At 44.3% G+C, this 72,089-nt stretch overlaps 3 protein-coding genes and 1 long non-coding RNA gene across 6 annotated transcripts; all 4 read left to right on the top strand.

Annotated features, from left to right (window-relative positions):
* Positions 1-29,282: 29,282 nt before the first annotated feature.
* On the top strand, positions 29,283-32,232 carry LOC136486686 (uncharacterized). Its single transcript, XM_066483647.1, has 2 exons — positions 29,283-30,415; positions 30,600-32,232. The coding sequence occupies exon 1, from the start codon at positions 29,551-29,553 to the stop codon at positions 30,025-30,027; it is 477 nt and encodes a 158-aa protein (XP_066339744.1). The 5' UTR covers positions 29,283-29,550; the 3' UTR covers positions 30,028-30,415; positions 30,600-32,232.
* Positions 32,233-57,389: 25,157 nt separating this feature from the next.
* On the top strand, positions 57,390-61,183 carry LOC136488773 (2-oxoglutarate-dependent dioxygenase 11-like). The gene is made up of 4 exons (XM_066485594.1): positions 57,390-57,587; positions 59,864-60,111; positions 60,255-60,576; positions 60,764-61,183. The coding sequence occupies exons 1-4, from the start codon at positions 57,390-57,392 to the stop codon at positions 61,007-61,009; spliced, it is 1,014 nt and encodes a 337-aa protein (XP_066341691.1). The 3' UTR covers positions 61,010-61,183.
* A 4,511-nt stretch (positions 61,184-65,694) lies between these two features.
* On the top strand, positions 65,695-67,200 carry LOC136488771 (uncharacterized). Its single transcript, XM_066485593.1, has one exon. The coding sequence runs from the start codon at positions 65,695-65,697 to the stop codon at positions 67,198-67,200; it is 1,506 nt and encodes a 501-aa protein (XP_066341690.1).
* Positions 67,201-68,226: 1,026 nt separating this feature from the next.
* On the top strand, positions 68,227-70,183 carry LOC136486685 (uncharacterized). 3 transcript variants are annotated; one of them, XR_010766916.1, is made up of 3 exons: positions 68,227-68,370; positions 68,447-68,632; positions 69,947-70,183. It is a non-coding gene; the product is annotated as an uncharacterized lncRNA (long non-coding RNA). The 3 variants fall into 3 exon arrangements; XR_010766915.1 differs by having other exon boundaries at positions 69,944-70,183; XR_010766914.1 differs by lacking the exon at positions 69,947-70,183 and adding an exon at positions 68,714-68,778.
* Positions 70,184-72,089: the final 1,906 nt, after the last annotated feature.

Raw genomic sequence — 72,089 nt, 5'->3', positions numbered from 1 at the left:
TCGACCTATCCGTTGGCCTCTGGATGTACGACTGATGTGTAATCTATTCTGAAACCGCAGTCCTGTGCCCAACTTTGGAATTCTGTGGCCGTGAAGGGAGAACCCAAATCCGTGATGATTCGATTGGGCATGCCAAAGCGATGCATAATGTCTTGGATGAACTCGACTACTTTGGCTACGCTGTATTTTGCTAGTGGTTTGAATTCAATCCATTTGGTGAACTTGTCAATTGCCATGAAGATGTACTCGAAGCCGCCTTTTGCTTTCTTGAGAGGTCCCACTTGATCCAGCCCCAGCAGGAGAAAGGCCAAGCAGGTGGTATGCAGATGAGGTTGTGGGCTGGCACATGAGACTGTCTTGCGAACATCTGACAACTTTTGCATCTTCTGACGAGTTCTTCTGTGTCTTTCAAAGTGGTTGGCCAGTAGAAACCGGTGCGGAATGCTTTGCCGACTAGTGTTCTTGAAGTGGCGTGATTTCCACAGCAACCTGAGTGTATTTTGTCTAGGATTTCTTTGCCTTCTTCAAATGAGACGCATTTTAGGAGTACTCCTAATGATGCGGCTCTTCTATTGAGCTTGTCTCCTACTAGGATGTAATTCTTGCTTCTGCGAACAACTCGGGTAGCTTCCTATTTTTCTGTTGGCAACTTATTCTCTTTGATGTAATCAATAAAAACCTGGGTCCATGAAATGGTGATTACCAAGATCTGGGTGCCTTTGGCTGAGATTTGAGGGGTTATCTCACCGGGTTGTTTGATAGAAGGAGCTGATAACTCCTCTATGAATACACCAGGTGGGACCTTCGTCCTGTCTGATCCAAGCTTGGCAAGGACGTCTGCCGCAATATTGGAATCACACAGGACGTGTAGAATTTCTAATCCTTGAAAATGTTTTTTGAGCTTTCGTATTTCAGTACAGTAAGCGCCCATGTTTTCTTTGGTGTAGTCCCAATCTTTGTTGACTTGATTGATTACCACGACTGAATCGCCGTAAACGAGTAAACGCTTGATTCCGAGGGTAATTGCTATTCGTAGCCTGTGGATGAGGGCTTCGTATTCTGCTTCATTGTTTGTAGCTTGCCATAATATCTGAAGGACATACTTGAGTTGTTTTCCGTCTAGAGAAATTAGGAGGACGCCTGCACCGGCTCCACCTAGCTTGAGTGATCCATCAAAGTACATCTTCCAATGATCAATGATGGTACTTGACATGGGTTGTTGAATTTCTATCCATTTGGCAACAAAATCAGCCAGGGCTTGAGATTTAATTGCCTTCCGTGGGGTGAAATCGATATTGAGAGCACCAAGTTCAACTGCCCACTTAGATATGCGCCTTGTTGCGTCTCTGTTGTGTAGGATGTCTCCGAGTGGGAAATCTGTTACCACGGTAATCTTGTGGCTTTCAAAATAGTGGCGAAGCTTGCGTGAAGTGATCAGGAGGGCATAGAGTAGTTTTTGCACATGTGGGTACCGAATTTTTGATTCTGACAGTACTTTGCTGATGTAGTATACGGGGCGTTGTACTTTATATACACGCCCTTCTTCTTCTCTTTCCACGACAATCGCTACGCTGATCATAGTAGAAGTTGCCGCAATGTACAGCATCATATCTTCGTATTTCTTTGGAGGTGTGAGAATGGGTGAGGATGTGAGATATGCCTTGAGTTTCTTGGAAGCTTCGTTGGCTTCTTCTGTCCACTTGAACTTGTCTGTCTTCTTTAGCAATTTAAAGAAAGGTAATCCTTTTTCGCCCAGTCTTGATATGAAATGATTTAGTGCCGCCATGCAACCTGTTAGCTTCTACACATCTTTGACACTTCGAGGAGGGCCCATCTCTGTTATGGCTCGAATTTGCTTGGCGCTTGCTTCGATTCCACGATGACTGACCAGGAATCCGAGTAGTTGTCCTGAGGAACTCCGAATACACATTTGTTTGGATTCAATTTCCACCTCCATCTTGTTAGGTTTTCGAAGGTTTGCTTTAGGTCTTTAATTAGTGTATCTGGGTTCTTTGTCTTTACCACTACATCATCCACGTATGCTTCTATGTTTTCACCGATCTGATCACCGAGGCATGTTTGGATAGCTCTTTGGTAAGTCGCACCAGCATTTTTGAGTCCAAATGACATGGTTTTGTAGCAGTAGGCACCGAATGGAGTGATGAAAGATGTCTTGCTCTGGTCTTGTTCCTTTAATGCAATCTAGTGATATCCTGAATAGCAATCAAGGAAGGATAATAGGGCAGATCCTGCTGTTGAATCCACTATCTGATCAATGCATGGTAGCCCGAATGGATCTTTGGGGCAGTGTTTGTTGAGATCTATGTAGTCCACACACATGCGCCACTCGTCCATATTCTTTTTCTGTACCAGAACTAGGTTTGCTAGCCAATCTAGATGGAGGATTTCTCTAATGAATCCGGCTGCCATTAGTTTTGTAATTTCCTTTTTAATTGCTGCCTTCTTGTCGGGTGAGAATCGTCGTAGTCGTTGCTTTACGGGCTTGGAGCCTTCATTGATATCAATTCTGTGCTCAGCCAACTCTCTTGGGACACCTGGCAAGTCAGCTGGCTTCCAAGCAAAGATATCTTTGTTGTCCCGAAGAAAGTTGGTGAGCGCGAGTTCCTATTTTACCGAGAGGTGGGCGCTGATGGTTGCTGTTTTGGAGGGATCGCCAGTGCCTAGGTCAATTTGCTTAACGCCGGCTTGTTTGGTGGTGCGAGGATGCTGGGCTTTTTAGCAGGTATCTCTAATTGTTCTTGGCTTATTTCTGCGGCAATAGTGGCTATTTCTTTTCTACCATTGTCGGCTTGTGCTTTGGCTACAATTTGGATTGCCTGAACGTCGCAGTCGAAGGCGCGCTTCAAATCGCTTCGAAGAGAAAGGACACCGTTAGGTCTGGCATATTAAGCAATACGTACAGATAATGTGGTATTGCCATGAATTTTGCTAGTGCTGGGCGCCCGAGGATTGCGTGGTATGATGAATCAAAGTCTGCAACTTCAAACTTGATGAACTCTATACGGTAGTTCGAGGGACTCCCAAAAGTAACTGGTAGAGTGATTTGCCCAAGTGGCATGGCTGCCTTGCCGAGAACTATGCCATAAAAAGGTGTACTTGTTGGTGTAATCATCCTGGCAAGTTGTAGTCCCATCTTCCTTAGTAGTTTCTGAAAAAATGATGTTGAGTCCGGCTCCTCCGTCGATTAGTACTTTCGTAACAATCATACCAGCAATGGTTGGATCTAGAACCAGTAGGTAATGGCCTATGTTTCCTACGCTAGTCCATTGGTCTTCTCTTGAAATTGGATTGGATACTCTGACCAATTGAGATATCTTGGTGTAGCAGGTTCTACTGCCATGATGGTTCATAACGCTAGCTTTTCTTGATGTTTGCTTCTGGAATCTGGAACCCCGGTAAAGATTACTGCCACTGTCCCTCTGGATTTTTGGAATCCCTTGTCTTCATGGTTGTCTCCTTCTTTTTTCTGATTGTCTTCTTTATTGTTCCCTTTACTACCTTTCTTTGTGTATCTTTCGTTGAAGGTGTAGCAATTTCTGATGGTGTGCTTTCCATTGGGGTGCAAGGGGCAACGTATGTTCTCAATGTTGTCATATCTTCTAGGTTATGAAAACTTCTTTGATTTGTCAGCCATTGCTACTGTGTTGTCTGGACCACGCTTTCTCTCCTGATGTCTGTTGTTTCGAGGATTTTGCCTATCCAGGTTGTCTCTGTTGTTTCTATCCTAGAATCTTTCTCGTGTCTTCTCCTCTGCAGTAATCATCTTTTCCACTGTTCATCTGAATTCTTCATTGTTTCTTGGATTTTCTTTGTAGAAGTCTTGAAATTGCCACCTAGCCATGATTCCATGAGAGAAAGCTTCGATTACTTCTCATTGTGTGATATCATGTACTTGAGCTCGTAGTTCGCCAAATCGTTGATAGTAATTTCTGAGACTTTCACCTCCTTTTTGCTTGAGTCCTTTTAACTCTGCGTGGGTGATTGGGTGTGTAATAATACCCGTGAAATTTTCACAGAAAGCTCTTTGCAAGTCCTCCCAATTTCTGATTGATCCTAGATTCAATTTGTCAAACCATTGAAGTGGCATAGTTTCTAGGGCCATGGGAAAGAACAAGGTCTTGATGTCATCGTCCCCTCCGGCCAATTCAATCGATTGCGAGTAAATCCTAAGCCATTGCTTTGGTTCGGTCTTGCCATCATACTTGGAGTGGTTGGATGGCTTGAACTTGTGAGGTAGTCATATTGAAGCAAGTCTGTTTGCAAAACAGGGGAATCTATCGTGCGTTCTGGCTTTTGTATATTCTGATTCAACGCTCCCTTCTTACCAATTGTTGTCTTGGTGGGAGTAGTTTTGCATGGCTGTCCGAGTACGTGCTTTGCTTCTGGCCTTTCTTGTTTGTTCGACCGGCGGTCGTTTTAACTATGATTTCTCCTACTTTCTCTGTTGTGACTTCCACTTGGTCCAAGTCTTTCGAAAGCGGACTTCCTTTGATTTTGATCTTCCTGTTCATGAGATGTTGACCTGTCTGGTAGTCTTGAGCGGGCCCTGTCATCGTGCGTCCTTAGGACTGTTGATCGGATTAAGTCCCGAAGCTGTTCTTGTTTTTCATTAGGATGTGAAGTTGCTCTGAGTTTTTCTAGTGCTTCTCGGATCTTATCGTAGGGTGTATTCACTACTCATCATTCTTCGACCTCTTGCTCTGATTTTCTTCTACTGTACTCGGCTAGGTCTGACTCATATTTGATCCAAGTTTCCTTTCGCTGCTTAGCATGGCGTTGACGCCCTTGTTTCAATTTGTTCTTTCTCTCTCTCGCTTGCCTCTGACTCTCAGTCTCACCATCATGCCCCTGTATAAATGGTGATATGTTGGATTTGGATTCATCTGAAGACCTAACGTCGGGTACTTCTGGGGGGATCAATGGTGATCGAGGATGGCGAATCATGAATACTTCTCTAGCATGAGTTGTTCTGTCATTGTCGTTGATTTTCGTACTGCTAGAGCTGTCGATAACTTCAGTAGAGGTTTCAAGGTCACAGATCGAGTCTCCTTCTTGGTAGGGTAGAGTTGTTGTTGTCATATCATCGACTAGTTGGGTGCTGTTGTCTTCAGGAGCAGAACCTGGGCAATGGACGACGCAATCTTGAGATGTTATAGTTAAGACGAGACCTTCCTAGGCTCCTTTCAGTGACATTCTAAGCACGGGCTTGGTGGATCCTTCGGGCCATGTCTGATAAAATGTTGTCATGTTATGGAGTCTGAACGGGAGAGGGCCCGACTTCTTTTTAGTACTCTGATTGTACTCCGAGTTGTTTCCTTGATAAGTTGACACCGTGCCGTGGAACCTTGTCGGAAAAGAACTTAGTTTTCCAAAAGAGCTCGGATAAGACTCCATCTCGGAAGCGGAACTTGAGTTTGAATCGGATGCGTGAAGTCGCGAAATCCGAGTTGGATTGGACATTACGAGGTGCGTGAACCTTCCGGCAAGCTGATCTGTCATTGTCGCCGAAATGAAAAAGTCTTGATGATGATCTGAATCTTTGAGGAGACGGCCTTGGAGCTTGCCATCGTCGCCTACCTCACAGATCCATGAACCGAAGATGAAGGTTGATCCCTTTGGGAAGATCATGTTGTCGAGGTCCATCGAGCTCTCGGATGCAAAGTCACCGAAATCCCCTACCTAGTGCGCCAGCTATCGATGTTTGACCACCGATAGCCTACCACGGGGGTCCTAGGGCATTATTGTTCGGGCTTCAGCGTATGTAGAACTTCATGGTTAACGCAAGAGACAGTCGATTTATCCTAGTTCGGACCCTCGATCTTCGATCGAGTAATAGCCCTACGTCCAGTCGGCATTAGCCTTTGTGTTGGATTGATCGTAAAGTGTTGTGTTGTACAATTGTCGTCTGAACTCTCTATCCAAGGAGCCCTGCCCTCCTTTATATAGTCAAGAGGCCAGAGTCCAAATCGGTTTACAATGAGAGTTCCTAGTAGGATTACAGAATAATACTACTACTAAGATTATAGGGGAAGAATCCTAGTTAGACTAGTTCTTCTCCCTTCCTTACGGGGTATCCCGTGGGTCCCGCACCGATAATCAGCCAACCTCACCAATCACTAGCAGGTTGTGCAACGAACGGCTTAGGGGAGGTTCAGTATTTTCTAACAGATGCCTCAGCTGGCCAATAAAATTGATCCATCAGCGCAGAGGATCATTAAGAATGTTGATCCAAATTACTTCAATAGTCGATTGCAGGGATACGCAACTCACAATGCTTAGATCAACTATCTAGAAGGATATCATTTGGTTTCGGATGCCAGCACATATGAGCTTTTACCACATCCTAGGTATCAGAGTCCTTATAATTATAATCCACAACAGCTTCAGCAACATCAAGCCTAGGGGCAGTAATCTCAGGTCCAAGGACAACAGTCTTTGACTTAGGCTCAACAAGTTCAAGTATAGAGCTCTCAGGCTCAATGTCGACATAATATCATCAGCAGTCATCCGAGGGGTATCCCACGAAGGTAGATTGATCGGCAGAGATGCGTGTAATCAAGAACAAGAAGGCAACAGAGACACAAGAGTTAGATAGGTTCAGGCCTTCAGCACGACATAATACCCTACTCATGTGGTCTGTTGGATTGTATTGGCTATTATATGATATTGCGTGTGTTTTGATGGGGTCCTTGCCCGCCTTTTATAGTCTAGGGGGTAGGGTTATAAGTCGGTTAGGTCTAGGAGATAACAGGAAAGTAATAACAGATTATAGGAATCATGGGATCATACGTATCCTAACAGATCTCGTAGTATCTTCAGGATATCTTTCCGGTGTCTTGCGGGGTGCGCTGAGCAGCGCCATGCGCCGCAAGGCTTCATCTTATGGGCTGGGTCACCCCTGGGGGCGCAGCCCATGTAGTCTGCCAATCCAGGGTCATACCCCCCACAGCTAGTCCCCGAGCACCTTGTATCCATTGTGCAATGCAGTCTTGAGCTTGTTCAAGCAGGTGTGAACAATGTCGAGCAGTCAGACTCATGGTCTGACCACCGTGATTAGTTGTCGAGTAGTTGTGAACCGTTGTCAAGCAATTGTGAACTGTCACCGAGCAGTGTATCCCAAGTAAGGCTTGCCATAAGGATGTAAGTAGCTCAAGTTCAAAATCAAAAATTTCCTCGTAGTGGACCAAGTGTGCCCACTTAGAGTCCGACCACGAGAAAGGGAGATAGTCTTCTTCAACTTTTGGAGGCATGAAGTCTTCCAGATTAAAGCAAACACACTCACCATGAGGTGAAGTGTGCCCACTTAGTCCCCGAGCCTGATAGTAGGTGACATAGTCACGTGGTGCCAGGGTCCAAAATAGAAGAAAAGCAAAAGACTAGCCGACCAGGCAGCCATTCCCTGGGCGGAGCCCTGAAATGAGAAAAGCACATTCACCGCAAGGTGAAGTGTGTCCACTTAGTCCCCGAACCTGACAGTAGGTGACGTGGTCACGTGGTGCCAGGGTCAAAAACAACAGTGATCAAAAGGAAGTCCCTAGTGTGGCGAGGAACCACGTCGTAGTGATTGAGGCAATCCCCGAGCCACTAGTGGAAACCTTGGAGAAATCAAATCATGGAGGAAAAACCAGAGTAATGGCTGTGCAGTAGGAGTTACTGAGCCTTAATGGATTGTGAAGAAGTCGGCGAATATTCGGTGAGCAGTAACAAATTGCGGCAAAAATTGGGTGATATGGGCTGCAGTTGCACAGAAGCCCAGGTAACAGCCCATCATACCACTTCAAAGAATTCAGAGAGGCACAAATCATGGAGCGATTTCCCAAAAACCCTTGAATGCAAAAAGTGGGGGGGAGTGCTTTATAACTGCGTCGCCGCACTCCATGCTCCCACCTTTGCCACTTTGCCACTTCATCTTCCTTCTCAGCCCTCGCACTTCCCAATTCATATTCACACGTGCTTTTGCCGCCAATCCCAAACCAAATCTGAGAGATGGCGCCAAAGAGGGGAGTTGGAAACCCAAAGAAGGCGGCCGTCGAAGCTAGCCGTGACCATGAGTGGGTGCCATCACACATGGGGGGAGGCAAATATCAACAGGATGGTGGAGGCGGGCGTTCTTCCTGACCGTGTCACCGTAGGATGGTGGCCGGCCAACGGTGAGCCCTACACGATGCCGCATACCGACGAAGGCGTAGTATTTGAAGATTATTTCTGGCATGGGTTAGGATTTCCCATTCATCCTTTCTTGCGGGATCTTTTGGAGTTCTAGGGAGTGAGTCTGTGCAATCTCCATCCAAACACCATCTTGCACATCTCTATTTTTATCCATTTCTATGAGGCGTATCTTGTAATTCTCCCTAACTTCAACCTCTTCTAACACCTATTCTGGCTAAAGGAGAAGGGCGGCGGCGGTTCTAGAGTGGTCGGCGGCATGTATTTGCAACTCCACGATGGGATGGCGGGTGAGTACATCACTATACTATTGAACACCTCACTGAAGGGGTGGAACGTCAAGTGGTTCTACATGAAGCAGAGCCATCCTACCATCCACTGCGACATCGACCACATTCCGGAGAACTAGAAGAGCTGGTCGGAGAAACCGAGCAGTGCTGATATGGATCAGGAGAGGGAGCTCCTTAGCCTAATAAAGGGCATAAAGATGAATGGTGGACTGGTGGTGGCGAGCTTCATAGTGCATCATGTCCAGCCCTACAAGGAGAGGGCCCATGCGGGTTTTGACTTCAAGGAGGACACTGATGGCACCTGGGAGGGGACAGAGAGGCTATCGAGGGATGCTAATACGCCAAGCAGCCAAACTATTTGCTCCAAATTCCTCGTTCAGCGTGTCAGGGCAGATGAGAGCCTTCAACTGCATGAACCCACCTCCTCAGGTAAAAGTCTCAACTGTTTGTTCCTGATGCTTTTTATCCTGTACCATTGCCGAGTAGTGAACTGATTCACTTGTGGAAAGATCCATTCGTAGGAACAAGTGGCATACTTCTCGGGCATGCCGAGGAGCGATTGGCTGAAGGCAATGGATGCCCGGCCAACTACTCAGTCGGAGGAAGGTGCCGTCAGCACCTCGTCGGAGTCTAGAGGCGTAGGCGCTCGTCGGATAGAGAGCCCCCCCGGTGTTAGAGAAAGTCTAGGGGAAAAGGGTGGTGACAGATGAGCCGACCTAGAAGAAGAGGAAGATGGTGGGTGTTGCTCTCCACAAGCTAGGCGGCATCTCGCTTGGCAGCGATCAGACCACTCAGACATAGAGTGTGGTGATGTCTGAGTGGTCGGACGATGACGGGGCTCCACTAGCTCCTCCGAGCACTGAGGCACCATAGCGCAACATGCGCACAGAGGTGCCATCGAAAGGAGGGGAGGGAGTCCCTGTGCAACAGGCAAAGGAAGTCCCCAAGCAGCAGGCGAAGGGAGTCCCCATGCGATAGGCGGAGGAGAGGCCGATGGTGAGGGCCGCGAGACCTCTAGCCTAGGGCACGCGGGTTGACCCCAGAGCCATACCTGGGGGCTCGGGGAGGCAGCACTGGTTTATGACCATGTATCGGGAGGCCGACGTGTAAGTATCCTTGCCTTAAATTCATTTTGCTATAGGATCCTTATAGTTGCGGCTATTGATGAGCTAATCTGATGCAGAGTGAAGCGTCCGGATGATTTGAATCCATCCGTCCAGACTGGTGAACAGCCAGGGCTGGTCCTAGCATAGAGGCAATGCCGACAGACCCTGTTCTAGAGTCCCTGGGCGCTCGGTGGCCTACGGAGGAGTCGTTCGCCGCTACTGGTGGACTTGGCGGCAGAGAACGGTTGGCGACGATGGCGGACAAGTCGACGGCGATGCCTGAGGCAATGACAGGAGCCACTGGGTCTTTGGAGGTAGATGTTGGAGTTGTCGACGCTATGCCAGAGTCTAGGGTGGAGAAGCCGGTGGTGCTAGAGGAGTGGGTGGCATTCCTGGAGACATCAGAGGGCATGGTCGAACATGCTATGCAGCCATGGAGCCCCTAGGTGGCGCCACCAGCTATAGAGGAAGAGGACGAGGTGGAAGAGATTGAGCGTGAGGAAGCACGACCTCAAGCTGTTCGGATCCTCCACAAGCGAGGTGATGAAGTGGTGGTCATGGAAGGGGAGGACACCACCAGGGAGGTGAGGAGGCTAGAGTCCACCCTTTCCACAGCCATGAAGTAGATCAAGATTAGTATTATGTCATCAATGTTCGTCTTTGACGTTGGAGATTGGAGTTCTTCATAATCTTGGTGCTTTTGCAGGGCATTGCATGAACTGCCAAACAACAGTAGTAGCTAATCAAGAGGATGGAGCCCCTCGGCGAGGAGAACGCAAAACTAAAGGAGGCGGTTAAGCTTATGGTGAAAAACATCTAGAGGGCCTAGCATGAGCGGGATCTTACCGAATCTAGCGCGGGGGATCTAGAATACCAAAAGGGGGCTTTATCCGAGCAGCTAGCAACCGTGTGCCAGCAGTTGGGGTAGTTTTGAGCAGCTAGAACATAGCTCCGAGCAGCTGAGAAGCCTCACCGAGCAAAAAAAAGGTACTACGGATCGGTGGACTTGTTCTGTATAATCGAACTACTTTAATGTTGCTGACGATCGTCACTTTTGTAGAGCAAGATGCGGAGCTCAGCCAGTTGCATCAGGTCATCAGTCAGCTCTAGGAGAAGAAGGGGAAGGTGTCTGGGTGAGTAGAGAAACTGGCTGAGGAGCTGAAAGGTTAGTAGTTCGTGGTCGGAGTTATAGCTGAAGTGATTTCTTCGTTTGATGGATCCTTTTGGTGCCTGTAGAATACCTTTGAAGGACCAAGGCACAATTTGATGTGCTAGAGCTGGAGGCACAAACCTAGAGGCAAAAGCTCGATACCATGGTGGCTGGAGTCAGGGTGGTGCTTGACTGCATCGACATGGAGGCAACTTCTTAGCCCAACGACAGGCTGCCTCGTCCGGACACCATCATCGATAGATGCAAGGCGGCATGGGAGAACTTCAAGAGCTTCAACCGAGACACCACTGTCTCCGCCATGACCCATGCTCTGGTGGTGGTCTGGTCTCATTACCCTACCATCAATCTTCAAGCAATAGGGGCTAGATTCACCAGAGGGACTAGTGCGATGAAGCAGCAGCAACTGGAAGATGAGGTGGAGGATGCGACGAAGAAGCTGGCCGGCGACGTCGACCTATTCGGCGAGGTGGATGGTGATGACCAAGCCCAATGACCTGCTCATAGAGTAATCTGTAACAGCTAGAGAGGATAGTTAAATGCGCAAGGGCATAAACAAACATTTATGTCTATGTATAAATGTTGTAAAGTGACATGTGCATGTTTATGCAGTTTGCCAGTTTTTGGCAAAAAATAGATGTAGTGTTAACCCTAATGCAATTATACGTGGTATAAGTAGTGTCTGAGCATTTAGTTCATTACTGGGCTCTTGGCCTTGGCTGGCCCATATTCCATAACATCGAGCGCGGAGCCCGTGCACGTGTAGGAGGAACAGGCGTGACCAAGTAACCACAGCCAACCACCCATAACATAGAGCGCGGAGCCCGTAGCACATATAGGGAGGTATCGGATACTATGTCTTCTCCAAAGAACACAGAGCAGAATGTGTGCTGCTCGGTAGTTAATGAAATATCTTGGAGATATGGAGAAACATGGCGAAGCATTTGTGGACATCACGTATTGGAGTTTGTTAAGGAGTAGCTTAGAGCTGGCGACCACAATGGAGATTAAACCATAATGGAGAAATAATGGAGACAAATTATGGCGACAAAAACTCCATTCATTATGGAGTGGAGAGTACATATCTGGAGCATTTCAAGGATAGAAACGTATAAGGTGCTCGATGTGCCATGAATTGGGGATATCGATTCCGTCCAAGTCACATAGCCGGTAAGACCCTGGTTGGGTAACCTCTTTGACCACGTAAAGCCCTTCCTAGGGGGAGGAGAGCTTGTGCATCCCTTCGGTTTTCTATTTTTTGTGGAGAACGAGGTCGCTGACAGCAAATGAATGACCTTTGATGTTGCAGTTGTAGTATCTTCGCAAGCCTTCTAGGTATTTGGCTATGCGGATGAAAGTGATCAGGCGTTCTTCTTTGGCCCTATCGACATCCTCTGTCCGAACAGCTGCAGCTTGCTCTTCACTATAATGTTCCACCATAGGTGCTCGGAACGCAATGCTCGCTGGAAGTATGGCTTTTGAGCCATAGACCAAAAAGTACGGAGACACACCAGTGCTACGACTAGCTTGAGTGCACAGTCCCCAGACTACAGCTGGGAGCTCTTTGAGCCATCTACCCGGATGCTTTTCCTCTTTCTGATATAGCCTCTTTTTGAGGGCATCAAGGATCATGCCGTTCACCTCTTTGACCTAGCCATTGGCTCTATGATGGGAAACATAGACGTATTTGATGAAGATGCATCAGTCTTCGTAGAAGTCCCAAAAATGATGACCAGTGAATGTAGTTCCGAGGTCGGTGATAATGCTGTTCAGGAGATCGAATCTGTGGATAATATCTTTGAAGAACTCGACTGCCTTCTTTGTAGTAGCCGAAACAAGCGGTTTGTATTCGATCCACTTGGAAAACTTGTCAATGGCAACATACATGTACTAGAAACCACCTGGTGCTGGCTTGAAAGGCCCGATCATATCCAGTCCCCAGCATGCGAAAGGCCAAGAAGCTGGGATGGTCTGCAACTCCTGCGCCAACACGTGTATTTGCTTGGTGAAAAATTGTCATCCTTCACAACGTCGGACGAGGTTTTCTGCGTCGGTGATGGCCGTGGGCTAGTAAAAACCAGCTCAGAAAGCTTTGCTAACTAGGTTTCTCGAGGCCACGTGGTTGCCACAAGAACTAGAGTGAATCTCAAGAAGTAGTTTCACTCCCTCTTCTTGAGTGATGCATTTCTACAGTATCCCTTCCTTGGCACTTTTCCTCATCAAGTTCTCGTCTACCAGCACATAATGCTTGCTTCGACGGATTAGGCATTTAGTTTTGGTCTTGTCGGCGGGTACGTCAGCACTGGTGAGGTACTTGATGAACTGTTCCCTCCAGTCGGCGGCCGCCGAAGGTACTGTAAGTACTAACTGCTCGACAAGGGGGATTTCTTGAACTTCCTTGTCTTCCTTAATGGACGGTGTAAACACGTCTTGAACGAAGAACCCAGGCAGAATCATGGCGCGAGAAGAGCCTATCTTAGATAGGTGGTTGGCAAGCTGATCTTGATCTTGTACCATGTGGTGGTACTCGGTACCATAGAAATTCCCTTCGAGTTTCCTGATTTCAGCACAATATGCGTCCATCTTCTCACAGGAATTGGACCAGTCTTTGTTGAGCTGGTTGTTGACCAGCGCGGATTCTCCATATACCATGAGGCATTTAACGTCGAGCTTGATGGCTATACGGAGTCTATGGAGACATGCTTCATATTCCGCGGCATTGTTGGAGGCTGAAAAATTAATTCAGAGAACGTATTGGAGCTTGTCCTTGGTTGGCATAATGAATAAAATGCCAGCACCAGCACCATTGATGTTGAGGACATCGTCAAAGTACATCACCCAGTGCTTGGGGCAAGTAGCGGGGATTGGCTCTTTGATCTCAGTCCACTCAGCAACGAAGTTAGCGAGCGCCTATGACTTGATGGTAGGCCTACTTCTGAATTCGATGGAGTAAGTGTCGAGCTCGATAGCCCACTTGATGATGCAGCCATTGGCCTCTTTGTTATGGAGGATGTCCCCTAGAGGGAACTCGGTGACCACAATGATCTTATAATACTCGAAGTAATGGTAGAGCTTGCGCGACATGACCAGAATGGCGTATAGCAGTTTCTGAACTTGAGGATAACGAGTTTTGGACTCATTGAGGACCTCACTGATAAAGTAGACCGGACATTGTACCTTATAGGCGTGTTTGCCCTCCTCGCACTCAACGACGATAGCTGTGCTAACGATGCGATAAGTGGCGACGATGTAGATCAGTAGGGTTTCGTCTGGTCGAGGCGTCGTCATGATCGGAGGCTTCGTTAGAAATAACTTGAGCTATTCGAAAGCTATATCTGCTTCCTCTGACCAGGAGAAGTGCTCGAAAACCTTGAGGAGTTTGAAGAATGGTAGTCCCTTTTCACCGAGGCACGATATAAAGCGGCTGAGAGCAGCCAGGTACCCTGTTAGCTTCTGTATATCCTTTACGTAGGTTGGTCGTTTCATGTTGGTGATGGCCAATACCTTGTCGGGGTTGGGTTCGATGCCACGGGCACTGACAATGTAGCCCAGGAATATGCCGGATAAAACTCCAAAGATGCACTTTTAAGGGTTCAACTTTCATCTGTATCGTTTTAGGTTGGCGAACGTTTCTTTGAGGTCGGCGATGACATTGTCGGCGGTCTTGGACTTGACGACCACATCATCGATGTAAGCTTCGACATTGTGGCCTATCTGTTGATCGAGGCATATCTGGATGGCCCTTTGATAGGTCGCCCCGACGTTCTTGAGTCCAAAGGACATGGTGGTTGAAAGGACCTAGGATGCCGCCTAGAGGGGGGGTGAATAGGCGTTTCTAAAAATTAACACCTTTAAATGTGGAAACAATTAGTGATGGAAACTCTAAATAAGAGTAATACCACCCCTCACAAGTTAGCCACACAGTGTACAAGGTATAAAGAATATATCTAGAAGCTACAACCCTGCAACACAAAGTTAGAACTGTGAATAAATATTTTCAGCACAGAGCTCTAATACTGGACGTGTCTGGTATGAATACCGGACGTGTCCGGTATGCACGGTTTCTGCAGAACAGCCCTGAACTTACTCCTTTCGATTTCTATCTTCAAACCAAACTACAGGTACCTACTCGAGATATCAATATACACAGAGAACCTACACAAGAGCTAGAGCAACATAAATATCGAATGAAATGCAAATTGAGACACGATATTTGTTTTACTGAAGTTCGGACTCGTTCAAGTCCTACTCTCCGTTGAGGGGGCTACGGGCGACCCAGCGAAGGTCAGCCCTAGAGGGTACCATGAAGGTCACTCTAGCCAGAGTCTTTTCCAACTCCTTTTCCTCCTTCCACTAGATGATTCTGAGGCGGCAGAATCAACCGTTACAAACTTTCCGAGGCACACCACAATCTCTCGGGTGCTCTCCGGTGATGCCTAACCATCTAGGACTGAAGAGTCCAAGAGTAACAAATGCAAATCATGAGATTGACAATATGCACAAGTGCTCAAGTGGTGGCTTGCTCTCTTTTTCAAATTCTCTCTTAACCCACAAATGGATTTTGCAATTTGTATCACACACTCACTAAGAGAGGGTTTAGGAGAGTTGGTAAGGCTCAAAAACGTGTGTGTATGTCAGCAAAATTAGCAGCCTCCAAAGGTGGAGGCTTGGGGATATTTATAGCCCCCTTGAAAAACTAGCCATTTTATAGCCGTTGCCATACCGGACAGTATGCATACCGGACATGTCTGGTATGACTTACACTGCACCAACGGTAACTAAGTTATAGTGAAGTTGTGAGGTGTCGGAACTCCCGATGAATGCTGGGACTCCCGACCGTCGGAACTCCCGACTCACGTCGAAACTCCTGACCCTTGGCAATTTTGAAAACCATGTAACTGAGTTGAAGTTAGTGAGGTGTCGGAAATCCCGACGCATGCCGGAACTCCCGACCGTCGGAACTCCTGACTTACGTCGGAACTCCCAACCCTCAAGACTTTTGAAAACTAGCCGTTGGCCTCTGGTCATGAATACCAGACACGTCCGGTATGAATACCGGACACGTCCGGTATGAATACCGGACACGTCCGGTATGAGCAGGAAAGTGAACCCTCCAAGTCAGTTAAACTGCGAGACATCGGAACTCCCGACCCTTGCCGGGACTCCCGACCATCGGAACTCCCAACTTACGTCGGAACTCCCCATGAACCAACCCGAGAACAACAATTTTATAGCTACTGGGCAAATACCAGACACGTCCGGTATCAATACCGGACACGTCCGGTATTGCCAGACCAGCAAAGATAAAGTTAGCTCTTTTGTCGCTCAAATATTCAAAGCTCACATGGGTTGGCTTGAGCACTTATGAAACATTATCTATCAACATGATGCATCCCTCTTAATAGTATGGCATACCTATTAATCTCAAGATAAAGGAAAAATGAATTTATACCACTTGAGTTGACTGCTTTTGAATTAATGCCATCTTTTTCAATCTTCACCAAATAAGGGTGCCAACATGTTGATATTGATCTTTACACTTGAGCATAGCCATCTTGAGCATGTGACTTGATTCCATTCATCAAATTTGAATAATCCCAAATGTATGAAGTCACTTCCATCAAACACTCCAATAGTGATTTGATCCTCCACATAAACATGAACATCATAGCTTGATTAGTACCTCAACTAAATGCAAGTACTTTCTTCTTCACCCTAGCTAGGTTCTTCGGCCGCTAAGCTGTCGCTTGCCCTTCACCCTTGCTTAGTACCTCGAAGCCTTTCCTTGCTATCTTCACCATCTCAAGCCATCAAGTCACATCTTGTGTTGAATCATCCATTCATGTATTGTTATCAATTTCATTTCAATTTAGCAAGCTTCAAATATGAGACCAATCCATATGCAATCCCTTATGTCTCATTAATTAATTCTTACAAGCTTGCTTTCATATAGAACATGGAAATCCCACAATAATTAAGCCTTTGCATGAATTCCATTTACATTGTTGTCTTGTGCTTGAACTAGATTGTTTACACAACCACACATCATTTTGGCTTTTATTAAGTACCTGTGAGATAACCTATTACCTGTCCACACTTAGCAAACGGGTTAGTCCTTTAATCACGTTGTTATTCAATCATCCAAAACCCACTAAAGGGCTAGATGCACTTTCAATCTCCCCCTTTTTGGTGATTGATGACAACTTGATTAAAGCTTACACAAGGATATAAACATTTAAATTTTTGGGTTCAATGATTTATGAGAGGCTCCCCCTTAATATGTGCTTATGATTAGAATTCACAAAATGACCTCAAATGTCAATTGCACATACTAAAACATATAGGAGACTCCCCCTAAATCATTGCATCCATGGGGTGCATGTGTGTGACAAAGTGAAACAGTGATGCATATGACAAGATATATCACACAAGAATAAATAGAAAGGCATCACATCAAATATTTTCATTCTAGCATGCATAGTCCTTATGAAAATAAATATAACACATGTAATTCACACATAGCACTCATTACACATTTTCTCAAGTCCAGAAACCACTGATATATAAATAAAGATCATGTCTCAAGAGATACATAGATGAAGCATAAGTGAGTCTCAAATCTCACATGATACAATCTATCTCAAATCCAAGATACATCAATGAAGCTCAAAAACAAGAAACTACAGCCTGCAGTACATATCTTTAGGTACAAAGATAAGCAAATGAAACTATCCTGAAGCTTTAATCAGTCTCTCTCCCCCTTTGTCATCTATCACCACAAAGGTCCAACAATGACATACTAAGGACAAAGGGGCGACAAGCTGAGATCACTCATCATCATCATCATCTCGACCAGCTACCTCATCATCTGAGCGTGAAACACTAGCTGGACGAGAACCACCGACACTAGATGGGTCATAGCCACCAGAGCCATAGTAGCCACCACCACCTATCAGGTCACTCCACCAATCTGTAGCATAGTCATCTGCAGTGCTAGAACGTGGCTGAGAGTGAGTAGGCACACAAGCCTGAAGTGGTAGAGTGTCAGGGTGCTTAGGTGCCTGCTGCTGTTGTCTCTGAAGGAACTCAACATACTCTCTATTGTATCCGGCCTACTGCTGCTCCTCAGTCTCTGGCTCACTAGCTGCCTCATCTGATACTAGAGACCTAGGAGGCTCAAGCTCAAGCCTAGAAGCAATTTGCTTCAAAGTCTGAGTATCCTTCCTCCTAGCCTCTCTCTCCTTCTACTGCCAGGTCTGGATGTCCCGGCACATCCCAAATATGGAGCTGAAAAGCCTGCGGATAGGTGATGGAGGACTACCACAGCGTGAAGTAGAACGTGAAGGAGCACGTGGTGGAGGTGAAGCTCCTGCTGGTGCACCACCCTCAGGTGCATCTGCCTCTGGTGGTGCTGCTGCTCCTCCTGGTCCTGCTGGAGGTAACCCTGTCTCAGGCAAATCTATAACAATCTTCAGGGCCTTGTGAATCTTGTCATACTCGAATGTGTGCCCTGTCACCTGCTCAATCATATACATGATATAGGGAGCAAATCCACATCCCTTAAGTGGCCTCTCTCCCACACTCCTAATCTCTGACCAAATGAAGTCAAATACGCTGAAAGGCCGAGCATCAGGTGCCATCCTATGGAGTAGGTTCCTGGAGTAATCTGCAATGTTGCCCTTGTCTCCACCCTTGTAGTCAATAGTCTTCCTGAACATCCTGTCTAGGTATCTGTAGGTAGGGTGAAGACCAAGAACCTTCCCCACTGCTCCTCTCTCACCTCCTGGTGGATACATATAGGCGAGCTGCTCAGGAGGTAACACCTGCTCGGTGTGGATCCTATCCCTCTAAAGGTCATCCTCTGAAAAACCAAGGTGAGCGGCGAAAACATCATAGTCAACACTGTACCACTGGCCCTCAAGCATCCAGTGCATCTGCCTCTCATCCTCCTCAACGAATAGAGTAGCATAAAACTGAGCTACTACCTCTGTGTTCTAGTCATGATGGAACTCCATGATCTCATAAACCCCAGTGCGCTAGCAAATAGCAATGGCATGATCAACTAAGGCCTTCTGCAACTCTCTAATGTACTGCCAGTCAATCCACTGAGACCTGGCAATCACTGGGTTCCTGGTGAGAATCACACTGGAGTAGTAGTCCAGGTGAAAGGCTGTCTGGAAGCGGTGATCGTACTGAACCTTAGGTAAGCCCCTCGGATCAACCCTTCGCTCGTCTCTAGCTCTCCTGGTCATACCCTTTCCCCTGTAGTCAACTCTAGGAACATAAGAGGGCACATTGGGCAAACGTGTCTCAAGGAGACCATAATGCATACCTTGACCAGGCTGGTGCTGAACTGGAGGAACTGGCTCCTCCTCCTCAATCTCCTGCTCCTCATCTGAGCTATCACCATCTGATCCTCTGTCAGTGCTCTTACTCTTTCTTTCTTCTCTAGACTCCACTCTAAACTCATCGGTGTCAGTGTCAAAAGAAGAGCTCCCTAACCCCTCTATATACTGAGCTGCCGCACAAGAGGCAGCCCTAGTAGACCTCCTGCTGGTCGGCTTGAATCCAGGATGCATTTCCTATCTCGCCTTCTTGTACTTTTCAAGTGCGGGATCATGCCTGTGCTTGGACCTCGGCTCCTGTCGTCCACTCATGGCCGCTGTCCTGTATCCAAAGATTTTCAAGAAATTTCAGATAGATGCCCAAAATTTAATCTCGAATTGCAATTTAGACGTAGAATCTTTGATCCATGGTTTTACATCCATCTTTGACACACAACTATCAATAGGTTTGCAAAACGAAGATACAAAAGAAGCTAAGCCTAACATACAATTCTAATATTGGATTGAATCAAAAGGAAGCAGGGGAGCTGCTCTACTGGGCCATACCGAACACGTCCGGTAGCATACTGGACATGTTCGATATGGGCTCCCAGCAACCCTAACTAGGGTTCCTCGATTCAAACCATCACGGATCAATTCCAAACTTTAGGCATTGCTTCTATATCACCAATGCAGCATATTTACTAAAGGAATTTCAAAATCATGCATTGACCATGTAGATCGGATGAGGTCCGTGATTAGGGTACCTTGAGAGAAGAGATGAGAAGACGATGTGAAATCCAAATCACAGTGACCGCAATGCTACTGAGTTGACTGAGTATGAGGATCTCGATATGGAGGAGTACCAGCACATGTATCTTGATGGACACAGGGATGATGGACAGATAGTGTTTCTAAAGCCCTACTATTATGTTCTGAACAACATCTTGCGATAGATCGTATCCGAAGGTCGGTGACTCCACCTACCTTCATGATGATTCACAGAAGGTGCTTCAGCGCTTTGGTGATGAATTTCAGAAGTTTTCCATCAGCCGCTATATTTGGAACAAGATACATGATGCTACTGAGGATCCGGTAAAGCATCTTCCCTATGCACCGTACATTATGCATGTCATTGAACAAGTATCTAGCATCCGTTTTCCCTATGACACTATGCAAAAGCTCCTCAAGATATCCAACAAAACCTCCATCCTTGCTGCAAGAGAACTAAAGGAAAAAGCTGAGGTAGCCACAGCAAGAGGGAAAGGTGTCTCGGGTTCTAGATCTCGTCGTGGTGCTTCCACTGCTGCTGCTCGCTCTTCTAGTGCTGAGCCCCTCTCCTCATCCTCCTCTGGACAGAAGCCCAACAAGTTCAAGTTCCTAATGACATACATGTTTGGACAGTGTTGTGCTAGTGCTCAACGTGAGCACAATATGCAAGAGAGGCTATATCAGTTGGAACAGCAAGCAGGCATTGTATCTTCTCCTCCGCCGTCGTTTGTGCCTCCCCGTGATCCGTTGGCTTTGTATGATGAGGCTTGTGCGGCATACGAAGATTATGCAACTTCTCGCCCACATGGCAAAGGGAAGGCGACTGAGGACGATGAGGAATACATAGGAGAGGATGATGATGAAGATGACGGTGGTGGTGACGACGATGACCAAGACGAGGATGATGACTCCGATGATGAGTAGCTACTTATTCACACGGCCTACCCCTTTTGGCATTTGTTGACAAAGGGGGAGTGTTAGGCTTTGATTTATCTTGTAATAAGTTAGTTGGTCTTATGGTTTCGGAACTTTAAAACCTTTAGCATGTATGAACTATGTCGTGTGGTGGCAACCGTGTGATGGACAACTATCTATTTATATGTGTGTGATGGATGATTGTAGGATAAGTAATGTTTTAATCTATCTTATTTGCTTGTGCTTATCTATACTTGTCATGATGAATGCTTTTTGTATGGCCATGTGTTCCTTCAAGTTTCTACTTTGAAATCGTGGCCATCATACTTCTTTTTACTTGTTGTGTGAAATAACATGTCATATTGCATCTCTTTTCACCGATACTTATTTGTTCACACACGTTGCACCCCACGGATTGCAAAATTTAGGGGGAGCTTTTGTCTTGAGGTATGCAAATCATGTATAAGTGATTCTAGTTGATATTCAAATTCATGCATACATCAAGGGGGAGCTCTTCATAAATTTTGGGGTTCAAAAGCTTTAAATTCTTTCATTCTTATAAAAGCCTAAGTTGGTTGTCATCAATTACCAAAAAGGGGGAGATTGAAAGTGCATTTGCCCCCTATGTGGGTTTTGGTGTATTGATGACATCCAAATTAGGGACTAATGTGATCTAAATGAGATATGTCGCAGCTATTAGTCCCATGAAAGAATCAAAGAGTTGATAAAGATGAAATGGTATCCCTCAATTCTTGAAGTTGTAAGGGCGGAAGAACTCAAAACGATCTCCATAGGTTTTAATTTTGATTTTGAGTTTAGGATCCGCCGCACTATAAAGAGGGATGCAAATTTAGTTGGTCTGAGGAAGATAGAGTGCTCAAGCATTTAAATAAAATCAAAAGGGAGACACTCTAGCACTTCACGAACACATAGAATAATTTTTCTATGTCTGTGGACGTCGAAAGTCCTGACGTATGTCGAAACTCCCGACGGTCGGAAGTCCCGACCTAAGCCGGGAGTCCTGGCACAATTGCTTCTGACTGGCTGGCTGTCTGTGCTCATCGGAAGTCCTGACGATCGTCGGAAGTCTCGACGTTTGTCGGGAGTTCCGACACTGACTTGACCCAAGCCAGGAGTCTCGGCATTAGTGCTGCTGACTGTTTGTTCAACTGTGCACGTCGGAAGTCCTGATGTTTGCTGGGAGTTCTGACACTAACTTGCACCCGCAGACTTTTGACCTATTGTGAACAGTGTTTTTTGTTAATGTCGGAAGTCCTAGGATCTGCGTCGGGACTCCCGACATAGATCTGAACGGTTGAATTTTCACTTGGAGTATAAATACTCCTCTCTTCACTTCTAACCATTACGGACTCATTTCACAGTTGACTCACTTCGTGCTGAACAACTCCCAAGCAACTAAAGCCAATGTTTTCCTAAATGCTAAATGGTAAACAGTCGGTCACCTACCGTTTAGCCATTATTCGGGCAAAACGTCCCATTAAACAGCTAAACGACCAATTAAACGGGGTAAACGGGTGATTAAACGGAAATGGCGCACCACTATGTAGCGTTTACACGGTGTGTAAACGGGCTAAACGACCGTTTAGGTGAACAGTGACTAAAGCACCCCTCTCCTTCCTCCTTTGCTCTAATCTTCGATTCCCTTAGTTTTTGAGTGAAAGGAGAGTGGATTAAGTGAGAGCATCACTTTGGAAAGCTTGAGCACTTGATTTCTTTGTCAAACCGGTTGTCTTTGCGTCTATTACTCTTGGGGCTTTGCCCCTAGCCGACTAGGCATTGTCCAAGAGCTTTCATCTTGTGGAAGAGCCTTGGGAAGTTTGTATCACCCTTCGATTTCTTAGTGGAAAGCTCAAGTGACCTTTGTGGTCGCTTTGAGAGAGGCAAGGAGGTGGAAAAGACTCCGACCTTAGTGGTCACCTCAACAACGAGGACGTAGGAGCTCCTTTGTGGGGTTGCCGAACCTCAGGATAAATCCTTGTGTCCCACGTGCTTGTTGTTGTTGTGATTGCTTGAGATTACTTGTATGTGTTTGTCTCTATCTCCAAAATCTCCATTTTAGGGTTTGGACTCGATCTACGGTTTGAAGGCATTACGGCGTCAAGGGAGTGACCCAACATCTTCACCAAACCACTAGGAAGTGAGGTTGTAAGATTATTTATCCGCAAAGTTAAATTTGGCACTGCTTTTGTAGTTCACGTAGGCGTCAGAACTGCTGACGTTTGCGTTGGAACTTCTGACAACGTCAGGAGTTCCGACCCAAACGTCGGGACTTCTGACAGTGGCTGATAGATTTGAAATTAGCATTTGCAGTAAATTTTTAGATATGCCTATTCACCCCCCTCTAGGCATTGTTAGATCCTTTTAGTGGTATAGCAATACACATCGAAAGGCATGATGAACGATGTCCTGATCTGGTCATCCTCCTTAAGGGATATCTAGTGATAGCTAGAGTAATAGTCGAGGAAGGAGAGCAGTTCACAACCGATGGTGGAGTCTACAACCTCATCTATCTGAGGCAGACCGAAGGGGTCTTTAGGGTAGTGTTTATTGAGATCGGTGCAATCAACGCATATTCTCCATTCTTTATTCCTTTTTTGAACAAGAATAGGGTTTGCTAACCACTCAGGATGATACACTTCTTTAATAAATCTAGCAGCTAGGCACTCAAGCTTTCTCAAGCTTCTTGTGAGTCTTGCCAAGCTTCTCATGGGCTTCCTCTAGCCACTCATGAGATGCATTGCGCTCATCAAAAGCTTGCTTAAGGGCTTTTAGTTTCTTACGTAAGTCTTTGCATTCCCTTCTCTTAATGTCAAAATGCTCCTTAGCATCATCTAACATGTCAAGTAGTTCATCTTTAGTTGGTTCATCATCATCACTTTCACTTTCATTTTCATTATCATGTTCCTCATCACATCCATTATCACAAGTTTGTACCTTAGTGGCCTTAGCCATGAAGCATGATGGAGTGTTGAAGAGAGAAGGCTTCTCATTGATAGCAATGCTTGCAAGAGCCTTCTTCTTGGTGGTCTTGTCATCATCACTATCATCATCATCACTTGAGGAAGCATCACTATCCCAAGTGACCACATATGAACCACCCTTCTTTTTCTTCTTCTTGAAGGTCATCTTGTCCTTCTCCTTCTTTTTGTTCTTGTCCTTCTTCTTGCTCTTCTTGTCATCATCATCATTGTCGCTATTGTATGGACATTGAGCAACAAGATGATCCTTGCTTCCACACTTGAAACACCTTCTTGACTCTTCCTTGTTCTTGGATAAAGACTTCTTTCTTCTAGCATGGTAGCACTTCTTCACCATGAACTTGCCAAATCTCTTCACAAAGAGAGCCATCTTCTCATCATCATCATCATCATCCCAAGAGAATGAGCCTTCATCTTCACTCGATGATTCTTGATTTGCCTTGCCCTTGGATGATGTGGCTGTGAATGCCACACTCTTCTTCTTCTTATCCTTCTTCTCATCTTTCTTTTCCTTCTTTTCTTCATTCTCATCATCATCTCTATAAGTGTCATCGGTCATCACATCTCCCAACACTTGGTTTGGTGTCATGGTGTCCAAACCACTCCTCACTAGAATAGGGAACAATGTGCCAAATCTTGAAGGTAAGCATCTCAAGAACTTGTGGGAGAAGTCCTTGTCCTTCACCTCTTCTCCAAGTGCTTTGAGATCATTGACAAGCACTTGAAGCCTATGGAACATCTCCAGCACACTCTCATCCTCCTTCATCTTGAAGCTTGCAAACTTTTCCTTGAGAATGTATGTCTTTGCACCCTTCACAGCTTGAGTGCCCTCAACTGACTCCTCCAACTTCTTCCATGCCTCATGAGCCCTCTCAATGTTCTTGATTTGCTCAAATGTTCTCTCATCCAAAGCATCATGAATGGCACTGAGAGCAATGTCATTGTTTTGAAGTAGCACTTCTTCAGCGGCGGTGGGAGCCACCTCATTGGCAATCATCAATCTTGGTCTCCACCACATTCCACACATTTCTATTGATTGACTTGATATATGTTGTCATCTTAGCCTTCCAATAAGGATAATTGGAGCCATCAAATTAGGGTGGCTTCTTGGTGTTGTTGATTTGTGCCATTTTAACACTGAAGGTTGTTAAGCCTCAAATCATGGTAACCACCGCTCTGATACCACTTGAAAGGTCCTAATGGCTAGAGGGGGGTGAAGAGCCTATTGAAAATTTCTACAACAACACTTAGCAAAGATGTTAGACAATGAAACGGTAAAATGAGTGTTGCGCTAGCCTACTAAAAATGTAAGCCACCTACCACAATTCTAGTGACTATGATCTCTAAGCACACAGAGGCTATGTTACTACACTAAGTTAGTGTGCTCTCAAAGACTAACTAAAGAGTCACACTAACCACTAGATCCGACTCAAGCTTGCTCTCAAATATAATTACACTAAAGAGCAAAGCAACACTAGAAATGTAAATATAAGAGAGGGGATGTGATGATTATACTGCCATGTCGAGGAATTGAGCCAATCACGAGATGATCACAAATCAATCACAATGAATACCAAGAAATCCTCGGACAATGATGACACAAGATTTTTTATCGAGGTTCGCTTGCTTGCTGGCAAGCTAGTCCCCGGTGTGGCGATTCACTCACTTGGAGGTTCATGCGCTAATTGGCATCACACGCCAAACCCGCAACTAGGTGTCGCACAACCAACACAAGATAAGGATCACACAAGCCACGAGCAATGAACTAGAGTACCTTTTGGCTCTCCGACGGGGAAAGGTCAAGAACCCCTCACAATCACCACGATCGGAGCCAGAGACAAGCACCTTTCTCCGCTCGATGATCATCGCTGCACCAAGCCGTCTAGGTGGCGGCAACCACCAAGAGTAACAAGCGATTCCCGCAGCGAAACACGAACACCAAGTGCCTCTAGATGCAATCACTCAAGCAATTCACTTGGATTCACTCCCAATCTCACAAAGATGATGAATCAATGATGGAGATGAGTGAGAGGGCTTTGGCTAAGCTATTGCTATGTCAATGCAAATGGCCAAGAGAGTAAGCTTGAGCCGGCAAACACCTTATATAATGGCTTCATTGAAATAGAGTCGTTGGGCCCACAAAGCAGCCCAGCTCGGGGTGACCGGATGCGCAGGTCGAAACGACCTGACGCTTGGTCTTCAGTGTTTGGTCAATGGATGTTAGCCTTGTGTCCTACCTTTAAACCTTGACCGCCCAATCTCCAATGGTCGAGAGCCATCGTGCGCGTGGTTAAGTTGTGATCGGACGCGCTGATCAATGACCTGACGCACCCGACGCCACGTCCGCTCGCCTGCATGCCCGCGCGCCCAACACTGTGACCTGATGCACCGAGGGGATGACTGGATGTGCCATCAACATGGTATTCGGTCACTTCCAAAGAGCTCTCCAAGCCTCCTTTCCATGACCTGACACATCTGAGGGTGCATGGCCGGATTCAGGGCCGAGTTCGGCCCTCATAGTCGCAGCGCACCAACAACAGACCCAAGTCCTGCTCATTGTTGGTATTATTAAACGCACACAGATAAATCCACAAGCGCACGGATACCTTTGTAGCTTTCACTCGGGAGTATTCCAAAGTATCGTAGTTATCCACAGGGAAACAATGGTTAAAGAAGTTGATAGTTCACTATCATGTATCTACTAACTAGTATACTAACTGAACTAAAGTGGGGTTAAGTGTTGTTTATGATAAGAGTTATGAATAATAACACACATAAGAGAATTCCATGGTATATAAATGAGTAGTCTAGCTAAATTGAGAGGACAACGGTTGAGTTCAAGGTTCCTAAATACTTCTTTATTACTTCGGTTCTATTCTAGTTTAGACTAGAGGGTATAACTAAAGCATGGGTAGATATAGTGATCACACACAATAGCACTTTGGGACATCGGAACACTAGCCATAGAAAGGGATGAGAAAGGGATTAGGAAGCTCTGACTATGGTCCTACAAACACCAACCCAAACGTGGTGGACTACATAGGCCATCAGGGCTGTCACCACCTAGGGCTACCACAACTATCCGCGGGGTTGGGTGCAATCTCAGGTAACTCATAGTCTAGACACCACGTCTACACTATTAATTACTACTCTAATCACATATAATAACTAGAGCCCTCGATGCGAGCGAAGATCCCATGCTAAGATATGATAACTATACTAACCATACACATAAAAGGTATAAAAGTGAAGAGAAGATAACTATATTAAAGCATAAGTCTTGCAAAGGTAAGATACAAAAATATACCCGACCTCCGAAGATTTCTCCAGAACCCGAGCATGGCTTAACTCTCCCTAATTCTCAACTAGAGCTATTCTACTTCTACATCTTGAGAGATGGCTCTGATCCTGACGAGGAGGATATGAATTAGGGTTTTTAGGATGACTCTAGGGAGGGGGGTAGGGCTGCTATATATAGGCCTGAGGTGGAGGAGGGGGCAAGGAATCGAGGTGGAGTAGGGTCAAGGAATCAAGGTGGAGTAGTGGGCAAGGAATCGCCACGTCATCGATCCACATCAACTCCCTCGATCACCGTTGGATGAACAGACCTATAACCGTCTTAAAATCAACAGTGTAGATCTTGAAAACGCACATGAGGTGGCGGAGGGCGAGCGGGCTCCAGAGCAGGCCGGGCGGCCTCCCTAGTGGGCCGGCCGACCCACTATTGTGTCCATTTGGCCCAAGCTTTGGCGTTGTGTCCTCTGAAACCTTCTAGAGTTGTCTTTCACAATTTTCGTGGGTTAGATCACTTGTTGTCATCGGTTTGCTTGTTTGGAGTGTATGACAGTGGTCCCAGGAGCAGTTTTCTAGATAAATCCTCCTGTAGTCACATATTCACCAAAGCTCATAGAATTCATTAGTTTAAACCCTTATTCCTATGTGTTGGAGATGGAATTAAATATATATGCATGTTATGTTGATGGTTTATGATTGATGTTAACGATCGTCAACACGCGTCTGATCATTACGCACCAGAGTCTGGTCACTTAACCGAAGTCGAGCCACTGCTCCACTATTGACAGAACGCGCAAGTCTAGCGTCTGGTCCTACGTCCAATTAGCTCAGTGATTTCCTCGACTTCACCAACTTTTTCACCCTTGCTCAAATGTGCCAACCGCCAAGTGTTTCACCATGTGCATGTGTGTTAGCATATTTTCACAAATATTTTTAAGGGTGTTGGCACTCCACTAGATCTAAATGCATATGCAATGAGTTAGAGCATCTAGTGGCACTTTGATTCGAGTTTCACCCCTCTTAATAGTACGACTATCGATCCTAAATGTGATCAAACTCGCTAAGTGTCTCGATCACCAAACCAAAAAGCTCCTATCAAGTTTCACCTTTGCCTTGAGCTTTTTGTTTTTCTCTTTCTTCTTTTCCAAGTCTAAGCACTTGATCATCACCATGGGCACACCATCATCATGATCTTTATCATTGCTCCACCACTTGGAATAGTGCTACCTATCTCATAATCACTTTGATTAAGTAGGTTAGCACTTGGGTTTCATTAATTCACCAAAACCAAACTAGAGCTTTCACCCATGTGCTGGAGCTCCGCGAAGCTTGGGCCGTGCCACGCCGGAGCTGAGGCCGTGCTGCGTTGGAACTCGAAGGTGGTCCTGCAGGCGCCCGACCAGAGCTCGCCCGCACTGAAGGAGGCCGCGATCCCCGTCCGCCATCATCCAGAGATGCTCATGCCGTCGCAGGGGGACATCCCTGTCCGCGCTATTTTCTGGGACGGACTCGCCCCGATTTGATTGAATATTCCACGAATATGTTGATATCCCAGTTCGTGATGACTCCCAACCAAACACCCAAAAAGTGGATCTATCCCATCCTCATCCCACCCCATACAAAAACCAAACACTACCTAAAGAGACAGATGTTGAAAAATAATTCGTCTAAACTAATAAGTACAAATCTATTTTATATACTCCCTCCGTTCCAAATTATAAGTCACTTTGACTTTTTTGGTTCATTCATTTTGCTATGTATCTAGACATAATATTACATCTAGATACGTAGCAAAATGGATGTACCAAAAAATCAAAGCGACTTATAATTTGAAACGGATGGAGTATCATTTTCCTTTACACTATGCATTTTTTAAAAAATCCTAAAAAAATACTAGACCATTGTATGATGCTTGCATAATAACTCTTACAAGCTTGGAATCAATATATCAAGCTATTCTCAGCATCAATATGCGGAAAGAAGATTTATTTATGGGTTTGAATCGATACACAAAGTATTTTTAGTTTTTGCGTGAAGCTTACATCAGTGCACCCATTTATTTTTATTTTCATTTTTTTTTTGTTAAGGTGCAAGAGTAAAGACGGTAATAATGAAAAATCCTATTTTTATTTATTTTTGTAAAAAAAGAGCTCAAGGGTAAAATCGGTATAACGAACAAAAAACACGCGGTTAAACCTCCCCGTGCCGGAGCGGAGGCGGGAGGCCTAGCAGCCAATTCCGACTCTTCTTCTTCCTCCAGGTTGGCGCGACACCAGAATTCCACAAAACCGACTGCGATTCATCTTCTCGGGCAATAAAACCCTAGCGCGTCGGCGTCGCCTCCCCCCCAAGAGCAATCGATCCCCAGAGTTTCCGATTCCCGCAATCCTGATCTCGATCTCCCGGCCACAGCTCCGAGCGCGCTTCGCGATCTTGACCCGGCGGCTCCCTCGATCGATTCCGGCGAGGCCGCAGGTGCTCCTCCCCCCTCGCCCGATGTCCGCAGGTGCTCCTCCCTCCTCGCTCGATCCCCGCTCCTCTCGAGTCGTTGCCCCTTTGGCCCCTGTTGCGATGCCGAGCCCACCTCCGGCCCCACCCGCGGCGGCTTCGGATGAGAAGCGTCCCTCGCCGCCGTTGAAGATGAAGCTGCTATTTCCGTACGCCGTGAACTGCATGTTCGGCGGCATGGGCCGCACCTGGGGCATGGCTCTCGTCGGGCTCCACTTTTTGATCAGTGTCGTCAGGGTCGTCTCCTTCACGACAGACCCAGAGGAGGCCCGCTTCTGGATACCGATCTTCCGCGTCTGGGTGTACCTCGGCTTGGCCGCGATCGTGCTCATGACGTGCGTGGACATCGGTTACTACTTGTATGGGTTGTACGCCTTGAAGTTCGATCCGCCACAGCGGCAGCCGGCAGCGGCAGCAGCAGCGGTGCAGCTCCCGCCTCCACCTCCGGAGATCGACATGTGCTAGGTTTGGTCGGTGCGTTTGGTTTGTGTTTGATTGCTGGCGCCAGGTGCGTTTTCTAACACGTTCTTCAAGTCTCTGTTTTAGTTGCTTACTTACAGGTGTTGCTGCTCTCCTTGCTCAAGGTACATACCCTCCCCTTCCCGGCCCTATCTTTGATTCAGCACTTTTAATGACCTATTGCTTAATTATGCAGCTACAAGTATCTGAAATCTGAAATATTTTGAAACAGAAAATATCTGGATTTTAGGTTCCATATATTGTATAGTTGTCTGTGGCCCATATGATTTGGTGCAGATTTCTTTGGTTGTGCTAGATAATCTGTTTTCAATTTGTTTAGGCACCACTAGAAATTGGAAGATGCTTCAGGTGCTTCTGGTTTAGTTATTAAATGGTATGTTTTTCAAGTCTATGCTCAATCTATCTTTTATAGAACAATGAATCCGCAATGTGTTCATACTTCAGTAGTTGCATTGTGGGAGCACTTCAGTGGATGGAAATTTATTAGTTGTTCTAGTATGTTTTTTCCTTGTTTCTTACTTTCTGTATTTTGTGTTCATTTCATTTGTGATAAACAGGCATTGTGAAGAAGGGATCAATGGGAAGGACCAGTGTGCTGAAAAGATTTTGCTTTCTCTTGCCCCACCAGTCGAAGCAAAGACAGAGGACAGATGGTGGCAAACATCAGTGAAAGCTCATCACTTGATGGCCTGAGCTGAATGTGACCATCACGGAAAAGTGGAGGAAAAGAGCAACCTGTCGAGTCCCATGATAACAAAAATGCCATCGCACTAAATCAGGATAGAACACAATAAGTAGAGCTGGAAAATACTGCAAACCAAGTGGGAGAAGACCCGAGTTCGAAGTTTTTAACTGCAATAGTTATTACTTTTATGCAGTTTGAAGTTTCTCATTTGCAGTAGCTACTTTTTATTTTATAGTTTGTTCAGTATCTTTAGGAAAGATTGAAGAAGATATGGTGTATAGTTCAAAATAGTTGTTTAGACTGCATATTTCAATTTTGTTCATTTAGAAGGTGCTTTTATGTCTCTATAAAAGAATTTCTAGTTGCCATTTGTCTGACCTGGAGTAGTGCTAGAAATAAATTTGTTTGAGTTCTTAATAAATTATCACTTTGTCTTGTGCTACTTGGGTTTCTTTTGTTGCCTATGTTGTTTCTGCTGGGTTTTTGTCACCCCTGGCGACCCAAGTGTGACCTCTGTAGTATATGCACAAAAATAGCAGCAGTGTTGAAAAAGGTCTGAAAATTTTGTAAAAAAATGGTACAGAACAAAGATTTCTATAATAGTTTAGTTATGCTTTTTAGTATATCTGACTGTACTATGAAAATGGGACAATAGACAACTAGCATCTAGTACTTCCATTGCATGCTGATTGGGAAGTCTAATTGAATTGTGATGGCTGCCTAGTCTTGGGTCTCACATATAGGCCATTTGCGACATATGCCAATGGCTATGTGATCCCTTTCTGCAAAATGAAACAGCTAAGGATTTTATTTTCCCTTTTTGTGTGGATAAAAAATGGAATGAACTGACTATTAATACAATTGTACTGTGACACTAATTTTGTTTTATGTTTTGGAATCAGCTAGTCACTTGATATATGTCAAAACTGTTAATCTGGTAGTATTTTCTTGTTAGTGATGTTGATAGCTAATCTAACATTTCGTTTGTTTGACCTTTTGAATTATTATTTCGCAAACCTTAAGGTCTGGGGACAAAGATAATGCTAGATATCGTCTAGTTGGTGTCATTGAGCATCGCAGAAGTGTCTCTAGACGAAGTTCTCATGTGCGAGGTTTTCCTTCTTTTCTATGGGAGAAGAAGATAGAAGCTTGAGACATGCATCATATCAAGTAATAACATGAGCAATCAAATGGCATTGGCAAGCATGATTTGCCGAGGATCCATTCAGTGCACTCAGTCCATACCTGTACTGCTTTTGCTGAGGCATTGCAGGGCACCTGGTTAATGATGGCTTGTTGACCAGTTGGAGAAATTGTTAGCTAATCTGCTGAGTGTTTCTTCTTGCTCTTTTAGAAGGAATTAGGGCATGCTGTATTGGCTGAACAGAGTAGGAAATTGATCATAGATTCACATCATTGTCTGGTTTTGTTGGATGGTACTCGATCTTATGTGCCAGGGACTCACATTTTGTGACCACGTGCCTCGTAATACAGATGTTTCTTCATTTTTGGGATTTAAGGTGTCGATGATTTTGGTCATGGAAGCGTTTCCTTATTTTGTGAATGGTGGTTGCCAAGGATTTTTCTTTTTGGTTGCCTAGGAGAATGACGGTGTAGGGTGCTCCTGTGGTTGATCAAGATGGCTTTATTCTGATTGCAGGCTGCTAAAACAATCGGTTTTCACAATACTGTTTGGTTAAGAAAATTTGTTTCCGATGGATTTGAAAGAACTCGATGAATATTTAAAGGGATGTATGTATCATGGTAAGCTGAGTGCGATGTATGATACTGGGAATTGAGGAGCCAATGTGTGTTTCAATTTTTGCAGTGTCAAATATGGAAAAACCATATGGTGGAATATGTTGAATTGAAACCTATGGATACTATATATGCCCAAATGATGACCTGGGAGATTTATCTTGATTGGAGAACTGTTCTAGTACAAGAGTAGGACAATTGAGCTCCCTAAGACAAATGTACATTGGCTCCTAAACAGTTGTGGTACTTAGGTGGAGTAAAACTAACCATTTTTAATTCCTTGGCTGTATTTTTTAGCTTTACTGCTTCTGTCATGTAGGACAAATTTAACATGAAATTCATTCCTTATCAAAAAAAAAAAAAAAGAAAGAAATTCATTGGCAGTGGAAGGTGTGTTTGCTGAGACTAACAAGCTGCTGGATACTGGTTTTTAGCATTGACGATAGGACAAGAATGGTGGCCTCTGCATGTGTGGTATGTTTTGGTTTGGTACATGTGTGTGGTATGTGTTTGCTTGCTGGCACCAGGTGCATTTTCTAACCCATTCTTCTAGTCTCTGTTTAGTGTTTACTTGCTTAAAGGTGTTGGTGCTCTCCTTGCTCAAGGTACATGCCCTTCCCTTTTGGACCCCTATATCTTTGATTCAGCATCTTTAATGTCGTAACTGCTTAATTGTGCAGCTAAAATATCTGAAATCTGAATTATTAAGTTTTGAAAGAAAAAATATCTGGATGTTAGGTTACATATATAGTTGTCTGTGGCCCATATGGTTTGGCACAGATTTCTTTACCTGTGCAAGAATTCTGTTTCCAATTTGTTTTGGCACCACTGGAAACTGGAAGATGCTTCAGGTGTTTCTGTTTAGCTATTAAATGGTATGTTTTTCAAGTCTATGTTCAATCTATCTTTTATAAAACAATGAATCCATAATTCAATGTTGTGGATGATTGACTTGCTCGTTAAAGATATTCCTGGTGTAGGTTATCCTCTCCTTTGTTGCTAGAATCTGGGAGCATTTTGATGTTGCTGCTCCCTGCGTTGTATTTCTGTCAGTGTTATATTATATCATGGATTGTTCTGTTTACAATTCTACTAGTGTGTGTTATTTTCTTAGTTTCTTTTGTTAGTACAGTCGTTGATTGGGTGCATTGCGTGATAGTTTCACTGTGTTTGACCATTTCTTGATTTTGCAGCATGTAAATTCTCTTGTCACATAACATCTTTTAGCTGTGACATTAAATACGAATGTCTTGATATATTGGGAAATGTATCTCATATATTTAACAACTTGACTTGATTACAAAAGATCATGAGTTCATGTTGAATCAGCACTAAGCATCTGAACATTGTTAGAAGTGCAATCCTTTTCTAGAAATTATTTCACTTGAGAAGGATGCATTTACTTGGACCTGTCAACATATATATGATATCTAACGTCATAATGTTCAAGTGCAGGTAATGTTCATCAAGGATGAATGGCCCGGTTCAGGCAAGTCTTCAGTGACTACAGGGGGAAGACAGATGCTCAATCATATACGTTGTGCACATAGCATTGATGAAATACAGAGGCTAGATTGTTTGCTAACACAGCCTGAATCCTATGATGCAGATTCATTTTCTTTATATATAGTAGATTGTTCCCCTTTTATGGGAAAGCTGATGGTTTGAATGTCGCTATGGGCATCAGATGCCTACCATTGTACTATAGGGCATAGGCATGCATATTCCATCACTATTATTTGAACCACTTAATAGTTTTATCAGGCTGCAAAAGCCTCAGCTTGGAATGGTAGTATATATACGTGGCTCAATGGGCTTGCAGTACCATGTACATGGGAACTACAGCTGTGCATGGACTGAGTGTGTTGTGTAATCTCAAAGTATTCAGCATGTAATGCGTCGGAATCTCTAAATAACTAGGTGTAACTTGAATTCTATGTTGTTTTTAGGAGATACATTATAGCAGTTGTTGTCGCTGCCGCCTTTGTGGCATCACTCATCATGTGTAGCAGTGGTTAAAGATGAGGCGGAATCGATTCGACTCGAATCTTGGGAGTGCTTATGATAGCTGTTTGCACCAGAGTTGTTTGTATATAATGTATCTAATCTGTATATAATTGGCTCGTATATAGCATTTCTAAATAGTAAATACTACTCAAAACAATTCAGTCTTATTGGCGTTTTATTTTGAATGTGCTTATCGAATTCAGAGACCATTCAACCAGTAGAAGCATTACAATTCAGTACGTGCAGATTGTCTGTAGCCTACCTCTGAAAAACAGTTGGTCAGTGTGTCACACTACTCACAAGTTAAGCTTGATCTGTTTTGTCGGTCGGTGACTGAGCTTCCTGTGTATTGTGTACTGCTCAAAAGAGTGTCAGTGTGACACAAATCGGTATTATAGGCCTCTCAAAAAAATACTTTTCGCCTGATAGCAAAAGTTGGCATATAAAAACCATGGTTTCAGGATGATGGCACTGCACCAGTTGATGAATCCGTTTGAGTTAGTTCATAATTTGTTTTTAGAGTTTGAATGATAGCTAGTTGGTTTCTTGTTCTTTCAGGGCTTCTAATAGAGTATAAATCAATCACATGGAGATATCACGTGTTCAGACAATCAATCATTGTTACAAAGATTTGGAGTACATGTAACATGCGAGAAGCACCAAATTCAAAGAATTGATGTCTCATGGCACTACAGTGATTTATGTAGGAATTTCTCAGCTTCTTGCCTCGCCTGCCAGAAACTGGCCGTTGATCCAATACCCAGACTCATCCATTATATCAACTCGGAGAGAAGACATCTCTATAATCAAACAGGATTGAGTGTCCTCAGAACTTGTATATATTTCACCTTCAAGTCCTATCACAAAACCTACAAAAGCAAGGTAATAAACAAATGTAACATGATCTGGTAACCACGCAGATAGATGCTAGTGAACTTAGCAAGAACTAATCAAGCATCACTTGACTGACAGAGCTAAAAACATCAGAATTGCATTAACAACTCTTCTGTTCAACATTGCTTTGTGTTGCTAGGGAGAAGCTATGCAGCACGACACAGTACATTAGTTCTTAGTACAATTCAACTGTGGTCTTCAAAGTTGTCTGTATGTGTTATCTAGATCCCTAAACTCACAAAATGCATTTTTGGCTCCCTTAAGTTGTAACAGGTCTCAACTAGCTAGCTCCAAATAGGTGTTTACCCAATCCAGTATCCTACGTGGCATGAATCTGACAGATGGGACCCACATGTCAGCGACAAGGCTCCACCTTAAAAAAATCGTATCTTTTTCATATGACCTCGAGTGAAGATGATTTTTATATGAAAATTATAGCTTTTGATGAGATCTACAACTTTTTTTTTTGATTTTTTCATTTCAGATCACTAAGGTGCTAAAATCATAATACAAATTTTCAGCAACATATTAATCGGGTACTAGGCTTGTCTCTTTAAAAAAATATCTTTCTTGTAGGGTGTCGGATAAAGATATTTTGTATATTAAAATTATAGCTCTCGATGAGATCTATGAATGTTTAGTTTTGAGTTTTGTCATTTGTGATCGTTAAGATGCTTAGAAAATAATATAAAGTTTCAGCAGCATATTAATTCTGTACAAGGACTTGTCACCTTAGAAAAATCAAGTCTTCATTGTATATGAAAGTTGTAGTTGTTGGCGGTCCTTAACGATAACATCCGACCACCAATTAAGATCCAAAATAGGAGAAATAAACAAACTTATGACACATATGCAATTATTATTGACATAGTTCCACTTATATTGGAAAAATCAATGTTTTGCGGGACATATATTTGAATACAAGTGGAAAACAAGGCGAAAGGCGCAACTTGGAAAGCATAAAGCAAATCTTGCGCAAAGGAATCAAGCAAAGGCCCATCCAACCACCAAATATGGGCCGAGCACCGACGGGGGAGCCATCCAGGCCCAGCCAGGAACCCACCAGAGCAAGGCGGTGGCGAGCGGGCCATCCTAGGGGGTTGCGGCCGCACCGCCCCCAGCTCCACTTGGCCCCACTCTTCTCTGGCGGTTGCATGGCGGCATGCACAGGCGGTTCATAGCGCTTTCCTAATTTACCTACGCCCAAACCGACCTGTAGCTTGTATAAATAGGAGGGTGGAGTTCATTCTCAACACGCACACCTCATTTGGGCTCTACACCTCACACCACACCTTGTACTCTCTTTTACATTTTAGTAGTATTTGTGAGCAAGGCAAAAGCCATCAAGGAGAGCAGGCTCCTTGGAAGAAAGGATCTTTGGTATGAATAATATGAAGAGTTCTTCTAAAGTCTTGCTCTCATTTTATCAATATAGTTGTGATGTTGAACTAGAGTATAGTTTTAATGTTATAATCTTGACATATAAACTAGCATATAGTTTCTATGTTATGAGCTTAACATGTAGAACCTTATGCTTAATCATTCATATAACTTGTATGATTAGAAGTAGAGCTAAGTTGAGGTGGCAGTTCGTCGTTCCTTCGGGTTTGCCCATGTCCTATTCTTGTCGATCCATAGGGTTGGAGTCCCAGGGGGTATGGGTAGTTTCTTTGTACACGGGTGTGTTGCCCGGGTGCACGGAAACCTTCGTATATGACGGTACTCCACGGTTGAGGGGTAGGCAGCAGGTGGTGACAGCCCTATCTGTCCTTTGTAATCCCCCACATTTGGGTATTGTGTAGGAGTCTTAAAGTCTCTCGCGCTTACTGGCAGACCAGTGCTCAGAGATCTCCCCGTCCAACTTACACTTAGGTCTAGTTCTAACCATGTAATTTGTATGATTATCAACTGTTCTTTGGATGACTATATTAGAACAAGCCTGCTCCACTTAGGAATATTTTTTTATTCTTTATTTCTCTTTTATTCTTAAGGTTGACCCAAGTGTGTGTCCACTATCCTGAAAATACCATTTTTACCCCTGTTATAAATTTTGGTTCACTATGCAAGTATGTAATTGTTCATATCGATGCTAGACTCTTTACAACATGCCTTCCTTTGGAAAAATATAAATAACAATACACTGAATATTTCCGGGTGAAATGCTACAACGATAGATCTGTGCGCTTGCGGATATTGTTTCTATAATTGTTAAGAACTATCGTGTTGGTGTTCCTTGGCAGCGTTGATAAAAATGGCGACTTATTTAAATTGCGAAAGAATACTTTGTTATAGGCATGTCACTTATGAAATATATTCAGCATAGTAGCAACTCCTGATCAACAACCAAAGACTTAGTTATTTGCTCGAGACGAGCAAATGTTAAGCTTGGGGGATTTGTTGGCGGTCCCTAACGATAACATCCGACCGCCAATTAAGATCCAAAATAGGTGAAATAAACAAACTTATGACACATATGCAATTATTATTGACATAGTTCCACTTGTAGCGGAAGAATCGTGTTTTGCAGGACATATATTTGAATACAAGTGGAAAACAAGGCGAAAGGCGCAACTCGGAAAGCGTACGCCAGCAATAGTGCTCGATGAAATCTACAACTTTGACTAGGTTTAAATAAAATAGTATTAACGTTCATTGGCTGAACCAGTGGGTAAATGGATTTTTAAACACAAATTTCATTCAGATGGTTCATTGGCTTGCTACAAGGCTCGTTGGATTGTCCGTGGTTATTCACAGCGTCCCAATGTTGATTTTGATGAGACCTTTAGTCCAGTTGTCAAGCCTGCCACCATCCTCACTGTTAGGAGCATCGCGTTTTCTCAGTCTTGGCCCATTCATCAGCTGGATGTCAAAAATGCCTTCCTTCATAGGAATATCTCCGAGATAGTATATTGTCAGCAACTGTCTGGATTCATCGACGCCGTTCATCCCGACCATGTGTGCCATCGCCTATAGATGTCCCTCTATGTTATGAAACAAGCCCCTCATGCCTAGTACTAGTGGTTCGCCACTTATATCGGTACCTTGGGTTTTATTGCCTCACCGTCAGATTCTTCACTTTTTGTCCTTCGGCATGGCTCTACACTTGCCTACATATTGCACTATGTTGATGACATCATTTTGATAGCTTCCACCACAAAACTCCTTCAGAATATTATTGGTCGTCTTCGTCCGTAGTTCTCCATGACTGATCTAGGTGATCTTCATTTTTTCTTGGCATTGATGTCTGTCGCTCTGTGGATGGGTTTACTCTCTCCTAGCGCCAGTATGCAGTTGATCTCCTACAGCATGCTGGTATGTTTAAATTCCACCCTACTACTACACCTATTGACACCAAGGCCAAACTCTCCGCTGCTGAAGGTTTGCTAGTTGCTGATCCTACAAAGTATCGCAATCTTGCTGGGCCCTTCGGTATCTCACTCTCACTAGACCAGACCTTTCATATGTTGTTCAGTATGCATGATCCCAGGGAACCACACCTCCATTTCATCAAATGCAGCATGCGTTATGTTAAAGGTACTCTGGACATGAGTCTTCACATTTTAGCTCACTCGCCACTGACGTCTCTCGTAACATATTCAGATGCGAACTAGGCTAGCTGCCCAGATTCCTGGCGCTCCACATCTAGTTACTGCATTTACCTCGGTGATAACCTTGTCTCCTTGTCTTTTAAGCGGCAGAGTACTGTATCTTGTTTCAGTGCTGAGGCCGAATACCATGCAGTAGCCCACGCTGTTGCATAGTGATGTTGGTTCGTCAGTTGCTGCAGGATCTCCATCATCCTCTTCATAGCACCACCATTGTCTACTGCAACAATGTGAGCGCTACTCGTGAGCTTCTGAAGAGGAAAAATATGGTACTTGTTCAGTATGCATGAATATTATAAACATATGTGTCCTATTTTTTTTAGTAGCTCACGAGCTAAACGAGCCAGCTCGAGCTCGCTAACGAGCCGAGCAGAGCTAGCTCATAATATTAACGAGCCAAGCCAAGCTAGTTCGTTAGCCTAACGAGCCAGATCGAGCTGGCCTGATATCCACCCCTATTCATAACATACCGTATAATCCTTAAATACTAGTATGTGCAATAAAACTTTAACCTCTTATAGAAAGAATAGAGATTGAGTTAGCTTATTAAATACGTGCTTATTTTGTGAATCTATCGTGAGGTTACCAAACTTGGAAGACAAGTCGCACAATACTCATGTGGGCGAAGCCATCACAATGTGCACGGGTTTGGTTCAGGCATGTCCCTAAATCCTAATTAACGTCTTGAACCATGGGCTCGGTCGTCCACCCCCCAGCTCCCCTAGGGCGACTCAGGGCGCTCGCCAGTACAGCCGCCCCACCTCCCCAGCACCACCCCCTCAACCACCAACGCCGCCAACCTCTAGCGTGCGGCGGCGGCCCGTGGGGGACCCCAAAAATGGGCCTCGTCCACAACAAACCTCTCCCTCCTCCCCCACGAGCCCTCTCTACCTCCTCTCTTCCTTCCCCTTCGTCTCTGGGCGGTCGGCGGTTGGATCCGGCTGTCCTGGGCCTGGATCTGTCGCACCCACCTCTAGATCTGCCCCCGCATCCCGCCTAGACCGGGGGCCGACGGCCTTTGCTGGCCGGGCACATGGTCCTGGACTTACGGCCATGGCTGGCTGGGTTGGGCGTGCGGTTGGTCAGGCGCGTGGCTGGCCAGGGCGTGGCCGACCGGGGTGGCGGCGGCCATACTGGGTTGCTCGTGTTGCTGCGTCTGCTAGTGCTGTGGCAGGCCACGCCCATCCTCGGCCTGCACACAGAGGCCAGATCTACCTGGCTAGGGCTAGCAACTGGCCAGAGGTAGGCTGGGTGGCTGCCTGCCTGCCAGACGCCGAGCTCCATCGACGTCATCGGCCCGCTCAGATCATGGAGACCGGCGTCCGCACCACCTCTGATCTAGTGGAGCTGCTCCGTGGTAGGATGTTCTTCTTCTTCATGTACGTGTGCAGGGGAATGGGGCACGTAGTTTGGTCGCATGCTAGCGGCGGGGCTATGTGCCAATGGGCTTCCCCTTCACTAGATCCGACGGCCGCACGACTAGATCTAGTGGAGCCACTGTTGTTCGCTCGGGCGCAGGGTGGTAGCGGTGCATGTTCTACACATACGTGCGCGGTGCACGTAGTTTGGCCACGAGCGTGTTGGCGGTGGTGCTACGTGTCCACGAGCGCCATCCCCCTATGCCTGTTGTCGGGGAGGGCAGAGCGCTGTTTCTTCATAATGTCGACGTCGCCCATGCTTGTGCTCGCGGTGGCGGTGACAGCGTGGTGGCTGCATCGAGGCGTTTGCAGCAAGAGCACTTGCGAGGGTTCTGGGCAAAAGCTCAGCCCAGCCCTTGGCTGGGCTAGCGACGATAATTTTCTTCCTTAAGGCATTGCCGAAGAAGCTCTCATTGCCTCTTGTCTTCGGTCGGCCGGGTCAATGCAGTTCTCCTCAGCACGGGACTCGGATGAAAGGCTTGCTAAGCTCCTGCTTGGCTGACCATGATTACGTTCTAGCATCATTCACCTCCTTGGAGGCATCATTGAAGAGCCCATGTGCCATGGTGTTCTTGCTTTCTCCTTGTAGTGTTGTATTTGTGGTTCTGCCACTATTGACACCAAAATTTGGTTTGGAACCAGAAGACCCTAGGTTTTGGGTTTTATCAAAGAGAGCCGAAATATTCACAAAATCGGCTAACTGAATTGCCATCATAGTCATCTGGATAAGGTGATGTTGTCATCTCAAAGGGGTGGGCCCTGTCGGCAGAGATGGTGCGGCATGAAGCAAGAAAACACATCAGACTTCATAGAAGGGAAAGATTGAGGTCCATGTTAGCGTAATCTAGGAAGTTTTGTTCTCTTTTCCAAGTTTTGTAACCAATCTTGTTCATCCAGGACTCGTAGTCAAGCCTCAAGTATAAATATTAAACCCCGGCTATTGTAATAGACATCTCTTATTGATCAATCAAACAAGTACCTTTACTTTTCGGCTTACGCCACCCCTTAGGAGTAGGAGTAGAGTAGATTTCGGCGAGTTCTTTGCCAAGTAGGGCTGCATCCGTTAGGTCCGACCTTTGGTTTGTTTGTGAGTATCCATCATGACTTATACTTTTCTTGTAAGGTTGCATCAGTTAGGTCTGACCTCTTGCAAGCTTTGTATAAGTTAGTTATCATCAGTTAATTGTACGGTTGCATCGGTCCAGCTCGATCTTATACAAATTTTAATACGAATTAGTTATCGGTTAAATCTATTAAGATTGGTAGGGTTTCCTTGCTGTTTTTAATAGATTTGTTAGTTATCAATCATGTTATAACTAGTATTCTTACTATTTGTAACAATATCACCCCTTACCCGATTAAGATTGAAACGAATCGGCTTTATATTCCTTTGAATCATCGCCTTGTTGATTTACTCTGTTTACATCTCGCTTTGACGATGGTTTCGGTTAGATTAGTCGTTTTGCTCCAATCTTGATCAAAGATAGCATATGGTCAAGGCATGTTTAACCCCAAGTAAGCTTGCTAGTTGACAAGATCTAGTCTAGAACTGCTATTATGGCTGCCATCGATCCGGTCGACCCCCACTGTTAGCACTATAGATTGGAAATCACTAGGTAGTAAGTCTCGCTTATGGTCAAACATAGTCTCTGGCTGCATGCTATGTCTGCATTGGCTATTTAGCCGATCGCCTGTGCTTTCACGATCGTAGCATGTTTTCATGATTCCATTAAGCGTGTATAGATTCGTATTCTTTGAAGGTCTAACCTGTTATCTTTATCATGGATGCATCAGCCCGGCTCGAACCCACCTGTTAGAGATAGTAGATTGGATCGGACTTATCCACGTTTAATGGTTGAGTGCTTGCATGTTGAGTTTACTTTCACTGGAATCGGCTATTTTAGCCGATACCTTGTCCATTGAGAATATATTGGCTATTTACAAGCTCTTGCTTGTTTTTACCTTGGTTAAAAGCTAGTATGTTCCTCAATTGATATGAATGGTTTCACGCCTATTTATTACACCTTTGCATGTTTTTATGATCATCGGCTATGAAAGGATCAAGATGCCCAAGAGGAGGGGTGAATTGGGCTAATTCTAAATTTTCTAGCAATAATTAAATCCTACGGTTAGCCCAATTAACCCCTTGTGCCTCGAAAAGTGTTTCTATTACTCTAATGCACAACGGACTTGCAACCTATGTTCCAAACTTACTCTAGAATGGCAATTCTATGAATGTAAAGACAAGTATTGAATTGCTCAAAGTAAATGCTCAAAGTAAATAGAGAGAGAGGAACGCGGCGATGTTTTGCCAAGGTATCGGAGAGTCGCCACTCCCCACTAGTCCTCGTTGGAGCACCCGTGCAAGGGTGTAGCTCCCCCTTGATCCGCACAAGGATCAAGTGCTCTCTACGGGTTGATTCTTCGACACTCCGTCGCGGCGAATCACCCAAAACCGCTCACAACTTGAGTTGGGTCACCCACAAGCTCCACCGGGTGATCACCAAGCTCCCAATCACCACCAAGCCATCTAGGCGATGGCGATCACCAAGAGTAACAAGCACGAACTCTCACTTGACCACATGAAGCCTAATGAGAAGATGGATGCACACTTTGCTACTCTTGATTCACTAATGAGGCTACTCTCTTGGATTCACGAATCTCAATCACCTCACTAGGACCTTGCTCTTCTTGGCACTCACAAACGTGTTTCTCAGCTGTTGAAATGAGCAAAAGTAACTCCACACACGAGTGGAGCTTCTATTTATAAGGCAGCCTGAAAAACGAACCGTTATGAGCTTCTGCGGGGTGACCGGACGCTCTGATCATGTTGACCGGATGCTTCGGTCAGTTCAACCCACACACCAGTGATAAACTGTTGACCGGACGCTGGCAGGGTCTGATCACCCCTGACCGGACGTGTCTGGTCGCATTAAACCCTCACTAGAACCTTACTGTACTCGACCGGACGCTGAACCCCTAGGGTCCGGTCAGCACTGACCGGACGCATCCGGTCGCAGATTCCCTTCTCTGGAACCTTACTGGAGTCGACCGGACGCTGCCTCTTAGCGTCCGGTCACTTGACCACTCCAGCGTCCGGTCGCACCGAACGCAAACTGCTTGATCAAATGAACTGACTGGACCCTACGGCCAGCGTCCGGTCAGCATTTGACCCTCCATTCACTTCCAACTCTCGATCATATGTGAATGAAGTTTGCTCCATAGGATCATAGGACTGTTGTGGAGCTACCTAGTGCTAGTTTTAACAAGTGTGCACCACACCTAACTCACTAGACTCACCTTCATATTACGGCCAAAGGAAAAAACAAAGTCCTAAACTACTCTAAGTGTCACTCCAACTCCAATCGACACTTAGAACTAGTCATCCTTAACCTTGTCATCCATCCTTTGAAAACCAAAACGATTTCCATCATAGGGGCATAACAACCTTGATTGCCCAATTGATCTCCATTACCATGACCTAACTTAATTGCCTCTGCAAAACACACGTTAGTCATAGTAATCTTGTATTGTCATTAATCACCAAAACCCAATAAGGGGCCTAGATGCTTTCAATCTCCCCCTTTTTGGTGATTGATGACCATACCACCTCGAGTATGTGAAAGAGTGAGGTTTTTGACGGTCTTGGTTCATATAAGCTTTTGTCGATAAGAACAAAAGAGTTAGGCAAGCTTATATGACCCAAGCCAACACTATGTACTCAAAAGATATGAAATAAGCATGAGTACAAGTAATAAGGCTCATTTGCATCGGAGTATAAACGCGGAGGCAAAGGCAAATGAGCATAACACAAGTGATATGACATATAAATAATGTAAAGTAGAGAGCACACATGTCATATATCACAATCACGTAGATATCACTATCACATAGATATAATAGTATGCATGAAGGTAAACACACGAATGCATAAATGTAATAGTGTATCACACAAATAAGACTCCAAATGTATATAATAAGCTAATAATAGATAACTAGCTCCCCCTAAACATCGCTCCCCCTAAGTCTACATACTCGAACCCTCTCCCCCTTTGGCTTCAAACACCAAAACCTAAGGGTCGGTCGGTGGAGCTGCAGTGGATGAGCTAGGCGCTGAGGTATGAGGAGCAAGATGAAACTAGGCGCCATCATCATTTGACCCTGAGCTCTGTACTGACTGACCCTCTGTGGCTGGAAGTGTCTCTAAAGCGGTCTGGGTCTGAGCTAGGGCAGGTGCTGCCTATGATGCTGCTGGTACGTTTGTCGTAGGATCTAAAGAGGCGACAGACGAAGGGAGCCTCTGAGTAGTCACGGCGACAGGGGCTGCTATAGAAGGACCGGCGGTATGCATATGAGGCGGTGTAGGCATGCTAGTCAACTCGCTGAAGGATGCTCCAAGACTCCTGGAGACTGACGTGTCAGGTACAAATAGTGAGGATGACTGATCCGGTGAGAAGCCTGTATGATATGGTGTGAACTGCGGGGCTACCACTGGTGAGGACAACCACTGGGACACCTGAACTGTGGGAGAAGCAAACGGAGCTAGAGGTTGTCCCTGACTCTGAAGCCCACTAGGCTGTATTGCTAGAGTCGTCGAATTGGTGATAGGCTGAGCAAGCTGGGGCGAAAGCTATGGCTATGGGGCCCCAAGTGCTGTTACTACATGCTGCATAAATCCCATAAGCTGCTGCTGCATGAGTAACTGCTGCTGATGCATCTGCTGCTGCTGCTGGAGGATCTGCTGCTGTCGCTAGAACTCGTCCTGACGAGCCTAAAATTGTGTAAAGTTTGCAGCTGTCTCCTGAGCCTGTCGTGCCTGATCCTGCTACATCCGCTCAAAAATAGCAATCAAAGCAGGGTCTGTCTATGGTGCAGGTGGAGCTGAGCTGAAACTGCCGGCCTCTGCATTGTGTCTGCGTGGAGGCATATGAGGAATCGACAGATAGTCATCATCCGAACTGTCACTCAACTCTGTCACCTCCTACTGTGCCTCAAGCTCCTCCTCCTCAGTAGCGGCTATGCCTCTAATGATCTCGTCCTGCTGAGCTGCTGACTCTAGAACATCTGGATGATGGCTAGGCTGAGTGGGTGCCTGTGGTGTGCTGTGCCTGATCCTCTATGCCATGTTATAAGCTAGAAACTCAGTGGTGGCACCCTTGTACTCTACAACCATCTCAGGGGTCCTAACCTGCATAGCCTTAAGCATCAGGAAAGTGATCCAATGTGCATATGGGAGCTACCTGTGACCCTTGAAGCCCTCAGCTATAGTATCCTCCATCTCTAATAGAAGGAGGTCCCAAATGTCGAACACGGTCTGCTGCATCAGGGCATTGAGGAGCCAGAGCTATAGGCGAGTCAGACCCTCTCTGTATCCCAACCTAGGAAGTAGTGTCCTCCTGATGATAGCCTCTAGCACTTGAGCTGTAGGAGTAAGGTCACTGGGGTTCCTCCTTGACCCCTCACCAAAGGGCTCCTTGAAGCAATGGCGCACAAGATCAGTAGGGGGCACCATACCTCCATGAGGACGCCTGGGAGGCTCCTGTTGTCCATAACATACCTCATGTAATCTGACAGGCTGCTCCTGTAGCCTAAGTATCTCCCTGGCCCTAAAACTCATCACCCAGTAGTCTCTGCCGTTGAATGCAAAGTGTATGAAGTTATGCTGCGGGTCAACATAGAGCGAAGCATAGAACTGCCAAACCCAAGATGGTACATACAATCCTGTCCGGCCAATCAGATCTGATAGCCCCAGCAAATATGATAAGTAGGGGCAGATATCCTCTTCGGCTGCTTCCACAATAGCCTCAATACTGTAGACTCTCTGAGATCGGAAGACTGCCCCACTGTTTAGATATGCGTTGTAGAAGTCTTCCTGGAGCAATGTATAGAAACCCTCTGCTACTCTCTCATCCCTCCTCGGAGGGAACCAAACCTCAAACTCAACAAACCTCAACTGTCAAACCTACCTAGCCATGGTGGCCCTCAAGTCAAGATGTACCACTGGAGGTGGACCCTGTGGTCTAGGCGGTGGGCGTGAACCCCTACGCTGTGTAGCTGGCCTCGGTGGAACTATAGCACTGGTACGACTAGAGCGGTGTAGCTAGGGTGCTTGCTCGGTCTCCTCGGCCTGCTGGCCCTCCTGAGTCTCTTGAGCTAGCTGAGGCTCTGCTGGTGGGGGCTGCTGCTGTGGCTCCTGCTGGGACTCCCCCTGAGGTCGAGGCTCCTCAATAGCCAGTCGACGTCCTACCATCATGACAGTCCTAGGTGGACCACCATGACGATGCTCAGCCTCCTCAACTGCTGCCCTCTGTGCTGGTGTAATCTACGGATCTACAATGACAACACCACTACAAGCACCGCCTCTCTCAGCACACTCTGTGGCCTCAGTGACTGCTGCTGCTCTCGCTGTCTCTGTGTTGGGGTACTTGCGCTTCTTAGATGTAACCTGCTTCGTTGCCTTGCCTTTGGTTCATGCAGGCAAGCGAGGCGGGGGCCTCCGATCATCATCTCCTGGACCACCACCAACGTTCTTGGTGCGAGCCATCTGATCTGACAAGAAGATGAACTACCGCTGACGAAGATCAACTGTCAAACTGACACTCCCGAGGCTTGGCCTCGATCCGTACTCGCGAGCTTGGCCCTGAGTTGTTTGACAACTGAACCTGTCACCTCAACGACACCGACTCACTACATGATGGAATAGATGGATATACAAGTAAATACGATATATCTAATAGATGCGAAAACCCTAGGAAGCAAGCAATGTAGGTACGAAATTGAAGCGACAGGCATGCTACCTGACGATCCGCGATCCGAGAAAAGAAGAGACGTCACGTGGGGAACCTTGGAACAGCTAGGGTTAGGGTTTGTGAAGCACTTCGATGAATTGGCGGCCCTGGATGATTTAGGTCAATGCATTGAAAATTGAAAGGATCGAGATCAAGCAAAGAGGATGCTATGGCCTTATCGGAGAGCAACAGCGGTGGCTCTAGGGAAGGTGAAGGCAGAGCGAGAAGTGGACAGCGGTGGAGGACTTGGTGGCTAGCCCGAGCACTGCTGGCGTGGCAAATCAGCGTGGTGGAGGCACGAGGAGGCATGTGCGTGGCAGCGGACAGGCACGGTGAGCGACTGCGGTGGTGCGCGGCTGCAGTGGCGCCCGGTCATGGAGCAGGGGCGAGCGCGGGCAACCAGCGGTGGTGCTTGGCGGCGGCTGGCGTGGAGGAGCTACGGTGGCGTCGGCTATGGCACGGCGGTGGCTGGCGTGGAGGAGCTGTGGCGGCGCTGGCTAGGGCTAGGTCACGGCGGATGTGGGGCAAGGTACAACACTAGCGGTTATATGGGTCCCCCAACGCGATAGAATAGGAAACAGAAGAAGAGTCCTGATGCCGCACGAGTTCTACTGACCGGACGCTCCGGTGGTAGCGACCGGACGCTACCACCCAGCGTCCAGTCAATTCCAGAGAGGTCCAATTCCTCTGGAATCACGACCGGATGCGTCCGGTGGTCCATGACCGGATGCAGGCAGGGTTCGGTCAGTTGCCTTGAACTTCATGTAGATCGACCGGACGCTGGATCCCTTCCTGACCGGACGCACAAACATAGCGTCCGGTCACTCCTTCAGCTTCTGTTCACCTCCTGTGAACTGACCGGACGCTGGACAGCAGAGTCCGGTGCAGCGTCCGGTCACCCTTTTCCAGCAGATCTTCACTGTTCCTTCACGCTGCCTGTTCCCAATCAAGTCCCAACATGAATAAGATCCAAATAAACACCAATTAGGACTGATGTGAGTGACCTCTCTCAAACCCTCAAGTTTTTTCAAAATATTTTGCCTTAGGCTAATTTTTTTAAGAAAATAGGCAATAAGAGGGCAAGTGGAACAAAACGACAAAACAACATCCATGCATATGCAATACTTTGTAAGTAAATCTAGTTGCTTGTCAAGTTTGATCCAAGGTTAAGCTTCTTCACATGCTTTTCATCGGTTATCTTAACCATGTTAGACAAGCCCTATATGCATTGCCAAAAATTAAACATGTTGTATATTACAATGAATGTAAGGGACAACACAAGCTCAATTTTTTAGTGAAGTTACTAAAATCAAGTACATTGAGCTCATTCCGCAATTTACAAAATGTAGCCTCATCTAGTGGTTTAGTGAAGATATCCGCTAATTGATCTTCGGTTCTTACACCTTCTAGTGATATATCATTTTTAGCAACATGATCTCTTAGAAAGTGATGGCGGATATCTATGTGCTTGGTGCGAGAGTGTTGAACCGGATTATTTGCAAGTTTTACCGCACTTTCATTGTCGCACAAAAGAGGTACCTTTTCTAGAACTACACCATAGTCTAGCAAAGTTTGTTTCATGTATAAAATTTGTGTACAACAAGCACCCACGGCAATGTATTCCGCTTCGGCGGTGGACAAAGCCACACTATTTTGTTTCTTGGAGGACCAAGACACAAGTGATCTACCAAGCAAATGGCACCCTCCGGATGTGCTCTTTCTATCAACTTTGCAACCGGCATAATCTGAATCGGAGTAGCCAACTAATTCAAATATAGCTCCTTTGGGATACCAAAGGCCAATGCTTGGTGTGTGCTTAAGATACCTAAGGATTCTTTTTACAGCAATTAAATGTGTTTCCTTAGGATTAGCTTGAAATCTAGCACACATACACACACTAAACATGATGTCGGGCCTAGATGCGGTTAAATATAACAAGCTACCAATTATAGAACGGTAGAGAGTTTGATCAACCGGGTTACCTCCCTCATCTAGGTCGAGATGTCCATTGGTAGGCATTGGTGTCTTGATTGGCTTACATTCATCCATCTTGAATCTCTTGAGAAGATCTTTTGTGTATTTCTCTTGAGAGATGAAGATGCCTTCTTTCATTTGCTTGACTTGAAAACCAAGAAAGAATGTAAGCTCACCAATCATGGACATCTCGAACTCCTTCGACATCAATTCACCAAATTCTTTGCATGAGTCTTCATTTGATGATCCAAAGATGATATCATCAACATATACTTGACAAATGAAGATATGCCCATCGAGCTTTTTGGTGAATAGTGTGGTGTCGACCTTCCCAATGGTGAAGCCCTTCTCAATGAGGAAGTCCCGAAGGCGCTCATACCAAGCTCTTGGGGCTTGCTTAAGCCCATATAACGCCTTGGACAACCTATACACATGATTAGGATATCTAGGGTCTTCAAACCCGGGAGGTTGATCAACATAGACTAGTTCATTAATAAAGCCATTTAAAAATGCACTTTTCACATCCATTTGATATAGTTTCATTTCATGATGTGATGCATATGCAAGAAGGATACAGATGGCTTCTAGTCTTGCAACCGGTGCAAAGGTCTCTCCAAAATCCAAACCTTCAACTTGAGAGAACCCCTTTGCAACTAGTCTTGCCTTTTTCCTCACAACACCACCTTGATCATCTTGCTTGTTGCGGAACACCCACTTTGTTTCGATGACTCTTGCACCTTTTGGTCGCTCTTCAAGAGTCCAAACTTCATTGCGAGTGAAGTTATTCAACTCTTCATGCATGGTATTGATCCAATCCGGATCTTTAAGAGCTTCTTCTACCTTGGTAGGCTCATAGCAAGAGACAAAAGAGTGATGAGCAATAAATGAAGCAAGTTTTTGAGATCGAGTCATTACACCCTTTGATGGACTCCCTATGATGAGATCTTGTGGATGATCTTGTAGGAGAGGTGTATTTCTTCTATTGACCACTTGAGGAGGAGGTTGTGGAGCATCAACATCTTGTGCTTGTACCACCGTTTGCTCATGGGAGACATGAGTGTCTTCATTTTCTACTCTCCCATCTTTTTCGCCATCTTGTGGTACATTTGATGAAGAGGGTGGATTTATCACTTGTACATCATCTTCATCATCTTTAGGCTTGATGTCTCCAATCGGAATGTTCTTCATAGCCTCCCTCAATGGTTCATCACCTACATCATCAAGATTCTCATGTGCTCCTTGGGAGCCATAAGATTCATCAAATTCCACATCATATGTTTCTTCAACCAAGCCGGTGGCATGATTAAATACTCTATATGCTTTGGACTTTGATGAGTAACCAACAAGAAAACTAATATCACAACGTCTTTGGAACTTCCCTAGGTGTTGCCGCTTCTTGTAGATGTAGCATTTGCAACCAAACACCCTAAAGAAGGAGACGCCCGGCTTCTTCCCATTGAGCAACTCATAAGGTGTCTTGCCAAGGAATTTTTGAAGGAATAGGCAGTTTGATGCATAGCATGCGGTGTTGATTGCTTCCACCCATAGAGCTTCGGGGGTGTTGTACTCATCTAGCATTGTCCTTGCAAGGGTGATTAAAGTCCGGTTCTTCCTCTCAACTACACCATTTGTTGAGTAGTATAAGTTGCAGAGACTTCATGCTTGATCCCAACTTCATCACAATAAGCTTCAATATTTGTGTTGTCAAATTCTTTTCCATTGTCACTTCTTATCTTCTTGAGCTTCACTTCAAATTCATTTTGAGCTCTCTTGGCAAACTTCTTGAAGCAAGATGCAACTTTGGATTTGTCATGAAGAAATAATACCCATGTGTACCTTGAATAGTCATCAACAATCACAAGACAATAGAGATTCCCTCCCAAACTCTTGTATGTTGTTGGTCCAAATAAATCCATGTGTAGGAGTTCTAGCACTCTTGTGGTTGACATGAAAGCTTTTGTGGGATGAGTATTTGCAACTTGCTTGTTAGCTTGACATGCACTACAAAGCTTGTCCTTTTCAAACTTCACATCCTTCAACCCTCTCACCAAATCATTCTTCATAAGCTTCTTGAGTGAACTCATACCAACATGAGCAAGTCTTCTATGCCATAGCCACCCAAGTGTTGTTTTGGTGAATAGGCAAGTCTTCAAATTTACATCTTCGGAGGTGAAGTCCACTAGATATAAGTTGTTGTATCTAAATCCATTGAATATCACTTGATTATCATCTACCTTGGATACAACAACCTCCTTCTCAGTGAACAAGCATTGGAAGCCAAGATCACACAATTGTCCAACGAATAGCAAGTTGAAGCTCAATGAGGCAACATATAGCACATTAGAGATGGAATGATCATTTGATATTGCCACTTTGCCTAATCCTTTAACCTTGCCCTTTGAATTATCTCCAAATGTTATTTTCTCTTGTCCATCTACCTCTTCACCTAGTGAGGTGAACATATGAGGATCACCGGTCACATGTTGAGTGCAACCACTATCAATAACCCAATGACTTCCACCAATCTTATAGTTCACCTACACACAAGAGATTCAAGCTTTAGGAATCCAAACTTGTTGAGGGCCCTTCACCTTCTCAACAAGTGACTTAGCCACCCAAATCTTCTTAGGCCTATTCTTGTTAGGGGGACCTAAGAACATGACTTTCATCTTCCCACTAGAGTCCTTTCTAAGCATGTAGTGAGCATTGAAGGCAAAGGGTCTAGTATGCTTGGGCAAGGGTTGTGGCGGTGGAGTTTGGCACTCATGAGCAAAGTGGCCTTCTTGTCCACACTCAAAACATCTCTTTGGCTTTGATTGTTGTTGTTGAACTTGATCCTTCTTCTTCTCTACACTTGCCACATATCCAATGCCACTTCTATCCATCTTCATGATGGTGTTCATGAGTAGCTCACTTTGGAGGTGCTTCCCTCTAGCAAACTTGCTCAACCCAATCTTGAGATGCTCTTTCTCCAACTTGAGCTTCTTATTTTCTTCCTTTAGAGCATCATCTTTCTTCTCTTCCTTGAGCTTCTTGTTTTCTTCTTTGAGCTTCTCATTCTCAAGGATCAACTCTTTGTCATGATCAAGAGTTTCTAGCACAATGGTGTTGTGGCTTTTCATTTCTTCAAGATCTTTTATGAGCTTTTCATTTGTGTTCTTGAGCTTGACATATTCATCATAGTTATTGCACTCAACCACTTGCTTGCCTTTGCCACTAGATCCTTGCTCAATGCTCTCATCAATCAAATCATCACATGATGTAGCTATATCAATCTTAACAACATGGTTAGTAGCATCATGTGGCTCATTTGGTAAAAATTCTTGAGCAATAACAAAAGTATCATGATTGATCTTAAGAGTGGTATATTCATCTTTTAGCTTGTTGTGGCTAGTGATGAGCTCATTGTGCACCCACTCAAGTTTATCATGTTTATCTTTAAGATCTTTCTTAGAAGATTTGAGCTCCTTGAGTTTGGATGATATAGCATCATTTGTTTCTCTAAGCTCATCATTAGCCTTTTCCAATGTATCGCACTTTGCTAAGAGTGAATCATTTTTAGCATCAAGCTTTTCATTTGTAGCTCTACTCTTTCTAATGATCTTAGTGTATTTTCTTAGTATTTTGACAAGATCATCATATGAAGGTGAATCATCATCATCGCTATCACTATCATCATCACTAGCTTGCTCATCATCACTACTATCATCATTCTTAGTTACCTTGCGTTCACCCTTGGCCATAAGGCATAGGTGTGTAGAGGATGATGGCGATGGTGGCGGTGAAGATGAAAGATCAATAGCAATGGCGGCCACCTTCTCATTGTCACTATCATCATCGGATGATCCACTAGATGAATCAATGTCTGTGAGCCAATCACCGACGATGTAGGCCTTTCCACTCTTCTTCTTCTTGTGGAAGTCCCTCTTTTTGCCATCTCTCTTCTTGTATGGCTTGTTCTTCTTCTTCTCATCTTCATCTTCATTACTTGAGTCATCTTTCTTGCCCTTGTTCTTGTTCTTGAACTTGTCTTTCTTGGGCTTGGGGCATTGATGTGCTAGATGACCAAGTTCACCACAATTGAAGCAATCCATTTCGGAGATTGGCTTTCTTCTAGAGCTTGTGAAGAACTTCTTCTTGCCGTCGAACTTGATGCCACTCTTGTTTAGCTTCTTTAGCATCTTGGCGGCTTTCTTCACCATGAGAGCAAGGTTTTCATCTTCATCTTCTTCATCACTTGAGCTCTCATACTCAAGTCTTGCTTTGCCCTTGTCTTGGCTAGCTTTGAATGCTAAGTCCTTCTCTTTCTTCTTGGTAGAGGATGAGCCATCTTGTGGCGTGATGTGCATGTACATCTCATGAGCATTGATCTTTCCCAAGATTTGTGTCGGTGTAGCGATGGAAAGATCACCTTGGTGTAGCACGGCCACAATATGCCCATATTTGTCAATGGGGAGGACACTCAAGATCTTTCTCACAATGTTGGATGGTGACATTTGAGTAAGTCCAAGCCGATTGACTTCCTCTACAAGAACATTCAAACGTGAATACATCTCATTAGCACATTCTTTGGGAAGCATCTCAAATGAATTTAGCTTTTTAATCACAAGATGATAGCGTTCCTCACGCTCACTCTTGGTTCCCTCATGGAGTGCACAAACATCTGACCATAGAGCATGGGCGTCTTTGTGGTTCCTTACGCGGTTGAACACATCTTTGCAAAGGCCTCTAAAGATGGTGTTGCGAGCCTTTGCATTCCATTTTTCATAATTAACCTCATCGCCTTGTAAGTTAGTAGCATCCTGAGGTTTTGGGAAGCCTTGTGAGGCGGCTCTAAGAATACCAACGTCTAGAGCTTCTAAGTACGCCTCCATGCGGATTTTCCAATATGGAAAGTCATCTCCCTCAAAGATAGGAAGAGGTCCATCCCGTGAGACATCTTGCTCTAAGCGGTTAAGCTTAAAAACATGAGTACGAGGCTCTGATACCAATTGAAAGGATCAAGATGCCCAAGAGGGGGGGGGGGGGGTGAATTGGGCTAATTCTAAATTTTCTAGAAATAATCAAATCCTACGGTTAGCCCAATTAACCCCTTATGCCTAGAAAAGTGTTTCTATTACTCTAACGCACAACGGACTTGCAACCTATGTTCCAAACTTACTCTAGCATGGTAATTCTATGAATGTAAAGACAAGTATTGAATTGCTCAAAGTAAATGCTCAAAGTAAATAGAGAGAGAGGAATGTGGCGATGTTTTGCCGAGGTATCGGAGAGTCGCCACTCCCCACTAGTCCTCGTTGGAGCACCCGCACAAGGGTGTAGCTCCCCCTTGATCCGCGCAAGGATCAAGTGCTCTCTACGGGTTGATTCTTCGACACTCCGTCGCGGTGAATCACCCAAAACCGCTCACAACTTGAGTTGGGTCACCCACAAGCTCTGCCGGGTGACCACCAAGCTCCTAATCACCACCAAGCCGTCTAGGTGATGGCGATCACCAAGAGTAACAAGCATGAACTCTCACTTGACCACGCAAAGCCTAATGAGAAGATGGATGCACACTTTGCTACTCTTGATTCACTAATGAGGCTACTCTCTTGGATTCATGAATCTCAATCACCTCACTAGGACCTTGCTCTTCTTGGCACTCACAAACGTGTTTCTCCACTGTTGAAATGAGCAAAAGTAACTCCACACACGAGTGGAGCTTCTATTTATAAGGCAGCCTGGAAAACGAACCGTTATGAGCTTCTGCGGGGTGACCGGGCGCTCCGGTCATGTTGACTGGACGCTCCGGTCAGTTCAACCCGCACACCAGTGATAAAGTGTTGACCGGACGCTGGCAGGGTCCGATCACCACTGACCGGACGCGTCCGGTCGCATTAAACCCTCACTGGAACCTTACTGTACTCGACCGGATGCTGAACCCCTAGGGTCCGGTCAGCACTGACCGGACGCGTCCGGTCGCAGATTCCCTTCTCTAGAACCTTACTGGAGTCGATCGGATGCTGCCTCTCAGCGTCCGGTCACTTGACCACTCCAGCGTCCGGTCGCACCGAACGTAAACTGCTTGATCAAATGAACTGACCGGACCCTACGGCCAGCGTCTGGTCGCACCGGAGTCAGCGTCCGGTCAGCATTTGACCCTCCATTCACTTCCAACTCTCGATCATATGTGAATGAAGTTTGCTCCATAGGATCATAGGACTATTGTGGAGCTACCTAGTGCTAGTTTTAACAAGTGTGCATCACACCTAACTCACTAGACTCACCTAGGTCAAGCTACCCGTCCATACCCCCCATCATAGTACGATCAAAGGAAAAAACAAAGTCCTAAACTACTGTAAGTGTCACTCCAACTCCAATCGACACTTAGAACTAGTCATCCTTAACCTTGTCGTCCATGCTTTGAAAACCGAAACGATTTCCATCGTAGGGGCATGACAACCTTGATTGCCCAATTGATCTCCATTACCATGACCTAACTTAATTGCCTCTGCAAAACACATGTTAGTCATAGTAATCTTGTATTGTCATTAATCACCGAAACCCAATAAGGGGCCTAGATGCTTTCAGGCTATTTAGATCTATACAATTAAGTAACTGATAATTGCCGATATGTTCGTTTTACTTATCATGCATCATGAACATGTTGTATATCGACTCTTTAGTCGATAGCCTTATCTTATCGGCTACTTAGCCATACATTTGGAACCGTCTGGACAAACACTGACATGTTCTACCTTAAATTACTGATCAATCTTTCATCCTTGTCAATTACAGGGTAAAATTGACTGGCACGCCCTACGTCACGACCATCCGGTCCAGTGTCCTCCTAAGTCCGGAGAGAGCTCAGGATCTGCTCCACGTGGTTTCTCTCAGCTTGTTTCGTGTGCCGGTGGCGAGTCACCTTTTGCCGTCTATAGCCACCTTTCGCCCTTATGTGGGGGCACATTGTCATTGTAGTTGTTTCACTTGTGGATATGCCACGACCTCACCCTATGTTGGGCCGCTGTACTAGTTTTAGTCTAGGTTTCCAAAAATTGACCAGACGAAAGGGTTTTGCCTCATTTTTCTCTAAAAATGAGGGTGTTGATGATATATCAATATATATTCAGGTGGGGATTCAGTCCCCCCGTTGACAGTTAAAAAATGTCAAGTGTTCGAATTCGGCTGGCCAAACTAGGATATGAGTGTTGTAGCGCTTGTGAAAGTTTTGCAGCTCCAAAAGATGCACAAAGGGGTGGAAGTGAAGGACGGCTGTGAAAGCGAAAAGAGTGGGATCAGAGTGAATGATGGAAGAAGAGAGGTTTGGGATGAGAAGGCACTACTACAGATTGACCTATCACCAACACCTTTATCACTGCCGATATCATTAAAACTGTTGGTGATAGCTATCATCAACGGTTCGTAATGCGAACGGTTGGTGATGAGAGAGTATCACCGCCGGTTTGTAAGAACGTGGGGGTTGATAACTATCACCGCCGCTTCGTCTTACCAACTGGCAGTGATAGTCCATCATAACAGCTGCTTTGAACCACCAACCGACGGTGATAATGTGCTCCTCATCACTGCCGCCTCGCCATATGAACCAGCGGTGAAGATATTTTCACCGCCAGCTTCTTGTATGATACGGCGGTAATAACCATGCTGCAGTATAAATAAATTCATAACTTTTTCAAATAAAGTCAGACGAAAACAAACTTTATATAAAAGTTATAGATCTCAATGAGATCGACAACTTTATAGTTGATGATTTTTCGATTTGAAACCATTTACGGTCCCAGAATTCTGTTTGAAGTACTCAAATTTTGAAATTCAAAATTTTCGAATTGTACAAATGACCTTAGATGGAAAAAACGACCAAAATTATTTATAGTCTCAAATTTGTATATGAAGTTTTAAAATTTTAAAAACCAAAATTTTCAAACAACCTTGGATGGAAAATCGACTAAAACTAAAGTTGTAGATCTCGATGAGAACAACAACTTTGTAGTTGATGAGTTTTTCATTTGAAATCATTTGATGTCCCAAAAGTCTGGCTGAAGTTTTGACGTTTTTAAATTCAAATTTGTTAAACGACCTCAAATGATGAAACAACCAAAATCAAACTGGTAGATCTCAATCAGAAACAATAAATTTGTAGTTTATGACTTTTTCATCTGAATCTATTTAGGGTTCTAAATATTTATTTTAAATTCTGAAAAGTGAATACTAGGAAATGAGCGCTGAGAACGTGGCGGAGCTGACGCCGGAGGCCATCCAGCGGTACATCAGGCCGGAGTGCCCCGACGATATGGTTGCTCACCATGGTGAGAGCATTCCAGTGGTTGACCTTGGCAGGTTTATTGATTCCCAGACCTCGCAGCAGGAGGCTGCCGTGCTCAAGTCTGCGTGTGAGGACTGGGGGTTCTTCCAGGTATTAAGATTTCATTTCTCAATTTTATTTTGGTTTGAAAACTTTTATTGAAACACACCTTGCCCTACTAGCATCCACACGAGTCAATACATCAACTGTGAATACTACATATCAATAACGTTAATTATATTAGTCTTGTCTTTGTTCATTATAATCATCTGAAAAAAATCAGACTACATACTTGCTTCGTACTACTCCGTGCTGGCTGTAGGTCTCCCTACCGTTCAGCTCACATGTCAGTAACACACGGCTAGTTTTTCCCAACAATTAACCGTGCAGCGAGAGCAAATGCAAAGCTTTTATTTTTCATTATTTTAATGATACCATATATAGATCTATGTGTGATTTTTTTGTTCCAATAAAAGGAGTAGTACTGAAGCTCAACCTTTCCATTGCCATATAATCCGTCCGTTCCAAACTATAAGACGTTTCAGTTTTTCTAAATACATTGCTTTTGTAATATATCTACACATAGTATATATATCTAGATACATAGCAAAAATTGCATATCTAGAAAAGCTAAAACATTTTATAATTTAGAACGGAGGGAATACTTTTCTTCACTCGGATTCTTTTATGATATTTTGCCATGGCATTTTTCCCCCACAGGTAAGTTAAACCCTGTCACTCATGTCCTAATAGCATGTCAATTCCTTTTAATTGTGACAGTCACTATGTAAAAAAAAAACACATCACAGACGCGGGTTAAGGCAAATCACAGACGTGCTTTTGTGATAACGCGTCTGTATAATAAGCTTATACTACAGACGCGTCATGTCTGTGATACACAAACACACGTCTGTGATAAGAGTACACACGTCTATGTAAAGAGTTATCACAGACGCGCATAAACATCACGCGTCTGTGAGGACCCCTTATCTCAGACGCGCGTAGCCAACACGCGTCTGTGATAACAATTTACAAAACAACAAAAAAGAAAAATAGATAAACCTCGGCTTTGTAACCACTACCACATAATACTTCAAATCAGTATTCAGTACAATCCAAAACAATACATAATACTCCAATCAGAAAGTTCACAACCGCATGTGCGCCAACTAAATCATTTAATTCCATTAGTTCACAACCAGTAGGCCCAACATGCATTTTAAGCCGGTTCACATCATGTAAACCTAATAGCCATTTAGAGAGCAGTCCTAAACAAAATGCAATGAGTCCTTAGTCCTTACATTGAGGTTTGCTTCAGCAATCTGTTCAATTTGGGATGCTTTCTCTTTTGCAACAGCTGCAGCCATTTCAGCTTTTGTTGCTCTTGAGCCTTCTCAATTTATTGGCTATTTGAGTTTTTTACATAGTTAAATAGTACCATTGATGTTATATTTTCCTTGAGAAGCTGAATGAGTTGCTGAGTTGGACCAGATACATATACCCCGTACCTGCCTCATCCCCATTACAGCATCTTGAAGAGTTTTACTAAAACTCAGTCATCATCACTTGAAAAACCATTTGTATAAAAATCGTTTTCTGTATCTTTTCATTGTCGAACAACTTTTCTATATCTTATGCGCACTCTAGAGAGTTATTTTCGCTCTCTATCTTTGGTTAGCGAGAAATCTGAAATAGAGGGTAGCTATACTTCGGTAACTAATTAAAGAATCTGTTGGAGCGTATTTTTTTTATCAAAATCTCTATCCCTAATAATTTTTCAGTTTTTTGCAGTAGGTGCTCCATCCTTTTGGGACTGAATGGAGCTAATAATTAGGAAGGATATAGAGAGTCGCTTGAGCTTCTTTTACGGCCTCGAAAAATTTATCAGATGATACCATACTTGTAACAACTCCCTAATAAATTAGCATAAAAAATGTGTACAATTATTAGCGATGCGTTTGACATCGATTATGATAGTTTTGTTTTTTACAACCAGTGTCTCGTTTGTCTCCTCGCAAAAAAAAAAAAACAAAACTAGTGTCGTTTGTCTATTTTATTTTAATGTTTGCTGGCCCACTTTACCTTATCTTACAATAATTAATTTGGCCATGCGTTTGACATCGATTTTCGTAATTTTTGTTTTTTCAGCTAGTTTCATTTAATTTGTTAATGTTTGGCTGGCTGGCTCATACCTTATTTTACAATAAATAATTCACACTACAATAAACTATGAAATGACTTGGGACAACATATTCTGCAAACTAATTAAGCCTTATCCCAATTAAATCCCACCCTTCTGTCTGCTTTCAGAAAAATGATAATATTGAAGTTCCCTCTCCAAGGAGTCAGTACAACATATATAATACAAAGTACAATTATATTTACAGGTGAAAAACCATGGAATTCCAGAGACAGTTCTTGAAAACATGAGGAACAACCTGGAGTACTTCTTCAGACTTCCCCTGGACGAGAAGAACAAATTTGCTCAGCTGCCTAGAGACCTCCAAGGCTACGGCCAAGCGTTCGTCGAGTCGGAGCATCAGACACTGGACTGGTGTGACAGGCTTTACCTGGTGACCCAGCCACCTCACGATCGTGACATGAGACCATGGCCAACGACTCCTGTCAACTTCAGGTAAGTATCTTAGTCAATTATATATGTGTATGCCCTTGATGTTATACCATTCAATCAATTAATACAGTTAGGGCCATCAAGCAATTAACATCTGCACGAGCAGCATCACCAATTATTCTGAATTGTTTCGATTAACGCAACAGGGGATCCATTGAATCCTACTCCTCTGCGGTGATGAGGGTAACTCGATCGCTCGTGCAGATGATCGCCAAAAACTTAGGTGTCGATCTGGACAAAATTAGAGATACTTACGTCAGTCAGGCATTAAGGATGACCTACTACCCTGCATGCCCCGTTGCTCATGACAAGGTTTTAGGTATTTCACCGCATTCCGACATTTCTCTTCTAACATTGGTATGGGAGCTGAATAAGGTAGAAGGGCTCCAGATCAAGAGTCAAGGTGCATGGGTGCCAATAAAACCCCACTCCAAAGCACTGGTCGTGAATGTAGGTGATTTTCTTGAGGTACGCAACTATAACTATTATTGATGAGCTAGCCACATCAAGTGTGTGCTATCTTTTCTTACTTGTATGTTGTTCATACTGAATAACATCAGATCAGATTTTGCAAGATCATGAAAACCAAAAGGACTTATCCCCACACTCTAATTATATGAGACCCTCAACATTAACAAGCACTTCTAATTTGTAGATACTGACAAATGGGAAGTACCAGAGCATTGAGCACAGGGTCACTGTTAATCCTCACAAGGAGAGGATGTCCATTTCTGCATTTCACCTCCCAAAGTTTGATATGAGTGTGGGTCCACTATCTGAAATAGTTGGAGGTGAACTAAAGAAATACAAGACCCTGAGAGTGGACGAGATTGCTAAGGTTGTTTTCTCCAGCAAACTTGATGGGAAGAAAACCAAAGAGTATGCCATGTTCAGCATCTGAGTGTACAAAGATCAGAAGATTGTCATATGAGCTACAAGAGCAGAAACTTCAACTTCCATAGCTGCAATCGCTCGAAACCTTTGGATTACCCCACTTTGGCCTTGGGGCTGTCACTTATACAACAATAAAAGAATAAATAAATGGATCGATGTATGCAATTGTTTGTTCTATAAATGAGAGTGTGTAAGTCTAGTCAATATAGAAGTACAGATATGCTAGTATGACTGTAAAATAGTAAGGTACTGATGTGAATGCAACTTGCGAAAAAATGATATGGTCCCCTTTTTTCGGATGGATCCCTGCACAGAAAGGATTTTAGGACAGCCCCCCTGACCATTTTGTGATGATGCTTGCTTTTGTTAATCATTTTTAGAGTAGGACATTCTAAGGTGACCGTCTCTATTAATGAGACAGATATCCTAAGCTAAAGAGTCAACCATTGTTAATCGATGAGCAAAGACGTCTAGCTCCGAAAATGACTATCAACAGTCCCCCTCTATAAATTGATTAGAAGAGGTGGTCGTTCTAAGGGCCCGCCTCTAGAAATAATTGTCTACCATAACTTTTTTTATATGAACTCAGATGAAGACAAACCTTACAACAAAACTATAGGTCTTGACGCGATCTACAATTTTTTAGTTGATTTTTTTTATTTGAACTTTTAGAGTCCAAAAAATTAGTTTTAAGCTCTAATAAGATTTTAAAATTTAAAATTTAGAATTTTCAAATAACCTCAGATGTTGACATGATGTATGTGAAAGTTGGTTGGTCTTGATACGGTCTACAACTTTTTAGTTAACAAGTTTTTGAAATTTCAAATGACATTGGATGTTGATATATGATCTATGCTAAAGTTTTACGTGTCATTGCAATCTACAACTTTATAGTTACTAAGTTTTTATTTTGAAAACATTTAGAGTCTCAAATATTCATTTCAAAATTCTTAGGTTTTGATATTCAAGTTTTTGAAATTTTGAAACTATCTCGAGACAAACCCTATAATTGAATTGTAGGGGTCGGTAAGATCTTTGTAGTTGAAACTTTTTTCATTTGAAATCATTCGGGTCTTGAAACATTTATTACAAGATTACAAAATATTGATACAAAAATATCATCATATATATATACACAAATGAATGTGTAGTGTAGTGGCAGAGAGGTGTGCATAGGTGCGGTGGAGAGGAAGAGAGCATCGGAGAACTTTTGTAGGTTTCGATCCATAGGCAGTTTTTGGGCCTTAGTTTTTATGTGATCTAATTCAACCCCTCTCCTCTTAGGCATCACGGTGCCTACACCTCCATTTTGGGCATGACACAAGAAACCATGATATGGATGTTGTTTCTATTCTCCCTTATAGGGAGAGCGAAACGATGACACACTCACAAACCATAGGAAGCGCAAAGTGAGATTGCAGTGAATTACGAGATAAATTCACCTTGTCTTCTTCCCCATTTTTCAGATCCTTGCTCTATGAGTAGACATATGCTTACTTTTCAATAGAAAGAGCCTTAGGAGCTTCAGCCATGCCCTTAGTTAAGAAGCTTCTCTAAATGTGTACATCTCTTTAGGAGGTTTGTTCTTCCATAAGACCTCAGTGAAGGGAGAGTCATCCTTGACAAAATCATTGAGAATATCCCCTTACACTGGCGCTATGATGAGTTCATTGAGGAATAAGTTGAGGTAAGCCCTAACTAAGAACAGGAAGCACCAATAACCAAATCAAAAACTTTGGCAGGTCCCTCTCAATATTTGGTTGATGAGGACCCTCCTGAACCTCCAATTTATCCCTCCATTACTTTGATGACGATCCAATATCCCCAAACTATGGAGGTGCCTCTAACTTCCTAGTAGAGGACAAATGAGGGCATAAATTGTCTGAGCGAAGAACCCCGTGATCCAAAGGCGGTTGAGGAGAAAAAAAATCTATAAAAAGCCCTAAACAAGGAGTGATGGAGGAAGACGTGTGGTCTATGAACATTATTGAGGATCAAATCTAGTGCCTAAAAAAAGAAGGTTTTGGTCTGCCCCCTGACCCCCGAGCGCTCCCTAACGGGTGACTCGGGGGGTCCCTCGCCGGCACCGCCGGGTAGAACCCCTCCTGCCTCTCCTCCGGCCACCGCCGCTACCACTCTCCGGCGTGCGGTGGTGGCGGCCAGTGGCGCCGCCCAAAAAATGGGCCTCCCATCGAAGTTTCTTTCTCCTTCTCCCACCACACCTCCTCTTCCCCATGAGAGCTCATTTTTTTTCTGCCAACAATGGTGGCCGGCGGTGTGCTGCAAATGCCGGAACTCAGTCCGCTAGGCCCGGATCCGGTGACCCCCACACCGGATCTGGCGGATGGCAGGAGATCATGTGTTGCGGCCGGCAGGCTTGCTAGCACAGCAACCGGCGGGCGCGCAGGCCACGAGGCCGGGCAGCCATGCCCGGCACCAGCCCACACTACTAACTTCTGACCCTTATACCACGCTTTTTTGTCGCAGCGGCATGGTTTCGTTGCAACAAGCGTTGTTATCACAACGATTTTCACTTTTGGTTGCAATAGATTGGTTTTTTGCCATGAAGATTGTTTTGTGGCCATAGGTGTGGAGATCGTTGCAAAAAGTAAGTGTTATCGCAACAAATTATTGAACGGTTGCAATAAGTGATTAATGTTGCCACAATTTGATTTGTGTTGCGGGCAAGTTTATTTTCGTTGCAATAGTAAGGTGATATTGCAACTCTTTATTTTATGGTTGCAATAGCCCATCTATATCGCCACGAATATGTTCCGTTGTATATAATAGTCGCTTGCGTTGCAAAAAATTGGTACATATAGCAATGAAAAAAATAGTTCGTTGCAATCACTAAGGTTGCAACGATTATGGTTTCGTTGTATGTAGCAGTTTTGTTCATTGCAAAAAGGTTATAATATAGCAACGAAAAATTACATTGTTGCAATACCTAAGCCTTTCCACTTTAATGGTTGCATTCATTTTTTTTAAATGATAACAATATGGGTTTCAAACCTGAGACCTCTTGGTCTTGAAAGTAAGACCCTACCACTAGGCTACGTCTATGTTTGTGTTAGTAATAGCGAAAGTACCCTATATTAATTAATGTTGACCAGTTATATTGGAAAAAGGATCTAATCTAATTTTACATATCACGTAGAGGTCGTGGCCTGTAGCTCCTATCGCGGCTCCTTCTCTCCCACGGCCTCTCTTCTTCCCCCACGCGCTGTCTCCTTGCAAAGAACATGGTGGAGGCCCCCCCCCCCCTGATCCCTACAGCTAGCACCAGCAGCTAGCGTGGTCAAGGCCTCCCTGAAGCCTTTGTCGTCGCGGCGCCCCTTCCCTACGGCCGCAGTCATCACGGCCCTTGAATTCCCTGCAGCGACTATGGCATATTGGTGCCCTAGTTCCTTCCTGATCATCGACGAGATAAGGAGAGCGAGCACCGTCCAGTCCTTCCTCGGCGTGCGAGAGGGGACGGAGCGTTGAACCAGTTTCACCTCGCCCCTTCATCATCCACGAGAGAGATGATCAGCGGCCGGCCAGCGATCATCGACGTGAAAAAGAGAATCACGTATGCTTGCATTATTGCTCAGTTTTTTCTCTACATATTACTGTTAAGTTTGGTACTTGACTAGATCAAATTACTCACTGTTGTTGATAATCCAGACAAATTTTTGCAAGATTCTTATTCAGATGCATTGGCTAATCCACACATTTTTTTAATTTGTCTGGTTCAGTGCAAAAACATTCCATTCTTAGCCAATGGTACTCTATTTATGCTGAGGTCTAGCTATTTCGTTTTTGGCTTGGTCTAGCAGTGTTGATTAGTTATTGTGACTTTAATGTGTAATACTCCAATCTGAGTTTCGGTTCATCACATTTATTTTAAGGAGATAATCATTTGTTTCCATTAACTACGGTTCTGAGCATGGATGGAGAAAACAGCAAAACACGCTAGGTAGCTGTTGTCACAATGGACAGTGCTAAGCTTCTGAATATTGCTCTAGATATACTAGTATATAAAGTTTGATAAAAATGCCCTTTGGATGCATTAAAGTTTATTAAATTATAGTTAAAGTAAAGGGCCCTTTTTTAAGCTTGGCTCAGAAAATTGACAGATTTTTAATTTTCTTTATCTCTGATAAATAAAGTTTATAATAATGTCATGATCCCTTCAATTTAACGTGCTACAGGAAATCATTGTGATATTTTGAAGATATAATTAATGGCACATGATGATGATCATAGTTGGATGCTGTTGCCTCGGTCATCAGTTGAGTGGCAAGCAGGTCTGGACAAATTTATTGATACTATTTTCGAAGGCACCTATGCATCAGAACTGCACCATGTCGTTCAAGGTGCTGTGGAGTCGTGTACAAAAGTAAATCCGAGGTTCAAATGGACTTGCTAACTAAAGGGTTTGATGAGAACTTTGTCAAAGAGAAAGGTAACGCTGGCATATTTTTGAATGATGATAGGGATCTGAATGTAGGCCCACCAGATGATGCATCATCCGCCAACAATCTGTTGTCTGCATTAATTAGGGGTGCGACCAATGGCAATACCAATGAAGAGCCTTGTGAGAGTGTAAAGAAATTCTTTGATTTGTTGAAAGATGCGCAACAAGAGTTGTGGCCAGGCTCATAGCTTACCTAGGTATCATTCTTGGTCAAGCTCTTTCAGCTTAAGTGCATGGGTGGATGGAGTAAGGAGAACGCAGAGCAAACACTTAGCCTATGGAGAGATACGCTCCCCCCAGGACATTGTGTCCCAGATACTATCAAGAAAGCACAGAAGATTATCCACGACCTTGGGCTCACATACATTAAGATCGATGCTTGTGTGAATGACTGCGTGTTATTTCGTGGGCCGTTGGCTGATATGGAAACGTGTCCAACATGTGCTGAGAGTAGGTGGAAGAAAGACGACACAAATTCTGATGAGATTGGCGAGTCTAGCGAAAGTGGTGGAGCAAAGAAGCGCACTCCTTGCAAAGTTCTAAGGTATTTTCCACTTACTCCTCGATTGCAAAGATTATATATGTCAAAGGAAACATCATCATTGATGCAGTGGCACAAGGAAGAATTGGTTAGTGATGGGAAAATGCAGCATCCAGTAGACTCATTGGCGTGGAAGCACGTGAATGATAGGTATAAGTGGTTTGATTCTGATCCACGTAATGTTAGACTGGGACTTGCATCTGATGGCTTCAATCTATTTGGGATGTTGAATGTTAATTACACTTGTTGGCCCGTGATACTGATTCCTTATAACCTGCCTCCTTGGCTGTGTTTGAAACAACCTTATTGGATGATGTCGATGTTGATACCTGGGCCTAAATCTCTTGGAGTGAACATTGATGTATATTTGCAACCTCTGATCGATGAGCTACATGATCTATGGGTTAATGGAGTTTTAACATGGGATGAGAAGGAGAAGAAGAATTTTACTCTACATGCAATTCTGCTGTGGACAATTAATGATTTCCCCGCATATGCGATGTTATCTGGTTGGAGCACAAAAGGTAAGTTTGCTTGTCCTTATTGTCACAAGCATACTGATTACTTGTGGTTAAAACATGGCTCAAAGCATTGCTACTTGGGACATCGCCGATTTCTGCCCATGAACCATAAGTGGCGAAGGAACAAGACGAGCTTCAATAACAAGGCTGAAACTAGGGAAGCTCCAGTGCCGCTCAGTGGTGAGCAGGTGCTGCGGGGCTATGAAAGTTTCCAGCAAGTGACTTTTGGAAATGATACAAAGAAAAGAAAGCAACGTGACGAAGAAAATAGGTGGCACAACTGGAGGAAGAAGAGTATTTTCTTTCAGCTTCCTTACTGGAAATCATTGCTAGTACGACATAATTTGGATGTCATGCATATAGAGAAGAACATATGTGAGAGCTTACTGGGGACTTTGTTGGAGTTACAAGGTAAATGCAAGGACAGTGAGAAGGCTCGACTTGATATGCAACATTTGGGTATAAGGCTAGATCAACATCCAGTGCTCGAAAAGGGTAAGTACACCTTGCCACCAGCGCTGTACTCTCTAGGTAAGGATGACAAGGAAATTCTGTGCAAATTTTTACATGGCGTCAAGTTCCCTGATGGTTATGCCGCATTGATGATGTGGATAAAAGAAAAGAGAAAATATGGAAAATTGCCAAGGAGCGGTACAGAGGATGGCGATCTGATCTGAGTGCCACATACAAGGCTTATAATAGTTATAGTGAGAGGATACGAAATAAACCCGAAGAAATACACCTTTTTGAGTGGCACTACTTGTAGTTGTATTTTGGATCTGATAAATTCAAGGTCAGTGCTAGTAAAATCTACTTTGTCAAACGAAATTGATGGACCAAAGTTGCATTGTTACATACCACTTGTTCTCATTCTGCAGAAACTTAGCAGCCAGAACTCCTCCAACCGTCAGCAGCAAAGAACCAAGCATGTGATGGGTTCAAAGAACTTCTCACAATGTAGCTTTGAGTTGGTAATCATTAGATACACTAATCTAGTCCTTCCCTTGTATGATGCAATACTTGTGTGCTGAATTTTTTGGCATCCTAGAGAGACCAAGAAACTAGTGAAGAGCCAAGTGATCTTCTTCTTTGGAGGACCACTCACACAAAACATGGCATATGGTCAAATCCTGTATCAGCTTCAGTATATGTAAGTAAATGTTTCGTCAACCTTTTTTATAGCTGCTGGTAGTGTCAAGCAACTCTTTACAGGTTCTGTTATTTAATTTAGGAAAATGCAACCATGAAAATTGGTGAGATTGGATTAGAACCTGATAGACCAGCACTTACAACTATTGAGGAGAACATGATTTTCCAGTCATGCTACAAAGAAACAATACAAATCAAATCAGCCAAATTACATGGGCATGGATATTTGGCTACGTATCGAACTCGCAGAGAACTTATGAAAGAGAACCTTGAAGTACATGCACGTGCTCAAGCTGCAGCTAGGGAGAAGAGCATTGCTTTAGAAGCGAAGGTTGACAAGCTCAAAGAACAGATTGCGCAAGAAGCTGCAGAAAGGGAAAGGGAGAAAGAAAAAAATAGGAGGAGGATGCAAGAGGAGCTGGAAAATGCTAAGATAAACTTAAGAGAAGAAATGAAGCAAGAATTTCTTAATATGCTAGCACAGCACAAAGAAGGAGCTATGATTATGGTATTAGAATAATTTTTTATCCTTTGTACTCTTGATAATCTTATGATTGTGATGCCTAATCTTTCACCCCCAATATTTGTATGTATAGAGTACCCTGCAAAACAATGCCAGTACACAAGTTACACCAATCATAGAAGAGGAAGATGAGACCGGTGGACATGAAAATGAAAATGAAGATGGGTTATAGGAGGTAATGACATTATTTCACTATGTTCCATGTACCTTGAACTGTAGCTAAAATAGATCAAATAACTTGATGATTGTAGACTCAGCCTGGAAGCGTTGTCACCGTACAAAAAGGTGCACCAGCACCTACTCGCTCCACTAGAAGTACTGCACGTCCCAGCAGAGCTCTTTTCAACGAAAACACTGCAAATGTGACTGCATCGAAGACATATATCACTTCACAGCAGCTGATGAATAGGACAAGAAATAATCCCAAAAGGAGGAAGGTAACAACCAGATAATTGGAATCTAAATTCTTGCATGATTTAATGAAATTTTATCAAATGTGACATTCCTTGTTGAACTAGGAAATGTAGAAAATACATTGAACATGCGTGCTGAAAACTGCAGCTTGTGCAGGTTTGATTGGGTGAGTTGTTCTGAGTAGTAATCTACCTTTTCTATGATACTTGATAATACAAAAGTTGTAGAGAGTTTAGAGATGTTTGTCATCGTGAAAGGTCATGATTTTAGACCTAGAGAATTAGAGTTATGAATTTTGAAAGTAGCCGGTCAGGTTTTTACCTTGGTCTGGACAACAGTGGGTGTTTGTGTTTTTTGACCATGATAACTGCAGAATCTTATTTAACAAATAACTAGAAAGATGTAGAGAATTTCATGGGCTTTCCGTATTGTTAAAGAATATAATTTTTCGTTGTCTATAACTCAAGTTATGATTTTTCTAATCAACTAAACTGCTGCTGCTTTAAAAATTCAGAGAAGGCAGCTGCTACTGTAACATATGCAGTAGCTGCATCTGATCCGTTGAAAAGGCCATGATGGATAGGATCAAAGCCGTATTTTCTTCTCCATCCCTCCCCAAGGCTTGATGATAGACTCTGCTTCTTTTAGCAGAATTTATAAAGAGCAAAAGAGAATGCATACATCTTATAATGCAATCAAATGGAACACAGCTGCATGTGTCTAGACTGCTACAAAAACTTGTATTACCCAATAGAACCATACCTTCAGTATGTAGCCTGCAAAAAAAAATATAGATTATCATTTGTAAAGTCAATTGAACTTATATAATCGACCTATACTTACAATGAAATTTTGCTAAAATTCCCAGCCATGTACGCTTCCAAGGAGTAAGGATTGCTGACATCTTGAACAACATTTAAACTCTGAAAAGAGAGGGATATACAGAGACCAAAATAAAGATTGAGAAAGTAGAGAACAAAATATCAAGTTATTGTGAAAACACAGAATGCTATTTTCATGGAAAAACATAATTGTAATAAGCATACAGTAAGAATTTGAGTAAAACTAAAAATTGATTCATACGTTTGTGGTTCAGGAACAATGGAACATGACTTCCATCTTTTTCATGGAAAAAGGAATTGTAGCAACTAGACCGACAACATTTGCTCATTTGCAGAATTGCAGTAGAACTTCAACTATGCAAAAGCTTGGTTGATGGCTTTTGTATATGAAATTAGAAATTAGAACCATTTTATATCTTCATCTCTTTACACTTGTGCAAAAATTAGTAAACTTAATATTGTTCTAATATCCCAATCATATTCTTTTGGCAGTAGGCGGACAAGGTTTCAGTGGGAGGCTCATAATCAAGCGAGGACATAGCTGAGGAGATGACATGTTGGCCTGCTAGGAATTTCTCAAGTGCTGCATAGATGTTAGGAAGTTTGTAAAAAGTTGTCAAATAATGAGTTAATTGTACACTCGTTTATGATTTTAGCTACTATTTCATGGGTTTGGCAACATATTGAATGATTAATTATAATTAATATATGTGGGTGCAATTGCTTTTGATATGGTTTATTGATTTGCAATGATGACTTATTAAACCAAAATTAAATGTTACTAGCGTTGCAATAAAAGCTATACCTACGAGCCGTGATGCGTGGCAATATGTTGTATGGCAACTGACTTATTTATGTTGTAAATAATACTATTGCCATAACATGACTATTGTTGCAATAACAATTAATCTTCCGCAACGAATAAAATTGCGTGGCAAATTCTACTGTTGCAACGACACCGAGGTCATGGCAATAATGAACGGTATATCGCAACGAATAAAATTGCGTGGCAAATGATACTTTTACAACGGCAACGCGGCCGTGGCAATAATGAACTGTATCTCACAACGGATAAATTTGCGTGGCAAATGATACTATTGCCACGCCAAGACAAGCGTGGCAATAATGTATACTCTCTCGCAACGATTACATTTGCGTGGCAAATGATTTACTTACCATGGCACAACGGTCGTGGCAACAACACCTTAAGCAACAAAATTATAGCGTGGCAACAAAAATCTATTGCCACGCTATCACTCGTTGTATTTACCACCTCTCGCTACGAAGACAAACATGGCAAGTGCTCGTATTGCCACGCCAATGAATGTTGCGATAACGTCCTATTGCAATGCTTGGCAACGTTGCAAGAAAAGCTAACTCTTGCAACACCAAACTAGCAACGGTTGCAAGTTCTTATTGCAACATGACTTTTTGCAACCATTGCCAACGAACGCGATTTCGTGGTATGAACTACCTTTTGCAACAAAATTGAGCCTATTGCAACGTTTTCTCGTCGTTGCGCAAGGGTTAGAAGTTTGTAGTGCCACTGCGGCTTAGACTTAGTGCGCCGCCACTACACGGACGTGGCAGCCGGCTGCGGCTGCGGTGGCAGGCGGCTAGCCGACGGAGTGGCCAAGCCTTGTGCCCATGGCGGCGAGTAGAGGCCGGCGAGAAGGCAGATCCATGCCTCCTAGGACCTAGGCCCGGATCCATCACTCCCTGCCCCGGATCTGGCTGCTCGGTGGCCGGATCTGGCGTGTGTGACCTACAGGCTCGGCAACCAAATGTAGATGACTGGACGGCCATGCGCCCTCGACTACGTAGGCCCAGATCCAGCCGACGGCAAGCGACTCCTGGAGGCATGGTGTGCCGAGTCGCCAGAGGCCTCCTGGTTGTGGTGAGGTGCGCCCAGCAAGGGTGCGTGCGGGCCCCAGCGACGGCTTCCAACAGCTAGGCCTCTGCATCCCAGGGCAACGGGCGGAGGCCTCCGCTTCCCTAAGGTGGCTCCTAGCCGCCGGGCGCTGGCTGCAGGCAGCAGGAGCTCCGGTGTGTGGGTCCCTAGTCGCTGCTGCTCTGGCATTGTGCTAGGACAGGCAGTGATGACGCGACAGGCAATTGGGCGGGCGCACGGCTAGCGTCGCAATGGGCGGCGCCAGGAGTGTGTCGCATTTGGGCGCGTTTGTGACACTGGCGACCAACGCTACCATCACGGCCGGGGCCCGGGCGTGCGCGAGCAGCATCTTCTAGGATGAAAATCCTTCTTGAGTGCTCTTATAATGACGATGGCGTCTGCGGATGTCAGTCCCCTTCCTGAAGGTGTCACTAGAGCGCTCAAGCTGCCCTACCCTGTCCCAAAAGCTCTGGCTCCGTTGGTCAACTCCGACTTCGACTCATCAACTATAGGTCTTAGGGCGAAAGCCCTTGCGGGCCAGGTGCTTCGGTCATCGATGACGACGTCTGTGGACGTCATTTCCCTTCTTGAAGGCATCGACACAAGCACGCCTACCCCCCCCACTGAGCCCGGCACAACCTTGTGCTCTCTCTGGTTGCTCTCCCACCCTTTGTGCCTCCTTGGTCCTTGCTCCCCTCGGGTGAGACTGGCCCTGGCTGTTAGTCATTGCCGATGTTTTGACAAGTG

Source organism: Miscanthus floridulus, chromosome 10, assembly GCF_019320115.1.
Source record: "Miscanthus floridulus cultivar M001 chromosome 10, ASM1932011v1, whole genome shotgun sequence".
NCBI classification, from domain to species: domain Eukaryota; kingdom Viridiplantae; phylum Streptophyta; class Magnoliopsida; order Poales; family Poaceae; genus Miscanthus; species Miscanthus floridulus.
Note: the sequence above shows the minus strand (reverse complement) of the source record. Positions and strands in the feature narration are given on the sequence as shown.

Bases quoted from the DNA above. Each gene is read 5' to 3' on its own strand.
- LOC136486686 (XM_066483647.1), top strand. From the start codon at position 29,551: ATGTCCGCAGGTGCTCCTCCCTCCTCGCTCGATCCCCGCTCCTCTCGA.
- LOC136488773 (XM_066485594.1), top strand. From the start codon at position 57,390: ATGAGCGCTGAGAACGTGGCGGAGCTGACGCCGGAGGCCATCCAGCGG. The intron at 60,112-60,254 runs GTAAGTATCTTA...TTAACGCAACAG, and splicing joins ACGACTCCTGTCAACTTCAG to GGGATCCATTGAATCCTACT. The intron at 60,577-60,763 runs GTACGCAACTAT...TCTAATTTGTAG, and splicing joins ATGTAGGTGATTTTCTTGAG to ATACTGACAAATGGGAAGTA.
- LOC136488771 (XM_066485593.1), top strand. From the start codon at position 65,695: ATGGGTGGATGGAGTAAGGAGAACGCAGAGCAAACACTTAGCCTATGG.